This window comes from Pimephales promelas, chromosome 23 (genome assembly GCF_988280905.1).
Source record: "Pimephales promelas chromosome 23, fPimPro1.hap1.1, whole genome shotgun sequence".
In the NCBI taxonomy this organism is placed as follows: domain Eukaryota; kingdom Metazoa; phylum Chordata; class Actinopteri; order Cypriniformes; family Leuciscidae; genus Pimephales; species Pimephales promelas.
The window spans coordinates 27,693,523-27,754,470 of record NC_142791.1 but is presented as its reverse complement, the minus strand read 5'-3'; the positions used below and the strand labels follow the sequence as shown (position 1 = coordinate 27,754,470).

Sequence of the window (60,948 nt, the reverse complement as noted above, 5' to 3'; positions counted from 1 at the left end):
TTAGATGAGAATCCATAAACCATGATTGAAACTAAGCATCCTTTATTGGACTCACGTGACTCCGTTTGATCGATATATGCGATCTGAATCAATCAATCAGTTCAATATGATTCGCAAATGTTTTTCAAAGCTTCAGAAAGAAACGCACCGATCAAAATGTAAAGAATAAACCATATTTGCACGGGTTCAGAGAGATCAATAACCGTTAAAAATATCGAAATGGTTACGACATAACATCGTTTACTGGAATCATGCGACTTTGGTAGTTTGATCTGGTTTGATTGAAATCTGAATCAAACACTGATTCGAAACATGTGATTCGCAAAGATTTCGAAGCTTCACAAGACAAACTGCAGTTAAAATAACACGTTTTTATCAGTTTGAACGATTAACAAATAATACATATATTTTAAAATGTAACGTTACACCCATTCGCACTGATTCGTACGTGGCGTGGTAAATGGTTTTTGTATTAAATGATTCAACTTATATTTTACATTCAACACAAAATTTGACTAGAACACATAGTAGTTTGCATCACTGGAAATAAATGTTGATCTTTTAGTAATTATTTATATAGTGAAACAGCTATTTAAATCTTACCTCGCATTCACTCTTTCACCGTCGAAGCCGAGCTGAAATTCGCGCGGTTTCTATGAAGAGTGACGGGGGAACTAAGCACCGCCTTCTTTGATTTGATTGGTCATCCATCATTTTTTTCCGTTAATGAGCTCAGTATTTATTTATGATTTATTGAACGTTTATTCCAACAAAATATACTCAAACGTTTCACATATAATGCTCTAATGAATTCCACAGCATCATAAAAAACTTTAATAACATTATTAACATCAGGTACTGATTGTATATGATGAACTGAGGATAACATTCATATATATTCAAAGATATTAAAGAAAATATAGATACATATTAGGGAGGAAGAACACAAAATAAATAAAAAAGGGTATACGTATGCTCAAAATTAAAAAAAAAAATGTTTCCTCCATGTTAGTGTAACTTCTAACACTTTGTCATAAACAAATCCGTGATGTACAGAATCCAACATATTTTGTTATTTATTGAAACCTAATTAAATCTGTGGTGTCACATCAGTACACTAATGAAAAATATCTATTGGGACTAATTAAAAAAGTCTGATTGTGTTAATTAATAAGCCTGTAATGTGCTTCACTTGTGATCATTTAGTACTACCCCGTGAAATTAAAATGATTAAAGTTTTGGCTCAGATAAGACAAAAAACATTTTACGGTTTGAATTAGCAATTTCTCAAACAATATCAATATCTAAAAATATAAAGAGCTCAACATAACTAATAAAATATTAACTGCTATAGACAATAACAGACCCTTAACAGACAACAAACGTAACATTTGATGAATCTTAATTAATGCTCATTTTAACATTTACTGACAATGCCTGTTAACATTGATGCATCATTTTAGTTCATTAAAGTATTACTGATAATTCAAAAATGTTTCATGATCTGTCATTGTTTCTGTTATTCCTGTAAAACGGCACGGCGGTGTGTAAAAATGACTCGCGATACATTGTGGGAGTAAATTTGACTTGATGTTTTAATTGAAAAAAAAAGAAAAAAAATTATGCATACAGTCATCACATGATACAAAACAAACAGAAAAGAAGAAAAAAAAAATCACAAAGGGGGAAATTCCAGAAAGAAACATTTTAAAAATTCCAGCCTTTTATTCAAATCATAAAAAATATTTATGTTTATGAAGTAGACCAGATTAATCACACACAGCACGTCTTTAATGCCGCCTCATGTCAATCACAAAGGACAAAACGGGTTATTCATCACAACCGCATCTGTTCTGAAAACACACACGCATTATCATCCACATGAGCATTTACATATTCGCATGAACTGAACGGTGAATAAGGCCATTCGGGTTCCTAAAATGGAATGTAAATTACAAAATTGAGAAAGGATAAGAGGGCGTGACGGCCGAGAAAAGGAGCTGGCGCTCATCGATAGTGGCGTGGCGGCGGGCTGTGATGCTGGAGGGGGGGGCGGCGGGAGGGCGGGCTATGGCGGGTCATGTGACGCGGCGGCGATCGGTACCGGGGGGGCGGAGACCCTCTGCTCTGGTACGCGGGCGAGTAGCGTCCGCGAGACCTGGACCGGGAACGCGAGCGACCCCAGCTTGTGCCTCGCTCCTCCATGACTCTGATGTAGGCCGTCTCTCCCTGCACAACAAACAACAGGAACTTTAAATCAGGGGTATTATCGCTAACTTTTAACGTTGTTTATATGCAGTGTTGGGGGTTACGCATTACAAGTAATCAACTTTTTGTGATCAACTCTTTATTGTCTTTAGAAAAACAAAAAATCCACTCAAACAGACATTATCAAAAATTAACAATATGAAAGAAATGGCAGCATCAGCTGAAAGGCTTGCTTGAGCGGCGCACCGTACACGCGTAATTTGCATTTCCTTCAGCCTTATTATTAAATTTTTTGCCGCTTTACTTTTGCCCAAAAATAGAACTTTTTTGTTATTAAAAAAAGACGCAAAAATGATGTGACATTACTTTTCTTAAAAAGTAACCAAGTAATGCAATTAGTTACTTTATGGGCTATGTGCACAACCGTATTTTCGAACTTCCGCTTTTGTCAGAAGTCGGCATATCAGTTTCCGGTCTATGACTGGTCATCCGCATACACTAATAAACAAACAAGATGCGTGCTGCTGTTGTACGAAAAAAAGAGTTCTTAAACACATCGAAGTTTCTAAGAATTGTTGGTGGATCTAACGTCCGTTTCACACCCGTTTGCAGTGTGTTGCGGTGCAGGAGCGTGCTGTTAGTGCGTTCACATATTATGATGCGTTTGCACAGTGGCTGTACAACAAACACATACTTAAAGGGTACATATCATGCTTTTAAATCATTCAATTTTACATATAAATCATACCGTTGTGGTCTATATGACATAACTGCAATGCTTGGGTCTGAATTCCTCATTATTATAGCTCCACAGGCCCCTTTTCTGATGTGCGTCTTTGAGCGACCCGTTTTAATGCGTCCCCTTTAAAGGGTCATGAAACCCCCCTCTTTCAGCTCAAGTCTAGCTCAAAATCTTTTTGAAAAATGCAACTGAAATGGGCGTGGCTAGCAGTGAGAAGAAGGGAGGGAGTGGGTGTGGTATGACCATCACTGTCTGTCACTGTCCCATGCATTTTCGACTGTCACTAAAAAGCAATGGTAAAACGTGAGGAAATGCTAGATTTTTATATAGACCATTTCACAAGATGTAAACAACACTGGTCCAGAAGCACTTCCTGTTTCAGTTTTTTAACACTACAAAAAAGCTGGGATAAAATACAACCAACAGAACATTTAAAACTGAATCAAAAAGTTAAACAAACATCTTTAAGATGTTTTCTTTACATGTGAAATAAAGAAAACAGTTACAAACTGAAACAGGAAGTGCTTCTGGACCAGTCTTGTTTACATCTTGTGAAATGGTCTGAAGCTGGCAAAGTTAAAGTCTTATGAAGTACACTGACACTTTATTATCGTCCTTCCAAAAGTAACTGAATGTCCTACTACACATATTAGCCTACAGTAATCGTAATTCTAATTAAAACATATTAATGTAGGCTACATGTATATTTATAATGTCATTATAAAATATATAGTGGTTTATATAGACACTATAAATACATTTCAGTAAAAAAAAATTATTAATTTCCGCTTAAAAAAATCGTTCCGTGCATAGTCATAGACGGTAAAAGAAAGTGCATAGTCTACGCGCCCTCTGAACCCTCATAATAAATGACTTCTCATTTTACACACACCTCTGAAGGGATAGAAAGTCCTCGGGATACCGCATCACTCGCAAGACGCAACTTGGATTAGTTGTCAACAAGGCGAAGTCCATCATTCTCCACTTGTCGCAGCTCTCTCGCGAAAATGTTCGCGGCACACACTATAGTTTGGATCAGGTTTAGACGTGTCCGTGTTTGATGGCAAACCAACCGTCCAGAGCCAGAGTCGCGGGGAACATATTCAACGCACTTGGACTTTGCACCATGAAAACAAATGGTTTGCGTCCCATGATTGCCTCTCTCATCTAACGTTACTACGCGATATCACAGTTTGTCATGTCTGTCGTTGGAAAGATCCACGTGGTGTCATGAATAATTAAGAGGCCGTGTCTTCTCATAGGATAACACCTATGAGTCATCAACGCACTGTGCAGTGCATTGCCACGTCACCCGCTACGATGAAGATTTTAAACCCGGAAGACGAAAAAAGCGGAAAAAAACTCAAATTTAACCATTTTAACCTTATTATTAAATCCAACAGATGCTAACATTGTCTTCAATGGTGTTCAACACACATACCTCTGTTATAATCTCAGAAAATTTAGTTTGGGGTTTCATGACCCTTTAATGAGGGTAACCAAAGAGTTGCTGGTCCCCATTAACTTCCAGGAGAGAAAAAAAACTATACACTGGGGACCAGCAACTGTTCGGTTACCCACATCATTCAAAATAATTTTTATTTTCAACAGAAGAAAGAAACTTATTCGGGTTTAAAACATCTTGAGAGAGTAAATTAAGACCATTTTAATTTTTGAGGGAACTATCCCTTTAGTGTTAATAAAACAAAAAAAACACAAGGAGAAAATCACTCACTGACCGAGAACTTTAATAGTAGCTTTAATAAGAATCAATAATTTATTCAGTGAAGTCTATGTAGTGTTTTAATTTCATATTTGTTCATTTAATTACTTTCTTCAATGCTACTGCTAAATACACCTACTGCATCTGAAAAAATAACGCACTATTTATTTAATTTGAATATTAATTTGTGTAATGTGTCTTATTTTTTTAATAACAAAGAAAATAATGACAAAGATTTTTATCTTCGCCACTGGCCTAAATGTGTGGTTTTCTTTTTTCTTTTGTTACCCAAGGCTTTGTTTATAACATAGGGAAATTAGTTTGGCTGTAATGAACAGCCACTTGCAAAATATTAAAACCAACTTATAAAAAATCGTGATCGTGATTTTCCTAAAAAAAATCGTGATATGATATTTTTGCCATATCGCCCACCCCTAGTCAAGCGGTCATCGGTTAACATCCCTACTTTGGATGTGTGGTTTCCTCACCTGGTGTGATCTGAACTCTGTGCTGTCCAGACGGCGCAGCGCGTACTCCATGTCCTCACGTCTGAGGAACTCAACCACGCCCTCGCCGTCACGCTGCACGTCAGCGAAACACACGTCTCCAGCCTCACGCATGTGGTCTTTGAGGTCCTGCCAGCTGCCAGTGGGAGGAAGACCTGCAGGGAAAGGTTTTTATTATGTTCATCAACCCATCTACAAAACACTTCCAGAGTGCTGTAAACATTTGTGTAATATGCATGTAAACAAATTAACATCTATTTGCAAAAATAAAGTCAAGCATTCACAATCCATTATGATTATCGGTAAATAAACAATATGACATTTCTAAGGTTCTCAGAAGCAGAAGTCATCATAGTTGGGTGAACTTATATAGTGTTTAGGTTTAGGGGTGGATGGCCGACTCATATTTTTGATATTCCTTATATTCTGTGTGGTGGTCAGTTCGTGGCAGTGACAGAAATCATCTTTTTTAAACAACTGAAATCAACAAAATTCATCTTTGCAATGCAGAGGAAACGCAGAAGCTGCTTCTGAAGTGGCATTTAGATGCATTTACACTGTTTAATGGAGCTCAGAGGGACACGGATGCGTTTCACCTGCACTTACACAATGTGAGTAATTAGACATAAAACGCTGAATTTTTAAAATTTTTAAAAAGACTATTTTAAAATTAAAACCGCCACTAGGAGACAGTGAGTCACTGTAAATGAGTCATTGACATTCAACCGATTCATTAAAACGGCTGATTCATTCATAAACGACTCTTAATGAATGAGTCATTGAATCATTCATTCAAGTGATTCGTTCATTCAGTAAGGAAACACCTGTATTGCTCAGAGACGCAAAACTGTCCTGTGGTTTTGTTTGGAACTATTTTTGTTGACGAATTGAGGAAGAACAGGAAATACTGTGTCTAAAATAAGCCACTTAATATAAAAAATTTCTGCATAAAATCATTATCACATTTGTAATCATGCTGATATTTAGAAAAAAAACTACACTCTTCGTTTGACATGGATTAAAGTCCCCCATGCTTAAAATCCAGCGTTTAATTTTGTTTATATGTCTATGTGGTGTTTTTAATCTGCTTTAATACACACATGTGTGCGTTGATAAGTGGACAGCATTGCTGAGTATTTCCTCCTTAAAACTGCAGTGAACCAAAGACAAAAACACAGTCTGAAATCGCTGGTGTTTCTGACGTCACAAACCACCTTGTAACCAATCAGATCAACGTGTGATCGACAACCAGTGGATCTCTGAGTGAGTGGGGGCGGGGCTCATTTGCATATTCATAGAACCGCGCATACTAAATGAGGCAAGGGTGTCGAGTTACATTCAAGATATTGTAAGGCATGAAGATTGTTTTGTCCTGAGAAAAAACATTTAAATATGTAATTTTGGTGATCAAAGATGATTTAAGGGGTCAAATTATTGACTACGGGGGACTCTAAAAGACACACAGAGGTAATATATTGAGGGTATTATAAATGCATTTTACTAGAGTAAATCATGCACACTAAATGCACAAGTCTAACCTACTACGTATAACGTAGTCTGTTTTTGTAAAGTTAAAGACACACTTAATAATGTCAGATCGCACATCATTAAAGGGATGAAATTAATTTTTAATATGTTTTATCTTACCTCAAGGGCATCCAAGATGTAGGTGTCTTTGCTTCCACAGTATTTTCAATTTTGATATTTTTCAGTCAAACCGTTGTTGTCTATCAGTCCTACACTGGAGGCTAAGGGGGTCCACCAAAGAGCAGCACAGAGAAGTCCAAATTAAACATGATTTAATGACTCGTGAATGTAAGTACACATTGATGGCCTAAGACACGAAACGAGCGGTTTGTGTGAGAAAACCAACAGTATTTATATCGTTTTTACCTCTTGTAATCACAGCCATGACAAAATGATCTGACGGCACGGGCGCTTCGGTCTGGAAGTGATCGCTTGCGCACCGACGTCACTCTTTGTTTATACAGAGATTTCGGAAGTTTTACCTTTCACGAAACATATTTAGATATACGGGAAACCGCAATGGAAGATGATTTCGGTATATTTAAATATGTTTAGTAAAAGGTAAAACTTCCGAAATCTCCGTGTAAATATTGTGTGACGTCACACGCAAGCGATCACTTCCGGCGTAACATTGAACTGATTCAGTTCGGTTCAGTTGGACATTGAACAACTGATTCAGATCACTGTGATTACACGAGGTAAAACGATATAAATACTGTTGGTTTTCTCACACAAACCGCTCGTTTCGTGTCTTAGGCCATCAGTGTGTACTTACATTTACGAGTCATTAAATCATGTTTAATTTGGACTTCTCTGTGCTGCTCTTTGGTGGACCCCCTTAGCCTCCAGTGTATGACTGATAGACAACAACGGTTTGACTGAAAAATGTCAAAATTGAAAATACTGTGGAAACAAAGACACCTACATCTTGGATGCCCTTGAGGTAAGATAAAACATATCAAAAATTAATTTCAAAGTGAACTATCCCTTTAAAACAACAATCACAATATTATTGTAGATGAAATTTATCGCACACCCCAAATGTAATGTAGATTTAAGTGAAGGTGCCACAATCTCAAATCTGTTAACTCACCGGTTACAATCACACGAAACTCAGATCTACGTGTCGGGGGCCCAAACCTTCCCCGTGGCCCTCCTCCTCCTCCTCCTCCTCTTCCACCTTCTCCTCCTCCTGAAGGTCCACTAAATTTGGATCCGGAAGAACGAGGGTATTCCACACGCAGCTTACAGTCTCCAAAAGCATATCCATTCCTTCCAAAGACCGCATCCTCGGCATCCCTAGAGGAAGAGAGGAAAGTGCTCCTAATTTTCGTTCTACACTTGAAAAAGCCTCGTCCATGAGCTCTCTGAGGCCGTGCGACTCACCGTGGATCCTCAAATCGCACGAAGGCAAACGGGATGGTGCCTCTGTTGTTCTTCAGCTCAATATCCCGAATTTTTCCATATTTGTAGAAGAGATCCTCAATGTCCCTCTCCTGAACTTCCATGGGAAGGTTTCCCACATAGATCCGTCCGTCCGACATGGCTTAAACCTCGCTGGACCTGCAGCCTTCGAGGAAAGAGAGCGTTTTTTTTTCCGGGTCAGGGTGTTTAAAACATCCAAACTCTAGTCCGTTCTTCTAAAAGCCACTATTTACAACTCTAAACTCTGGTGGAAGCAGTGCATGTCGAGCTCAAGTAACCCAGCAGAGGACCTTCTCCAGGACCACAGTCTGAAAACTTAAAAACACAGGATTATCAGTCAATATCAACGTACATGAGGGTCAGATGAGGAACAAGGGACTGAACGATCAAGCTTCCAATCAACCACAAAATATTTGAATAACGTCTAAGAAGCACATGTGTGCATGTTTTAAATGGTGATTTACATCTTGTAGGGAAAATATCATCTCATTTTGACACAGAACACGTTTTAAGCTACCATACATTAGGCCAAGATCTAGAAAAACTACTTTTAATATTTTAAATCTCATTCAACACAAACATTGTAAAACATTTTGTAGTGAGTAGGGCATTATGAGTGACTCTTATGGGCTTTGTACAGAGAAAAAAACTATACAAATATGTGAAACATATAAATACGAGTATGTTCAATAAAGGAGTCAAATGCAAATGACTGGAGGAGCCATGACAGCTGCTAACAGTGCTAACATCTTACATCTCTTATAATGTTGTTAATTCCCCACGCAATTTAAAATATATACCTAGATTCATTCATTTATACTAGTTTATATAATAAACACTTAAACTAGGCATAAAATTGTCGTATTTAAGTATTGTTTAGTAGCAATACAACACAATGACATTAGCATAATAGCTGCTAGCTCCTTTGTTGAGACCAACTGCTCAGAGCAAAATGACAAAACACGAGCGAATAACGAGGTCTGCCTTTTTCATCGTGCGCGAATGTGTGGAAAAAATAAATATAAGGGGAATTTATAGTTTGATTTACCTTAATAAATTGAAGCTCGTATTAAAAACCCGAGGATAAACAGGCGCACGCGCTTCTCCTCCCCGGATCAGGAAGTGAGAGAATCTAAAACGCGCCACTTGCCCCCTTCAGGCGGAAACACGCAAGTGCAGGAAACCGCCGAAACCTGTGAACGCGCAGCGACCATGGGGCAACGACACACTGACAAAACGACAAAACACAAGCACATCTGCGATAAATAAATAAATAAATAAATATATTATATATAAATATAAAGTTATTATAGTTAAAATAATCACGTAAAATACTTTTAAAAGCCATTCAAGTAACATAAAGTAACGTAACATTTTGTTATAGTTAAAATAAATTAAATGTAGGCTACTGATATTTCAAAATCAAATCAAATCAAATATTATATTTAAAAAAAATGTAATTATAGCTTAAAGAAAAGAAAAGCCAAAACTAAAATAATGTTATTACAGTTAAAATAAAATAAAATGTTATTATAGGTATATAACTCAAATAAAAATATAATAAAATGAAATGTCATCAAAATGTCAAATGTCATTGGTAAAATAAAATATAGTATAGTTAAAATAAAATAAACTGTTATTATAGTTAACATAAAAACAAAAGAGTAAAATGTCATTAAAATGTGTAAAATGTCATTTTTAAAATGAAATAAAACTGTAATTATATATAGCTAAAATAAAATTATATTGTTGCTAAAATAAAATAAAATGTTATTATGGTTAAAATAAAACATTAATAATTATAGCTCAAATGTTATTATAGTCTAATAACAAAAATATTGGCCTAATTTTATTATTGTTCTGTTAAAATTCAGTTATTTAAAGTATTTAATTAACAATGTTTTGCAAAAAAAAAATCTTAAAGACCAATTAAATCAAATACTTTTGATGTCCAATTAAATCCAATATATTGATAAGTGACAATTCCATTGTCATCAGGGTTATTATAGTTAAAAAAAAATTTTTTTTTGATGTAACATGCATGTCCTACTAAAATAACAATAAGAAATAAATATATTTATTTCTGCGTGACACAACATGAGCAGGGTGTGTATTGACCACATCAGACATTTCATCTTTTCAGGGCTTTTCTCATGTGACCTTCCATCGCTCAATACTGACAGTGTATCATTTATAAACATCGAACCAATCTAGCAGAACAAAGAATTGAGAGGTTGTTCTCCTTCAACAGCAGAACCGGTTCATGAGCGCTATAGATGTCCATCCTTTACATTGATGAGCACTGTTATCTCTGTCTTTGGCCGTGAATGTGGTAAAGCAATGCTTCATAAAGGACTGATCAGGTATAAGCGACACTCAAATCTTTGTCTTTTATGACATCATATGGAATGATGACATCATATTAAGAATTATTTCGAATTAAAGCCTTTGAAGATGCATGAAGAGTTGAATGTGTTGTGATGCGTTCTTAATTAACTGCATGTCTGACATGCCTTTTCGAAACTATCATTCAGCAAGAACTTGCATTTACAAGTGTTTTTCATTTACAGATTTTACTGACATTTTGTCATTCTTATAATTAGGTTTAACCGCACTTAGGCATTTCATCCATATCACTTGATATAGTAAATGTTGCTTTTAAGGTGTGTTGGAATGAAATTAAAGGCAAAAGGAGCTTTGAAACATGAGTTGTACTTGTAAACACTGGCACACGCCTGTTTGATGTGTAAACACAGAGTAAGAAACACTTTCTGTACAAATACAGTATCTGTTCATACATACAAATCCGAACAACAATGCATATTCTAACAAATGTAGGTAGACAGGTTAACAAAGTGCCTCTCGTTTGCAAACAAAATCAAAACAAGTTATTTACAAGGAGGAAAGATCTGATATCATAGTTGCATAAACACGGAAACCGTCTTAAAAACTAGTCTGACCAACTAGCAATCAGTGAGGAGTGAACTTGTTTTTCGGCTCTAGTAAGACTCAGGTTTATGCAATTGCTCACATGTATAGATAAAGTGATCTCATCTATGATTTCCTTTTAAAGATCCAAGAGAGTTTGGAAGGAGGATGAAGCGAGTGACACCAAAGTTGTTTTTTGGAGCTGTTGTGATTTGCATTATGGGACTCTACTGTATTATTGCTCCAGCTTCCCTGGACACACACAGGTAAGCACACTTTTTACGTTTAGCATATATATAGCAAATAAAAATCATAAGAACTTTTGCAAGTTTAATGTAAAAATAACAACCTAAGCAATGGCGAAAACCACTTTTCTGAGAGAATAAAATATAATAAACACTTGGAAGAACGAACTGCATGAGTCTACACACCCCTAAACTAATATACGTTGAAGCACACTTTGATTTTAAGTCTTACCAGCAGTCCTGATTTACTTGATTTTATTTGCATCACAAAAACCAGCTGTTTTAACAGGAGTGTGTGACTAGACTTGTTTATCCACTGTAATGCATGAGTCAGCAAGAAATCAGATTATGAAATCAGCAAATTGAGAGATCACAGATTGATCGATATTTAAGCGAATATAGCGACTGGATCACCCATATTATGATGATGGTTATCACAGGTAAAAAGCTGATTTTGATATGTGGTTAAAAGTTGTATAGTAATACTGGAAACATCACTGTATTTTACATTTCTGGCAACCACTGCTCGTTTATTGTTAAAGGAGTAGTTCACTTTAAAAAAAACTTTTGCTGATAATTTACTCGCCCCCATGTCATCCAAGATGTCCATGTCTTTCTTTCTTCAGTCGAAAAGAAATTAAGGTTTTAGATGAAAACATTCCAGGATTTTCTCCATATAATGGACTTCAATGGGAACCAAACGGTTCAAGGTCCAAATGAGAGTTTCAGTGCAAACTGTTCAAAGGGCTTTAAACGATTCCAGACGATGAATAAGGGTCTTATCAAGCGAAACGATCGCTCATTTAAAAAATACATTAAAAAGTTTAAGTTTTAAGCACAAATGCTCGCCTTCCTCTGTTCTGAGATGAGCGTTTGTGACTCTCCTGTTCGAACTCGTTCATCAAAATGAACGAATCTTTTTTCGAGTCATGACTGAAAGGGTCCAAGATAAGACCCTTATTCATCGTCTGGAATCGTTTAAATCCCTTTGAAGAGTTTGCACTGAAACTCTCATTTGGACCTTGAACCGTTTGGACCCCATTGAAGTCCATTATATGGAGAAAATCCTGGAATGTTTTCATCAAAAAACTTAATTTCTTTTCGACTGAAGAAAGAAAGACATGGACATCTTGGATGACATGGGGCTGAGTAAATTATCAGCAAAAGTTTTTTTTTAAAAGTGAACTACTCCTTTAATTTAGCACAATATTTTTTACATTTTATTCATGCCATACACTTAAAAAAAATAAATAAATAAAAAAATTACGGTAAAAAAACGGCAGTTCTGGTTGCCATTTACTGTAAAAATACAATATAGCAATATTTGTGGTTTTACAGCTTTAACTTAACTGATAAAACATTTATTTACCAACCTACTAAAGTACTAATATCTGTTCTGTGCATTTGTAATACACCGACAACCACCAAAATCCCATGGTGAATAAAAACTCAACACAAGCAGCTTTTGCACAAGCTGAGAAGGTCAATGCTAATATATAAAAGACACAGTGTCATTCACACAAACGCTAAACACCATCAGCGTAAAACACTAAAGTTATGCGATAAACATTCATTTAACAATATGTAACATAAAAACGTAATGTACACTGATTAGAACACAGGGCATAGTTAGAAATAGTTCAGAAAAAGTACATCACATTTTCGAAGTGTCACACAGGGAATTCAGGGAATGTCAATTTACAGGTTTCACTGTAAATTATACAATGACGTGTTCTGTTTCACTGTCAATTTAACTGTATTTTACTTTTTTTAAAGTAATAATGTAAAAACAGTAAACAGTAACAGTTTACAGTAAAAACTAATTTAAAGTTAGATTACAGTTATTAACCGTATATCATAGTGGAACCTACTGTTAACCAATAAACAGGATTTACCGTATTTTTACAGTTATTCACTGTAAATTTTTTAAAAAAATGTATTGTGTATTCCGTCTCAATGTCCGGCACTGGGAAAAAATTATAATGCGGATTACAAGGTGAGTGTCACGAACTGCTAAAGTTGAGGATCCAAATGCAGTTTTATTTAATCCACAACCGTAGTCGAAAACAGGCAAAGGTCATAAACACTGGGTAATCGGTCCAAACAATAAAACACAACACGGGCGAAAGAGTAATCCACGAAACAGGCAAGAAATCCAAAAACCAAGAGACAAAAGAGTGCTTGGGAATTGCAGTGTGACACTAAACAAGACTTCGCAAATAATGAATGAGAAAACCTTATATGGGGTGAGATAATGAGACACAGGTCAATAGACAGTAAAATAAATCAGCGACCCCATAGACTTCAACAGAGAAAAGTCAATTGGCAAGCATCACCTCCTGATGGCGGAGCGACTGCAGACTCACACTGATGAGCTTGATGAGCAACCTGTACGTCTTCATCTGTGCCGAGAGGAATCTGAATCATTCCCTTCCTGATCTCACCGATCATGATGAGTAGATCTGTCCAAGCAGGAGACACTTTATGACTCTCTATGGGCTTCTCCCTCGACTTTATGCCTCCACGACACGTCCCCCAGATTGACATGAGCTTCTCCTCCTGTCTATACGGTAATTTCTCTACTGTGCGACAGATAGTCGCGTGATATGATGCAAGCGTTAGCCTATTTTTAAAAAAACGGCATCTAGAGGGCTATAACATATACAAAGTAACGGAGCCTTTTATACTTTGTCGTGTTTCTTTAGAAATAAACAATGGACAACTGAAGTCTTTAAACGCCTCAGATGTAAAGTCAAAGTGACGCCAAAATGAATGGGAGTCAATGGAGTGCTAACAGCAGGAGAAGGCTTGCTAGCCGATGACGGCCCCCGGGGAGACTTCAGTTTCCAGCTTGTGGATTACACACTTGGGTGAATGTGATAATGGATGAAGAGTCCGGGCTGTGAATTATGGGAGATGTAGTTTGTGAGGGAATGACAATAGTCTGATGTGGAGTGCCCTCTAGTGGCTCTCAGGGGCAATCCAGCTGGTGACCGTCACAGTGAGGCATCTTTATTCAAGAACTTTTGACCATTCGGCCAGCAGATTTTAAGAAAAAATATGTTTGTTTGTTTTGTTTTTTAAAACAATTTTTCATTTTTTTGTACAATAAATTGATACATATAAAAAACAGATACATATACATGATAAATCCAGATCAATTTAGTAGTGGTCTCTTAAAGGAGTAGTTCACTTTTAAAAAATCGTTTACTGATAATTTACTCACCCCATGTCAGCCAAGATGTCCACATCTTTCTTTCTTCAGTCGAAAAGAAATTAAGGTTTTTAATGAAAACATTCCAGGATTTTTCTCCATGGACTTCAATGGGGTCCAAACAGTTCAAGATCCAAAAGACAGTTTCAGTGCAGCTTCAAAGGGCTTTAAACGACACCAGACGATGAATAAGGGTCTTATCAAGCGAAACAATCGCTCATTTAAAAAATAAATAAAAAAGTTTAAGTGTTATAAGCACAAATGCTCACCTTGCTCTGTTCTGTGATGAGCGTTTGTGACTCTCCTGTTTAACTTGAACCGTTTGGTTCCCATTGAAGTCCATTATATGGAGAAAATCCTGGAATGTTTTCATTAAAAACCATTTCTTTTCGACTGAAGAAAGAAAGACATGGACATCTTGGATGCCATGGGGGCGAGTAAAGCATCAGCAAAAGTTTTTTTTTAAAAGTGAACTACTCCTTTAATTTTTTCCCCAAAGCTTTATTTCATTCTATTTAATAAATTACATTTAAAAGGACCATTTTCGCTTCTTCTCCGGAATCGAATCAACATAGTCAACATTTGAAGTGAAAAAGCTCATCAAAAATGTCCTAAGACAAAACCGGGTATTGAACAAAATTCATGTATAACTTTAATGAAAGGGTTTGATCCACTTCACTGTTTAATAATTCAGTGTTTATTTTCAATTTTTGTTGTATATTTTTCAGTGTACTTCTGGCCCAATGTGCACCAAACATTAAAGTGTGGAAAAATTCACAAAGCATCAGAGAAGATGTGGCCTGTGCGCCTAAAGTGAACCTGATGTTCCTGAAAACCCATAAGACGGGCAGCAGCACTTTAATGAACATTCTCCTCCGCTTTGGAGAAAAGCATCAGCTGAAGTTCGCTCTGCCAGACAGCCGTAATGACTTCTCCTACCCATCCAGCTTCTTTCGAACTCAAGTGAAGAGCTACCAGCCGGGCACGTGCTATAATATCGTGTGCAATCACATGCGATTCAATGCGCCCGAGGTGAAGAAGCTACTCCCGGCGGACACGGTCTTCTTCACCATCATACGAGATCCCGCAGAGCTTTTTGAGTCAACATTTCACTACTTCAAAGCTTACATACCCCAAACATGGAGAATACCTGGAGAAAACCAATTGAAAGAGTTCCTCGCCCATCCAAACCGCTACTTCAACCCAAAGGGAATCAACGCCTTTTACCTCAAGAACCTACAGTTTTTTGACTTTGGCTTCGAGAACGATTTGGATGCTGGAGATCCAAGAGTTCAACGAGGGATTGAGTACGTCGAAAAGCATTTTCAGTATGTTTTAATATTGGAGCACTTTGAGGAGTCGCTCATTCTGCTAAAAGAAGCTCTATGTTGGCAAATGGATGACTTGTTGTTTTTCAGGATTAATGCTCGAAACGCCACGTCTGTAGCTCTCATGAGCCCGGAGATGAAGACTCAAGCTCGGCAATGGAGCAGCGCCGACTGGCAGCTTTATCGGCATTTTAACGACACTTTCTGGGCCCGTGTGGAGGCGTACGGCCGAAGCCGAATGGAGGAACATGTGAAGGAGCTACGCAGGAGAAACGCAGAGATGGAGGCCATTTGCATTGATGGAGGGCGAGCCGTGGAGGCGAAGGACATCACAGACAGACACATGAAACCCTGGCAGCCCATTGGAAAAGCTTCCATATTAGGATTCAACCTGAGGACCGATATTGACCAGCAGTACCAAGAGCTCTGCCGGAAAATGCTGACACCTGAGATCCAGTATCTGACTGATTTAGGAGTCAATCTATGGATCACTAGATTATGGGGCTGGTTTAAGGATAGTATTATTCACTTTGGGATGAGTTCATGAATTCATATAGTTTATGTAATTATTCATTCTCACTGATCCATATTTAGTAGCTATAAGTGTTAATTTGTTGGTTGTTTCATTTTAAATTATTATTATTATTATACTAAAAAATACAAGTAATACTGCATAATTACTAGCATCAACAGTGTCATTAGATTAGCTACTTAATTCCTTTCTAAATCGCAGTTTAACAACACTAGGATAGATGTGAAACTGCTCTTTTAATTCTTTCAAATAAATAATTAAATATTTTAATAACTGACCAAGTTATTTAAATGGAGAAGGTTACATTAAAAACATACGATTTAACATTAGACATTACATTTTTATGTTAAATCCACAATTGTTAGAATTGTAGTACAATCTCTAGTATTTAAAGCACCTTTAACCCGCGGGAAAAAAAATCAACCCGCGGCAAAAATTTAAAAGTAGCGAATTTGAGCCGATTTTAGACCATTGTTTTCATTTGCAACGCGTCACCTAGCAACGAGGCGCGTGTTTGTTTAGACAGGTGTCCTGCAAAATCAACGGATTTCTCCTCATGAAGCTCAGCCTCACTCACAAGTTCAGATCTTTAGTTAATTTTGATTAACTAAATATATACCTAAACTGAAAAGTGTTATTATTTTAATGCCATTTCATTGACTTGTTATTGCTTTCTAGCACAGTATTTTCACATTATTACTGCAGCACAATATTATTATTATTTTTTTACAAATTCAACTCACACCTGATTTTATATTAGCCTCAACTAGTATTACGGATTTACATCTAAATTCATTTTGTATATGATTCCACCGACACTTCGTGTACTGTTTTAATAAACCAATGCAAAACAATAAGCTGTCCTCTCCTTCTTCTTCACTTTGATAAATTAGAGATTTTATGGACCTATTTTGGGGCATAATGTTTAATGCCATCGTATAATATTGTTTCAATCAGCTATTCATTGTTTCACACTTTTAATAAAGAGTTTTATTCATAAACAAGTTAAATGTCTGTTTCAAAACAAGAGTGACGCTCAACGGTCTTTTTAGGCGTTGGCCAATCGAATTCAAGCACATGTTCATTGCTGGTCTTTCATTGGACAGCAGCGCGTCCTCCAAATGGGCGGGGCTTATCGTCTTGTACACTTTCCTTCTTATTTTGTCTAAATAATAATGCTCATATTTTAGCGTCTCACTATTTATGTTAATTCAACAATCTCTAATAATATTAAACAATATTATTATTTTGATCTAAATTATGGATTGATAATCACTGCTGCTGAAGAGACGCGTGGTCAGGTATCTGTTACTTTTCACCGCGATGGTCATATGGATCAATCACATCCGTGCTTGATAAAGATTTTTACATCGTATTTTACTGAACTTTCACGAGAGGATTTATTTTTTTCTTTCGAGGCGTATATCAAATAAACATGTAGATTTAAAAGATTATCCTCCATAGAGATCAAAACCCCACAACAATACAAAAAACTCATAAAGGTTTGAAAGCGTCTCAATGAAAGATTCGGCATTCTGGACCTTCTGGACCACCATCGCCCACACACAACTATGGCAAGCGTATTGACATTCAGTTCCCAGGATATGCATTCTTGATATCAAAATTCAATTGTCACTAGATACAATACTAATTCTTGATATCAGGAATTACTTTCCCACTAGTAAAAAAAAATAAAAATAATTCTTGATATCAATAGGCAGCCATTCGAATTCCGTTGTTGAGATCAAGAATTGATTTCTTGAAATTCCAATTTCACATATCAGAAAAATGTCTGTGTGGTGTGAATGCTTTAATCCGTTAACATGGTGGCGGAAAAAATATGCGCTGCTTACGCTCTGTTTACGCATGTGTTGTGAAACCGGCCTGAGACCTGTAAGTAGCCTATAGCAGTGAGTTGTAGATACTTTTTGACGTGATCGACCCAAGTTCGAATCCACCTTTTGCCAAACTTGTTCTTCTCCCTTTTCCCATTGCATATCAGATTGGAAAAGCATTTATTTTCAATAAATATGAAGAAAATATGTGAAAAGTGGAATTAAAGTGCCTAACGGTTATTTAATAATGAAGTGTTACTGTTTATTGGGTAGGGTTAGGTGTAGGGAGGACTTTATTGTCCCAATAATACGGCATTTATATAATAAATATAATAACATACACTCATCATGTTATTATTGCATACTGTTTTATTATGTACTTAAATACTGAGGTGCAAATAATACCAACTATTAACACTTATTGCAAAGAAAATAGTAAATACTGTTATTTTTACATAGTGTAAATAGCATCTATGGCTAAGAAAATATGCTATTTTCAGTTGGTGTAAATGGCATCTCTTAACCACTGACATAATTTAAAATTTAATATTTTCTGATATTATTAGGTTGTGGTTTTTTTATAGCATGTTAAAGTTATCCTTTTGTTAAAGGGTGAGCAAAAACACGTCATTGTGTAGGTCCCTTTAAATGCAAATAAGCTGTGTGCTTGTGTGTGTGTTCTCAACATGGATGTGGACTCACCCCCTTTCTTGCGTTCGCGGGGGCGGGGCTTATGTCAATTTTAGGGATAGTGATGTCACTAACCCGGGATGAAGCTTGTGACCCTACCAGCCGTTTGTTGTAGTCATTAATAAACAATTTCTTTAAAAGCAAATACCCCCCCCCCCCCCCTTGTATTAAAGTAATATTGTACTATTAATATGTATATTATATTATGTACTACTAAAGTTCATTGGTTAAATAAAAAAAGAAAGAATTTATTTTCTGGGAATGAGTAAAAGTCTAAACGGCTTGCCATACATACACCAAGATCCTTTGTGTCTCATCAGACAACTTTAACCGACCAATCAATGGCACCGCACGCACGCGCAGGGGGCGGAGCCTCCCAGACCCCGCCCATCGCCGGGTAATCAACGGTCCGTCTGAACCGAACTGCAGTGCAGAGCCGGAATGGGGGGGCTTGGCCCCTGTCCAACACGGTCAAAATTAGCTCTCTGTTGAATTACATGCAGTCAGCCATTGGAAGCGACTGAGTTCCAGTCCTGCAGCCTTGTATGGGGTGTCAGATCCCCGCAAAGCTGCTGCTCGGGTCTGCCTTCATCCACTGACGTCTTTTCCAGCAGCAACTTAACAGTGAAAGGACAAGAACAAAGGCTTTATCTGTAAGTAAACCTTCACACATTCGCCAAAAGTTCAAAAACGAAGAATAATCTGGTCTTCTTTAACGCTAGTTAGTTATTCTTCTAGTACTGAATATAATTTATGAAAATTGTGTTTATCTGGACTATATTGTGTTCATAGTCCAAAACATGCTTAGACTGTATCCAGCTCACAAAAAGCAGGACAGATGGAAATAAAATCGAACAAACGGGAATAACGAAAGTGCCGTTGATATCGCATCGCCTCCTTTGTTCTGTCTGCCGTTGCTGAATAGGAAAGTCTAAACTTGATTTACTAGATTAATAAACGACAGAAAAAGACAGTCAAAGACCAGCAGCAGCTCAATAACTGAATGTACTAATGTTTTTTGTACCCAGACACGGACTGACTGTATTCCCCCAGTCTGCCGCCTACACACACACACACACACTCATTGCATTGCTGCTGATTATTAGAAACGTTTAAATGTTTCACAGTTGTGTGGGTTTAAACCTGTTTTCAATATCATCAGCACTTTCAAGGGAAAACCCCCACAGCATTGCAGCCTCTCGATGCCAAACTCGTTTCTTAGTTCATGTTAGGACAAGGGTGTCTTGTTATTTGCCACCATTTTCACCTCATTCAGCAGAGCTATACCAGAATGCCTTGTGCTCAAAGCAGGAATACCACATATCTGTGACGGTCTAGGGAGCTCCAAAGCTGTTGCATGCACAGCACTGTCCTAAATTTAGACTCAAAGATGAAGTCATGCATACGGGCATTGTCGGTAGACGTGTCTCCTTTTGCTGTTATGCTTATTCCAGCATCATGCAAATCACCATGGTCTGTTTTCAAATGCTTGCAGACATCAAGTGCCATTTGCGGTGCAATTTCAGTCATTTGATCCCAAACCCCCCTTTTCTTTTTGCTTTGCATTGCATTGCACTGCATGGGATTGATATGCATGCAATTTTATCAATTTTTTGTACAATTATGCAATTGCTTATTATTGCATTGTATACATATATGATTAAAAGCTCAGCGTAGACTAAGGTATCGTTGGCGTGAGCTGGAACCGTGTCAGCAGGGGCGTTTTTCCACAATCAGTCTGTTCTGCAGCAGGCAGATGGGTTCATTGGGTTCATGTGCGCTCAGTATGGCGGGCTGAGGCGGGGAAAATATGACCTCGTTTGACTGGATTTGGAAACGCTCCAAGCTGCAGTCAGGGAAGTGGAATGGGAAGCCAGTGTCTGGCCCCATGCACGACTGCAACCGTGTGCTTAAGAAAATCAAAGCATATTCTGCTTTGTTTGTTGCATTGGTCGTAATGTTCAAAATGATTCTGTGGTGCATGTTACCAGCTCACACTGTGCATCTCAAACAGATATTGTAATCGTCTGAAGTCTGTCTGACTCAGCAGGAATGTGGGAGGATGAATGTTTCTTCAGAGCAGAGATTATGACCTTAAATTTACGAGACATTATGCATCATGCATCTGATAATTTGGTAATCGAGCGCAGCAGTCGCTTATAATTAAAAAAAATAGCATTTTCTACGTAGATCATTTTTATTTTGTAATAATAAAATAATAAAATAATAATAAATAATAATAACAAAAACTTAATAATAAAAACTTGCAATGCAAACCTTTAAAGACAGACCTACTGGGAAGTAGGGTGTTAACTGATGGTATATGCTTTTGTTGAAGAAAAACAGCCCACATTATTTTAATTTAAATAATTGTGTTTAACTGAAATTCTTGGTGGAAAACGAAATTCTTAAAAGAAATGTCTACAAATTATTAGAGGTATATATACAATTAAATGTATTTTTGAACTGGCAAAATATAATTAAATAGGCTACATATATTTTGCCCGTTTAAAAATAATAATTTGATTGTCCTTTGGATTGCTTCATAGGATTGTAGTTAAAGTCATTAACTAGACAGTCTTGTCTTTTTGTTCAATTCTCTAGTTTTCAAATCAGTGTTTATGTTTATATTAATTGCTGATTGACATGATGCCGATTAATTAGTCTAATATTAAATTAATTGCACATCAAATTTGGCTGAGAAATGAATCCCAAAAGATAATTTTAAATTATTATTGTGCTAAAAGAGAAAAGCATCAAATAAACATGATTAAAAAGTAGCTAAAGATATTTATTTTAGAAATTTATATTTTATAATTAAACGTAGAATTTATTACACAAACTTATAGGCTACAACTTTTTTTCTGAAGCTGCAGCTGAATTGGTATTTAGATACATGTACAGACCAAAACAATTTGGTTACATTCTTCAAAATTTCTTCTTTTATGTCTCAATAAAGTATATAATTTTTAAAATATATATATTTTTATTTTTTAATTAAATGATACTCTAAATAAGAAACTAAAATTGCCAGTAGGGGGCCGTAAATGAGTAAGTCATTGAATCATTCATTTGATTCGTTTTAAAAGGCTAATTCATTTACAGTAGGAATAGGGTTGGGTATCGAGAATCGAGTATCGATTGGAACCGAGACTAACTTTTCGTTTTTCCCGGAATCGTTCAAAAGTTAAAATTTCGATTCCTAGTTTCGATATTCACAGTCCGCTGCGCGGAAGAAGAAACCACTGAACAACACCAACGAAGAAGCGTCTACCGGAAGTGTTGGCATAACCGCGCGAGTCGAACATGAGTAGCTTACGTCGGTGATCCAAAGTGTTTAGAATCCGATATTCCGATATATATCGGCCAATATTTTATTTATTTATTTATTTATTTTAAACAGGATATGATAGTCACTAATTTTGTCCTGCTTATTTGAGTTAAGAGAACTGATGGGGATGTTCTTTTAATTGTTATTCAAGCAATGTATGTCTCGTGACCAACTTAACAAATGTGTTGCCAACAGGAACGGTGTAGAGTGCCCTCTGGTGGACAAACTATACAACTCCAACACTCATGACATGGTTCAAGCGTGTTTCGTCCGTTTTTATTTTATTTTTGAAATATTCATTTATCGGCCATTAAAACTGCCGATACCGATAGTTTGGAAAATGCCTAATATCGGCCGATAATATCGGTCTGCCGATATATCGGTCTGGCTCTAATACATATCAGACTGATCTCATGAAGTAGCGCGTGAATGACACGCCAATTCGTATTTCCATTTTTGGGGTGCTATCAAGACACATAATCGCTTTTCAGCGTGTTTATGAACGCCGTTGACTTAACGTTATTACTGTATATATAAATATATGACTTACCTCAACCCCGTCCCTAAACCTAACCGTCACTGGGGTTAATGGCATTTATGACTGTTCCCTTACCATCCTAGGAAAAAAAAAAAAGATCGCTCCCCAGATGTAGATCTACATTTTGCTTCGTTTCGCGCGGACATTTGACGGCGTGTACAGACACGCGGAATCACTCGGACGTTAATGGCGTAGACATACACGCGGATAGCTCAAAAAGCGTAGAGATAACACGCCACTTGACTCGAAAGTGGTGGTTATGTTTACACAAAAGTCATGATGTCATGTTGTACATATATATACTGTATATATATATATATATATATATTAGGGCTGTGCAAAAATTAATTGCGATTAATCGCATCCAAAATAAAAGTCTGTGTTTATATAATATATTTGTGTGTGCTGTATATAATTATTTTGTATATATAAATACACACACATGCATGTATATATTTAAAAAAATATGTTATTTATATATAAAATATTTATATAATATAGATTATGTATTTATATATATATATACAGAATTTAAGTGCAAATTATTCTTAAATATATACATGCATGCATAGGTATTTATATATACAAAATAATTATATACAGCACACACAAATATATTATGTAAACACAGACTTTTATTTTGGATGCGATTAATCGCAATTAATTTTTGCACAGCCCTAATACATATATATATATATATACATACACACACACACACATAAATGAATTGCACTCTTTCTCTCTCCTGCAGGTTCCTTCTTCAAAATGACACCAACAGAAGCAATGGCGGATCCCATCAGGTAGGCTGAGTCCCCCTGTGATCACAGTGTTTTGATGACATCACAGCGGTGATTTCCATCTATTGTTGGTTGTCTTCCTCAGAGCGAACAGCCTCGTTCCCGAGCCTGGCGGTGTGGAGAGGAACCGGCACGAAAGATCGACATTCCTGTCTGATGTAGGATAGACAACTCCCCCTCCGGGGGAGAGATTGTATCCTCATGTGTATTATTTTTTATTTCCTAAATCATGTATATCCTTATTTTCTATGGTTATGGCGTGCGATACAGATGAATTATGACGCTGGGGCTTTCCCCCCATCTATGTGATTAATAAAATTGTAGAAAAACCTGGGACTCTAAGCCTTGATGATATGCTCTTCGGAAGGGGGCGGCAGTAAAGACACACAGCACCTCAAGACAGACTGGAGCTTCACTGAACACCCACATGTGTGTGTTTGTTCCCGGGGGTCCGGGACCCTGGCGGCGGCGGCAGCAGCATGTCTTCCACTTGTCCACTTCTACTTTGCACGGCTGGAGTCTTTCATATCTCTGTGAATCCCCTGTGAACAAAAAACCCCCCCAAGACATGTTAACCGTGTTCTGTGACGACATGCGACAATACCGAACACTAGCGCTCGACCAATAGGCCGATACCAATGTTCCCAGTGAATTCGAATCATGGTGAAAAAGTTATTTAACTTAATTCAATGGGAACCCTGCAGTATCTATAATAAAATTGAATAAAAGCAAATGTGACAATTGCCAAATGTACATTTTTTTGTAGCATTTTTACTGATTTATAATATTAAAAATAATCACAGCACTTCTGTGAACCGGCCGACGGCCATTTTGACATTATCATTATCAAAATAAAAGTCCCTCCTCACATCCATCCCTACGTCTTGATTACTAAAACACGTAAAGGTCGGTCAATACTCACACCTTACAGTATTTACTAAGGCTAAGAGTCCCCACTTCTCATGCAGAGTTCACATTTTTGTAGTATTTTGCTTGTTAATTTTTTGCCTTTTAACTTTTTTTTGTTGCTTTGCCAGTATATTAAAGTGTAACCATGTACGTTGTGATATAGAAGTAGCTGTAGAGATGCATTGTTTCCTTGTGGTAAGTGACTGAGATGCTGCCACGGATTTGAGACACTGATGAATGGTGCTATTTTGGACTTTAATCTGCTCCTTGTGAAGGAAGCTCAGATGGGTTTTATTTTATATGTTCATGTTCAGAAGAGGTGTTGGTTCTTTGTTGTCTGGTTGTCGTAACTCGGATCGGATCGACTTTATCCCCCCCCCTTGTTGTTTCCGTGTGGCTTTCTCATTGGACAGAAAAACAGATTTGTTGAAGGGTTGGTGTTTTGTTACCTTTCTTTTTTTGTTATTTGAAAAACTCTAAAACTTCAGACAATCGGAGCAATCACAAAACTGCAATTATTAACACTATCTACCCTTTATTGTAAAGGTTTAAATCAAGGAGTAGTTACAGTTCCTGGCACTAGTCACTTCTGGCAATAGCAAACTCAGTCTAGACCTCATACTTAAAGCACAGGGTATCTTACGGAGCCAATCTCATGTTTTTGTTAAACAGTCAATTCCTTAAACGCATCAAGGACGCATTCACATAGACAGAGAGGATGATGTTGCTGTTGTAGTTTTCTGTGCTCAGTCCCAGGGATGCGCCGATACGAACATTTTGGCCGATTATATTTGAAAGCCGATAACCGATATATCGGCCGATAAATCGAAATCCAAATTTTTATGTAATTAAACACACAATTATGACGTATGTAGCCGATATGACATGTTGTAATTTCCTTTTTGAAGTGATCATGTTGAACAGTGCGCATCTGAAGGAAATTATACATTATTTATCGGCTTTAATATATCGGGCCGATAATGATGACATTAAAAATGAACATATATCGGCTGATACAGATATGTATCCCTATATAAACACACACACACACCAGGGCAGCTGAGGTCAGATTTATCCTACACCAGCTGGAAATGTCTAATAAGTACTAACACACACATTCGTTTAGCGCACAGGCTCCTTCGATGTATTTTCTAAAGGCAAAAAATGTAGCATCAAAACCAACTTTCTCATTGACATTTTTATCAACCGCTCTTGGAAATGAGTTTTATGGGTTAAAGAAACAAAAGCTTTATATTTATTCGTTTAAGTAGCACTCGGTGTTTGCAGTTTTGTCTTTGCTTCCAGTTCACATACTTCTAACAATCCTAATTCAAAGACCAACTGGAAAGCCCACCTTAGTTTCTTAGTCTTCCATATATTTTTCCACTAAACTGGGGACCTTCCCAGCGTGCTCTAGTCTTTCCTTAGTGCTTACGGCGTATCGACCGCATGCTCTTCCTTTTGTTTCTGATCTGAATAACTCTCCTCACAGTTTCTTCTCATAGATTAGGTATGCTAACTGTGTTGTAAATAGCCAGTGAATAGCGTTGAATTATTCTGTAATAATTGTGTATGATTGGTGTACAAAACATCAAGTCTAGCCTCATCATCTTTTTAAAGATGAACTGGTGTTTCATGTAATTTTGCAACTTAAGCTGTAGTTGAATAAATATGCAAGCTCTCTCGTTTGGTGTTGTTTATTGGCCTTGAAATTGAAATATTCCATTATATACACACTGATGTTGAAAATAGAGCCCGACGGATAAAGGATTTTGAAGGCCGATACCGATACAAATACTTTTTGGATTTAAAATCCGATATATCGGCCGGCCCGATATTTTATTTATTTTTTTCCAGAAACGTGCAACAAAACATTAACATTAGAAGTTTAAATTCACAGTAAATCAAATACACTGTATTATATATTTTGTATTTTATATAAAATATATATTTTACAAAATATTTTTTACTCTAAAATTACTCTAAAATCAAAGCCATAAATCTAACCAAGTTATGTTCCAAATTTGAAGTTGATATCACAAAAATTGAAGTTCCCATGAGATTTTGTTTAGGTAGTAGTACCAAAAATAGCCACCGGGTGCCACTGAATTTCATTGAATTTAGTTGTATATATTCTGCCTTAACAAATTAATAAATTTCTGTCCAAATATCAATACCAATACAAATATATTTTGGATTTAAAATCCGATATATCGGCCGATATTTTTTTATTTATTTATTTATTTTCAGAAACGTGCAACAAAACATTAACAGATTTCCCGAACATTAGTTATTTGAAGTTATTTATGAGTTTTAACTAAAATAATACGATAATCCATTTTAAAAAGAAACTTTTGTCACAACAGAACAGACTGATGATAGTGGCATTAGCTAGCATTGTGGTTAGCTAGTCTATGATGAGCCATAATTTAGTAATGGTTTAGCAATTTAGCTATATTTTCAATATAAACAGGCCAAGGAGAGATGATGCGTCTCATTGGTATTACTGTCACGAGCTATTAAAGAAATACTTCAGTCACATTGTCAAAAGTTAAAAGGACACTCAGTCAACTACACTGTAACAACGTAACATAACGTAACGTTACTAGCTAATTACGCTTCACTTTCGGCTTATTTAACAGAAGAAAACCTGGACATGATAGTCACAAATTTTGTCACGCTTATTTGAGCTAAGAGAACTGATGGGGATGTTCTTTTAATTGTTATTCAAGCAATGCATGTATAACGAGTGTTTCCAACAGGAACGCTGTAGAGCGCCCTCTGGTGGACAAACTATAAAACTCTAATACTCATGACATGGTTCAAGCGTGTTTCGTCCGTTTTTATTTTATTTTTGAAATATTCATTTATCGGCCATTATAACTGCCGATACCGATAGTTTGGAAAATGCCTAATATCGGCCGATAATATCGGTCTGGCTCTTTTGATGTCAGTTAAGATTTTTTTTAAATTCAGTTAAGATGCATTAAATTGATCAAAAGTTACATTTTTAATGTTCTAAAATTTCTACTTAGACTTCTGGTTCTTTATGTGGACAGATGTGTGTGTACAGATGTGACGTAATGACGCAAAGACGTGCTCGAATCTCCCGGGGAAATCCACCAGTACCACTGGAATTAAAAACATTATTACAGGCTTACCGCTTTGAATCGAACTACGGCAAGCAGAGAGCGTTGAACACTGGCTGGTTATGTACTTGCTCAAATATGTATTTTGGATCATTTTTAACCCCAAAAAAGCTACTACGGACTACAGCTTTAAACAGGTGTACCGAATAAAGTGGCCGGTGTGTGTATAGAAAACAATTATTTTAAACTGTAATGATTTTTGATCAAATAAATCCAGTCTTTGATGAAGACAATTCTTACAAAAACATGAAAAATTCTTACTGACCCTGAACTTTTTTGAATAGTACATTGATAAAAGTCTGAGACTTTGTTTTTAATTTTTATTTTGAATGGGAAAAAAAAACCCAACTTTTTCAGTGTTCTCTGACGTTTAGGACCTCAGTTATTCACTATTTGCAGAGTACATGTTTCCTGGTCAGGTATTAAGAAAACTAATGTAATTTACTTCTTACACACCCATTTTCAGCATTTGTTCACCTCATTCAGATGCCAACGCTGTCATTTAATAAAGTACAGGCCTTTCAATGGAAAGTCTCGCTCTATGATTATGTCTGTTAGGCAAACTCTGTGGGTTTACTCTGAGGGGACAAGGAATCTTTTCAGTCCTAATCACATGGAAAGTGTCTTCAAGCGCAATTCAGAGCTGGAATTTGGAAAGCCGAGGCAGAGATCCTTGTATAAGCTGACCATTTAGACGTCTGAGAGTCTGAAACGACAACCGCTCTGGTCAAGCACATGTGAGATATGTGACCATTTGACAAAGGTTTGTACAGCTGAACCTCCCTGGATAGAGTTTAAAATCCCTTCGCTTCTCCATCTGTTGGTTTTAATGATCTCTTCGCACAAAAAGGCCTTTCATTAACTACGCATCGTCGGTCATGTGGACACTATGATCATATAACCCTGGTGCTTTTAACCACATTTTGGCAGAATTAGAAGGTGTCCAGTTCTACGGATATGGGCTGTTGGATTAAACAAGATCTCCTTAAATCTGTTTCTGAACAAAATGATTCACCCTTTATTTTAAAGATTACATTTGTAAAGCATCCAAAAAAAAAACCAAGTATTCGGACCGTCTAAAATGTCTACATTGCATTGAAAAATGTAAACTATAAAATAGTTGGATTACATTGTACTTTACCTGCAAACAAACCTAACATAAATCAATATATAAATAGCAAATCTCGGCTGTGTGATTGTATACATCTTTGCAAAAAAAGAAAATGCACAGCTCTATATAGTTAAAAGTTAAATATAAGTATGACTTTATCCTCATTCATAAAGCACATTTGTATTGTCACGGATGGAACAGGAGTGGTTAGTGTAACAATGTTTCTTAACAGGATTGCAGAAGCAAACGGAGATATGGCGAGTATTCAAACGTCACATGGATGAAGACGGATGGCTGAAGACTGAGGTGACAAGGGTTCTGAGGATTTTGAGATATTAAAATGATTAAAATCATGATATTCTGTACTAGAGTCCGAACGATAAAGGATATTGAGGGCCGATACCGATACAAATATTTTTGGGTTTTAAAATCCGATATTCCGATACATCGGCCGATATATTTTTTTTTATTAAATATTGTTGGATTTCACACACGTGTAAAAGAAATGCTAACTTTTAATGATCACAAGATACGTTTGATACTTTTTCTCTATGTCTAAATGTTCACTCCTCGCAAGTGTAACTTACATTTTACAATGCAGGGACTGTAACTAGAGATATGCGAGTTATAAATACAGTAATCGTTACTTTATTCAGGCAGAAAAAGTTCATTGTGGTTTCCAAGCTCATTAATGTTAACATTAGCGGTCTTCCACTGATGATAGTGGCGTTAGCTAGCTTTGTGGTTAGCTAGTCTATGATGAGCCATAATTTAGCAATAGATAACATCATACTGCAAATTGTAAAACATACATTTTCAATATAACAGGCCAAGGTGATGTGATTGAAGCGTGTTTTTTCCATTTTAATTTAATTTTTTATATATTCATTTATCGGTCATTATAACTGCCGATACTGATATTATGGAAAATGCCTAATATCGGCCGGCCGATATATCGGTCTGGCTCTATTTTGTACAGCTGATTTGCAACAACGTGCATTGTGAAAAGTACTATACAAACACAAATGACTTGACTTGCATTGTGCAAAAAATATCAAAACAAAACATCATCTGTGGTTCCTCTGCCAGGACAAGTTTTTGACTTTCGCTCTGAGATTTTATTTGATGAAATGCATACATTTCTTTGTGTGCAAATAAACATTTAGTTCAGTTATTGTTAGTTTTATCATCATATAGTCTGAAGGAACTTGCACAGGATTTTACTACAATGGTGCTGAGTTTCTCTTTGTGTTCTACAGCAATAGTTTACCTAATGAATTGGTTTGGGAATGCAAACAAGATTATCTGAGTTTAGCGCCCTATAAAACTTCCTGTTTTCCAAGCGTTGCAGGACAACTGCAGTCTTGTGCAACGAGCTTCATGTAAACAGGATCCTGTAGTCCCCTGCAAACAGCGCTGTTATCCAATTAGTACAGATGACTGTCATTGCTCTTCTGGACAGTGGTAGCTCTGGTTTGTTGTTTGGCTCTAATCATAAATACACCCAGGATAATGTACATTAACCTCAAAATGCATTCGGACACTAAATGTCTGCATTACGTGTTGGATGATAAACCAGGTGAACAAATACACTTACATTGATTGAAGGAGGGACATGAGGCATTTATAGAGACTAGGAGCCTTGTTTATAAAAGTTTCATAGAAACAGTCATTTGATCTAAGATCATTTCGCAAATGTGCACAAAAAAACTCTTACAGATGTGAAATCTATTTCTGCATTATATTTATAGGCCATTTTACAGCCCATAGATTGTCTGAAAAAATATAAACATGTATGCTAAATAATTTAACTTTAATGTTGTGTTTAAATATTATTATTTCTGCTTAGACTTATAAATACCTGCAGTCCTCTCACTCTGCCACAAGGTAAAGTGCTAAGCACTTTTCCACATTAAATAATGTTTTTATAAATCTGATCGCTGCCGTTGGATGTTAGCGTACACACAATCTAAAATCAAATCTGTGCGCAGCGTACACATGTTTTATAAATGAGGCTTGGTGGTGGGGATTGGAGACATTAAGAAAAAATTACCCAAAGCTACTCAGAACACTTAACATCCTGGCAAACGAACCCCAACAAAATCACAAATGATTTGTTCTTTAAAATACAAACCACTTGGTTTGATATTTTGTATCTATGGTATCTATTTTTTATCTGCTGTATCTGTTCCCGGTTGATTGATAAATATGCAAAGATTTTTGAAATGTTGTTTTAAATATGCAAATTAGGCATAGTCTAATTAAATATGCAGTAATTTGCATATATTTCTACAAATTTGATAAAGCCAGGTTCAAAGTTTCCTTTTGTTGACATATTCGATTGAAATTTTTTAAGGGATTTTGGATTTCTCATTTTATCATTCAGAAAATACTGTCAACTGACAGAAAAAATAAATTTCTTACTTTTTTATGAATAAAATATCAGGCAAATGATATATGAACAAATCCCTCGGTAAAAGCCTTCAGAATATAGATAGGAATACATCTGTAAACGTTGGTGTATGTAAGTGTTACTGAAGTGCAGACAAATATATATATATTTAAAGATTTGTCAGAAAAAAAAATATTTACTATGTTTTTATGAATAAAGTGTATAAAAATGTAGGCAAATGATATATGAACAAACCCATCTGTAAAATCCTTCAGAATATAGATCAGAATAAATCTGTAAAGTTTGGTGTATGTAAGTGTTACTGAAGTGAGGAAAAAATATATATATTTAAAGATGCCAGGAAAAAAAAAACGTTCACTATGTTTTTATGAATAAAGTGTATAAAAATGTAGGCAAATGATATATGAACAAACCCATCAGTAAAATCCTTCAGAATATAGATCAGAATAAATCTGTAAAGTTTGGTGTATGTAAGTGTTACTGAAGTGAGGAAAAAACATATATTTAAAGATTTGTCAGAAAAAAAAATATTTACTATGTTTTTATGAATAAAGTGTATAAAAATGTAGGCAAATGATATATGAACAAACCCATCTGTAAAATCCTTCAGAATATAGATCAGAATAAATCTGTAAAGTTTGGTGTATGTAAGTGTTACTGAAGTGAGGAAAAAATATATATATTTAAAGATGCCAGGAAAAAAAAACGTTCACTATGTTTTTATGAATAAAGTGTATAAAAATGTAGGCAAATGATATATGAACAAACCCATAAGTAAAATCCTTTAGAATATAGATCAGAATAAATCTGTAAAGTTTGGTGTATGTAAGTGTTACTGAAGTGAGGAAAAAAACATATATTTAAAGATGCCAGAAAAAAAACGTTCACTATGTTTTTATGAATAAAGTGTATAAAAATGTAGGCAAATGATATATGAACAAACCCATCCGTAAAATACTTCAGAATATAGATCAGAATACATCTGTAAAGTCTGGTGTATGCAAGTGTTACTGAAGTGAGGAAAAAAATATATATTTAAAGATGCCAAAAAAAAAAAAACGTTCACTATGTTTTTATGAATAAAATGTATAAAAATGAAGGCAAATGATATATGAACAAACCCATCTGTAAAATCCTTCAGAATATAGATAAGAATACATCTGTAAAGTTTGGTGTATGTAAGTGTTACTGAAGTGAGGAAAATATACATATATTTAAAGATGCCAGGAAAAAAAAAACGTTCACTATGTTTTTATGAATAAAGCGTATAAAAATGTAGGCAAATAATATATGAACAAATCCCTCAGTAAAATCCTTCAGAATATAGATCAGAATACATCTGTAAAGTTTGGTGTATGTAAGTGTTACTGAAGTGAGGAAAAAATATATATATTTAAAGATGCCAGGAAAAAAAAACGTTCACTATGTTTTTATGAATAAAGCGTATAAAAATGTAGGCAAATGATATATGAACAAATCCCTCAGTAAAATCCTTCAGAATATAGATCAGAATAAATCTGTAAAGTTTGATGTATGTGAGTGTTACTGAAGTGAGGAAAAAAACATATATTTAAAGATGCCAGAAAAAAAAAACATTCACTATGTTTTTATGAATAAAGTGTATAAAAATGTAGGCAAATGATATATGAACAAATCCCTCAGTAAAATCATTCAGAATATAGATAGGAATAAATCTGTAAATGTTGGTGTTTGTAAACGCTTTTAAATATATTTATTGTTGTTCTACTAATCTACAGATGCAAATCAACATATAAACACTTAACCGTTTATTTTAGATGTTTTCTTTCCACTAGTCTCAAACAAAACATTATGTAAAACAAAACAGCTATCCAACAGCTAAAACAGGACTATCTTCAGAACCCTTGGATGAAAAAACTAAATGTTTTTGCCTGCAGCATCTTGCTTTAAATACTTGTTGGTCGACTATGCATGAAAAAAACAAACAAAACGAATTTACAGAAATGATAGGTTTCCCTGAAAAATAATGGCTTTGCTTTTTTATGAAATGAGCAAGATCTGTTGTGGAGTAACAGTCACAAACTCACAGTGATTGTATATTGGCTTTCTTTGTCTCTTCCTTTGTTTCTTTGTCCTGAAATCCCTCAACAGAGGTTAGTGAGTGCATCTGGCACACTGTTCTGGCCGTTTGCCACGACTCACACAAATCTGTTGCAGCTGAGCTGTAAATTCCCCAGTGAGAGCCGGGCTGTGTCCCAAATCGCCCCCTACACCCTTAAACAGGGAATTGTTTGAGGGTACACCCATTTGTACTGTGTTTGAAACCACTGAGTGTACTCATTCAATCCCATAATGCACTGCAATAATGAGTGTACAACTGATTTAGACTCAGGGGCGGAGTGGGACCAAAAAATCTACCGGGAAATTTCGTAGACCACCGGCCCTCGTCGCCGGCACGATTTTAATAGCCGATAGCATTTACAGTTTTACTGATTTAAAAGGAACTTTGTTGTTAGTACAACAAAGTGCTGGAGTAAAGTTCTGGAGTAAAGTTCATAAATGGTCGTTCTTTCCCATAGTAATTTCTAAAACTATGTTGGGTGGACTCTGTTCCTCTAGGGGGGTTCGGGGGCATGCTCCACCGCAAGAAAATTTTGGACATTTTAAGGTTAAATGCATCAATATCGTGCTCTCTGAGAGATCGAAATTAAGAGCTTCAACCCATGAACTGCTCGTTGAACAAAGAAAAAACATTAATTTGTACCAGGACAATAAACAGGACTCAAACATCTTTTTAGTTATGAGAGTCTCAGTCTGCATTACATTATCAATGGTGTTTTAGGATGCCCAACATTTATTATAATAATCTAATAATGATTTATAATTATTCCTATGACATACTGTAAAATCCATTTAGCCTATAAATGTACTATGTAAATTAAAATGAGTTTTTCAAAAGTATATTTTAACCTACATTACATTATAATATAGTTAAATTAAAATACTTTTGTCCTAATTTCTTCACTTGCAAGAAATAAACCCTTGAGCTTTTATTTAGGAGAAAACACCAGATGATCGCGAGAGCAAAGTAATCACGCAGAACAAACTGGATGCTATTCTAAAGTCAGTTATTATAATGGCGCAATTTTAGTTCGTTGGCAAAATGTAATGCTAGAGATCTTAATGTTAGGTTTTACATTTTACATCTTTACACATATGTGTTAGGAAAAGGGAAAAGAGAGAGTTCGGCAAAAGGCGGATTCGAACTCGCGTTCAGCGCATCAAAAACTGCTTTCAAGCACTTCACGCCCTACGACCTACGCCACTGAAGCTGTTTCAAGACGCGCGTCTTTTTGCTGTAATGACAGGCACTTAGTGCAAATATATGCTCCGTTATAGAAAATGTAAAAAAAAAAAAAAGCTTCCCTTAGCTTGGGCCCCAAGTGCACATGGCGAACTTCCAATAAATACATTTATCAGACCGGCCCTCGCGGCCTCTAAACACTACCGGCCCACCGGGAAAACTCCTGACTCTCCCGATTGCCACTCCGCTACTGTTTAGACTTAATGGAAAAAGAATACCCATAATGCATTGTAAGGGTCATGCCAGAAGATGGCGCCCACAGCTGAATTATCCACTGGTCCAATGTGGGTACAGCGTAATACCATAAAGGTTTAAATTCCTTTTTCATTGAATATTACATTATTTAATTAAGGTTTATACATCACTTTTACAACAGATTTCAAGATAAATCTTTGCATTGCTACTGGAGCTGCAAGATTGTTAAGTTTCAAGTGAATAGTATTAATGGAGCATTTCACCCATTTCAACATTAATCTTTATTGAAAGTGGATCATATATGTAGTCGAAATGTAAAAGAATGTTTGAATTTGGTTTTCTTGACCGAGAAAAGACAGAAAATAACCAAGGGGCGCATTTGTATGTGAGACAACAACAACTCCCACAATGCAGCACATTGCACAGCTCCGCAAGCCACACCCACTAATCCGGAACTCGCTTCCATTATGAGCGCGCATACCACGGGCCTACATTCGAAATAACGAACTTGAGCGTGCAAAAGATGTGATATGTGAACAGGCCCTAAAGGTCCCCTGACATGAAATTTTCACTTTCTGAGGTTTTTTAACTTTAATATGAGTTTCCCTAGCCTGTATTTGGTCCCCTCGTGTCTAGAATTTTCAATCGGTGTAAACCGAGCTTTGGCTATCTTTCTCTTCTCTGCAGCTCAGACGCACTGATCTTGAATCTCCCCTGACGTCATACGGGGGAAAGGTATAACCTCCCCTTTCTCTGCTTTGCCCGCATGGAGAATTTGGCCCGCCCATGAGAAAACGAGCTATAGGAACAGGATGTACGATTTTAGAAGTATTTTTTATTATTAACTTCACTTCACTTAAAATGATCTTCTGTTGAAAATGCGTATTTCCTATTAACATATATTGTTTTCATTTCAGACTCTTGATGATTTATGTAAGCTTTTTAAATATCAGAAAGCCAGGTGTTTCCTAAGATGATCAAACAGAACATATTTTACACAGAGAAAACTAGCTTGGTCCATAACTCATGAAGGTCCACACTTGCACTTGCTCTTATAAAATGTACTATAGCCTAGTTCTTCTAATTGTGATTGGCTATTTGTTAAAGCTGCAGGTAAGACCATTGAGGCTATTCATTGCAATGCTTACCTAAAGTACTGTATATGTAAAGAAAAAAAAACCTAAGTCTTAGTAATATAGGCTAATTTAAGCAATTCTTAAAACCAAACCAATATTTAATGTCAGTGTATTTTTATTTGTTTGGTGAGAAGTTGTGTAATAGCAAATAGTTGGAATAGACTGTCTGGGTTTATTTTGCAATAATGACAGGCTATAACTGTGTAAATTATAGCGCGCACACACACAGAGGCTATATTAGCATATGAAACTATGGATTGACTATCCATAAAAATATTTTAAATGTAGAATTTTCACAAGTCAGAATGATAATTAGCCTAGACATACTGATAATTAGACATAATTGCAATTATAATTGGACTAGTAAGAAATCTGCTTCGAGATATCTCTGAATAAATACACGTCGATGATTGGAGAAACGGAGCTTTTCGAAACTATGATTCAATTGAACCAATTGATTTGCAAAATGATTCACTCGCTCGAAACGCCACACACTGGTGACGCCTGCTGGTCAAAACGGTGTAAATGCAACAAAAACTCAGCCAAAACATGGATTTAAAAAAATCTTTTACAAGCCAATTACAACTAATGCCATCAAATATGAATATAGCCTGTGATATGTGTTATTTTATTCATTTATGGTGAGCTTCAGACCAATAAGAGACTATCGACTAAAACTTTTTATTCTACAAATGAGATTTTTCATTAAAATGCCTACAAATTTATATAAAAAAACGTATATGTTCACAGAGATTACGCATCCTAGTGTTTTGAAACAGTCATCACGTAGAGTTTGTAAATTGATACTGTTAAATAAAAAATAGAAATAAAAAATAAATAAAAAAAACGGGGATGTAACATAAGATAGAAAGTAATGGAGCATGTATACATTGTCGTGTTTCTTTAGAAATAAATATTGGACAAATAAAAAAAAGTTATCACGTAACGAAGCCTCGTTTACTGAAATCACGTGACTTTGGCCGTTTGATTCGCGCTCCGAATCACTGACTCGAAACAAATGATTCACAAAGTTTTTTCGAAGCTTCATGAATTCTTAAAGATTAATCCGTCAGAATCACGACAAACCGAGTCAAAACCAGACAGATGAAAGCTTATTTTATAACTATTAGCGTGGAAGTTGATAAAAGTTCAACTGGTACACGTAGCTTCATATGACGTCGATAAATACGTTGAATATGGATTATGCCTTCTGGTTTACTCGTGCCTTTCAGGTAATAGGCCACAAGGTGGGAGTGTTGTTTCATAGAGAAAGAGATCTATGATGGTGAAAAATATCATTTTTTGAACCTAAGTTTGAACACACCCATTGCAGATTTAATAACAAGAGATGCAGGTCTTTCAAATGAGGAACTGTGCCGGAAACATCTGTCAGTGTCTCAGAGAAAGTGTGTTGCTGTGTTTGTACAGCAGCAAGAGGCCGAGATTACATTTTGCATGCATGCAAAAGTGTCCAAATACTTTCTTATCTGCAACACACATGCAAACTTATTTTTCTTTAGTTCTGATAGACAACACTAAACGATTGTTGCACTCTTCTCGCTGGTCACTAAACAGGAAGGCAGAACCGTGGGTTTAGTTAATGTCATGTACCTCAGACTCAGAGGAATGAGGGGAAAGAGGGAATAAACCCAAAAGACAGGTTTAATGATTAATCGGAGCTGAAAACACCCCAAGATTCACTGGATTCAGAACTTTACACTTTGTTTGCAGCGGCATCATAACCAATATGCTTTTACCCTCTCATACATAATCATCGCCTGTCTGAGGTCGACATGATTCAAAATTCATCATGGCATGGAATAACAAGACTGTTCATTGTCATATAAATCACACACACACACACACACACACACACACACACACACACACAGTGACAGAGTGAGAGTTGGGGTCAGTAAGGTTTTTTAAAGACATTAATACTATTATTCAGAAAGAATGCATTAAATTAATCAAAAGTGACAGTAAAGACATCTTACAGTGGGTTTCTATTACTGTTTTCAACACTGATAATAATCATAAATGTTTCTAAACTCATCATATTAGAGTGATTTCTGAAGAAATGATGCTGAATGATGCTAGTTGTTTTAAATTGTTATAAAAATTTCACTATTTTAACTGTCTTCACATTAAAATATCTTACTGACTCCAAACTTTTGAATGGCAGTGTATATTTATTATATATTTAAATATATTTAAAAGGGAAATATGGGGTTTAAACCTTTTTTACAGTCTATGGTTTAAACCCTTTCCAAATTTAGATTTATAAGGTTTTATTATATTTACAAAATTTACTCACATTTATCGGACAAAAACATACATATTAAAGTACAGATACTTTATACATTGTGTGTTTTGTTTTTTTTTTGGCCTCTTGAAGATCAATACTGCAATACATCCCTCAATACTAATATAATATAATATAATATAATATAATATAATATAATATAATATAATATAATATAATATAATATAATGTGTACCATAAGTTTTTCTTGTTTGGCCTATACTCTTAAGGGTAAAATAGTAATTCATTTTGACATCCCACAATTAATAGAAAAAATACTGACCTAACATAACATACCATAACATAACATAACATCACATCACATCATAACCTTGTACCATAAGTTTTTCTTATTTGGCCTCATGGAGATTAAAGAGAAGAAAAAAAATGTCAATAAATTTTGACTCATCCCTTAATTAATAAAAATACAGATTATTACGGTATAATATATTCTGTTAAATATAAAAATGGCTAAATAATATGCACATTTAAATAAATAAATATTAAAGTCTGTACACTAATGTTTATTTTTATATCCCATAGAATAATTTTATTTTAGAGGATGAATGAGGGATGAATCAGAATAATTTAATGGTGGTAACTTCCTTCAGTGTATGTCATATATGACCTAACCATATGGTCCACATGATATAGTTAAACTCCCTCTTACAAAATATCACATTTCCTTCTTGCTTTGTTCCGAGATGACAAAGAAATTTCTCATCTAACCCCTTTATTAAGCACGTCTGAACCAAAGAAATGAATGTGTCACGCTAGAATTGCCATCATTCTCCTGCGCTAAAAGGGGCTGGTGTCAGATATTGGCTTTTGTAAAGACCCAGACGGTGTGTGTAATTTGACTAATGGCTTCTTTCCGGTCCGAATCTGCATCTTTTGCTCCTACATGATGAACACTATTAAACACCCAAAGCAAAAATGTCAAGGCCACTATCGTCGTTTCAGTGTATTCCCTCAGATCAGTGTGTGGGATCGCATGACTGAGGCAGTGGAGAGGAAGACAACACGCATCCCATGATGCATCTGTCTCTGAATGGAGCGTATTTACTTTCTTTGCACTCATTTTTCTTGTGCGCAGCAGGAGATGAATTACCCGGGGAATGGAGTGTTTTTCTTCTCCCGCGTGGAGTTTGACAGACGACACACACACACACACACACACACACACGAGGTGAAGGGCGCCTGAAAGACTTCCTCCAGAGAATCTCAAGCGCAGTACGAGTGTGTGTGCTCTGGGAAAACAATGCGTTTGTTTGTTTGCTGTTTGTGTTTTCTCACCCCTGCTATATCGGTGTGAGATTACAAAGGCCGCACGCATGAGAAGAGAGCAAAGGACATCAGCGCAAACACATGAACTGAATGCCAATCTTTCATTTCAATTTGCAGAGAGCCTTAGAAACACAACACGTGGATTTCACATGAGCAAAAACACATGTGAAATCTAACATGTGAAAACATGTTAAAAGTAGAGCCAGACCGATATATCGGCCGGCTGATATTAGGCATTTTCTATAATATCGGTAACGGCAGTTATAATGGCCGATAAATGAATATTTAAAAAATTAAATAAAAACGGACGAAACACGCTTCAATCATCTCTCCTTGGCCTGTTATATTGAAAATGTATGTTTTACAACTTGCAGTATGATGTTATCTATTGCTAAATTATGGCTCATCATAGACTAGCTAACCACAAAGCTAGCTAATGCCGCTATCATCAGTGGAAGACCGCTAACGTTAACATTAATGAGCTTGGAAACCACAACGAACTTTTTCTGCCTAAATAAAGTAATGATTACTGTATTTATAACTCGCATATCTCTAGTTACAGTCCCTGCATTGTAAAATGTAAGTTATACTTGCGAGGAGTGAACATTTAGACATAGAGAAAAAGTATCAAACGTATCTTGTGCAGAAAAGTTAGCGTGTGTGAAATCCAACAATATTTAATAAAAAAAAAATATCGGCCGATATATCGGAACATCGGATTTTAAAACCCAAAAATATTTGTATCGGTATCTGCCTTCAAAATCCTTTATCGGTCGGGCTCTAGTTAAAAGCACATATAAAATATGAGAAACACGTGTGGAATATGTGAAATAAATTCATGTATTTCTTCTGTCTGTGCATAATAGCACATTACTTTACAGTATATAGTATGAAAGCAGTGCTGTCACGATTCCTGTCTTGTGTTGTCTTGTGTGGACATTAGTTATTTCCTGTTCTGTGCCATGTTTTGTAGTCCTTTGTAGTTTTTCTTGTTTATGAGTTTCCCCAGGTGTTTCTGATTTACCACGCCCCCTTGTTCCCTCGTTTAGCTTGTTTGTCTGTGTATTTAAACCCCTGTGTTTCAGTTGTTGGGTGTCGGTCGATGTTTCACTGTAGCGTTGTTTCTGAGTTGTTCCGAGTTCCTGTTTCTAGTTTCTTTGTTTTCCAGGGATTTCCCTTTTTGTTTGTTTATTATCATTATTAAAACTATTGTACTTGCATTTGGATTCCTCCTTGCCTCCTCATCGTTACAAGTGCAGTATGCAAAATTCATGCAGAGAAAACTCAGATTACCAACTAAATTTGGCAAAACGTGCCGTCGGACATATCCCACAATGCATTGCACTTGATTTGACCTAACATTTCCAGTTTTACGAATAAACCAGCCAGTATATTACTATGCAATCTTTTATTTGGAAAGTTTCCTGTTGAAATATCTTCTTTTATTACACTATTATTGCTTTATCGTCTCGCATGCAATTTTTGAGGGTGTATTTAGTGCACCTTTATTAGGCTTATCTCATTTAGAGACGCTCTTTTACCCAAATCGACTCAAGAAGCAATACATCTGTTCAGCTCATGCATTAGGTGGGAATCGAACACAGGACAGCACCAGCTAGCTAAAGCAACATCCAAACATATTCAGATAATATCATAGTGGGCAGACCAACCACTGAAGATGTCATGCATCAAATGAAAACGAACCAACCGGTTTGTTTTATCATTAAAATATAAGAATATAAAAAGCGCAGACTAGTTGCATCAGCTGATGCATGGGTGCTTTCTTTGTAAAGTGAGTTATTTCTCATTTCCAGTCCCCTGGCTGTCATGTATCCAGCGCGTTGATGATAAAGTCATTATCTCCTCCTCTATTCAAAGCCTGTCACACCTCAGCTCAGCAATTCATTTTCTCAGCGCACACGCTTACATTTATTTGTCAATTTCCATTCAGAATTGTGAATTCCACCAAAGACTGCGTTTCATTTTAAACGCATTTGATACTCCATCAACCATTCGCGACGGTTTGATGTCGAAATGACGCCGTGCGAACAAGAAAGAAAGGACGCGCGTGACGGCGTGTTATATCCGACATTACAGGCGGCTTAATTGCGCTTGTGCGGGATCTCCATGTTTGTCTCCGTAAATTATTCACTACTGTCAAACCCTCAAAGTGGATCTCCAGCTAATCTAACTTAAACTGATATTTGGCATCTCTTCCTAATAAATAAATGAATGCAATTCCCAATCGAGGCTCGTGACAGACGAGCAAAGCTCCCTTTGCTGTAACATCAACAGCAAGCGTGTCCTTTTCAAAGTCTAACATGCCAGACAAGTTGATTTTATGCATTTCCACGACTAATCTAGCTTTCCCATTAGCATATAGCTTCAAAACTATTACCAAACCATATGACTAGTGTTTTAAGAATGCATAAGAATAACTCAGGCCATGAAACTCGTTTTGAGATCATCAATGGGACACTGAGAAATAATTTATAGACTTTGTAGAAGCTTCAAATATCAAATAAACAACCATACATACCAAACATAGGCTATTTAGATGACAACTAACAACTAACAGAGAAGGGAATGTATTACTTACTAAATCGATGATTATAAAAGCGTCAGGATTCGTTCACTCGCAGCGTTTGTCAGGTTTTAGGACTAGCAGAAGCAGATTGAAACCACACGGTGGCGCTCTCAACCACAGATTGTTCAATGGCAAGCATAGACTGCACTGACTTTCGTCAAAATGTGCAGTAAACAAACAGAATACTGAAAGGAATGGGCCTATACTGTATCCCACAATGCAATGCACTCAACTTCCATGCATTTGAACTGGAGCAATATTAAATCTCCGTCTTTGACTGGTGATTTGAAAGTTGAATTAGACACCAGACTGTCTATGAAACAAGCTACACTCTCTTATGCCAGAAAGGTTTAATATAAGGTGAAATGTCTTAAATACTCGCATTATACTGTCATATTTGACGGGTTATTTCAAATGTCTGTTTATGTGCTGATTAATTCATGAAATTAAAATTAAGTCTATAAAGTGATCCCATGATGTGAACCCTTAAAAGGCTCTATAACCTTTTTATCTGAGAGTGGTTTCAACATTTTATGCAATATTTCACATTCTGTATTTAAGAAAAAATAAGTAGTGTACAGTAAATAGAAGCCTATATTTAAATTAGTATGCATTCAAACATCATTTCAGCTTGAACAGAAATAAAATATGGCATAAGATGTCATTTCAGTGCTAGATAAAGATATGCAGACATGATTTGTTTCAGAGAGCTATGATGACAAAAAGTTAAAATTGACATACAAAGTTGAAATTATTAATTATGTCGAAATAATGACTTAAAAGTCATAATCATGAGATCAATCGAAATTGACATAATAATTACGACTCACCAGAGCATGATTTTTTTTTTCTTATCTGGCGGTAATGGGATTCCATAAATTGGCATACCTATTCAAAACTATGACTGAAAACAAGTTGTTAATTGTCAAAAAAAGTCATTTTGACAAAGTCACAAAAATATGTGAAATTATGATGTAGATTTGTACTTTTTCTCTCATAATTATGACTTAAGTCTTGAATGTCATAGATGACTGAGCAAAGCATGACTTTTCTTCTTATCTGGCTGAAATGGGTGTCCATAAATTGACATACTTAGTCACGATTATGATTTAAAAAGTCTAAATTGACATAGAAAGTCAGAAATAAAGTTTAAAAGATCAATTTTGACTTATCTCATAATTGACCTCAAGTCATTATTGTATAGCTAGTCATTATTATATAGTCGTAATTGACATTTACAGTCCTAATTTCAAGTTCTTAAGTCATAATTTTGACTTTTTGATCTAATAATTTTGACTTTTAAGTCATTATTTCTACTTTTCATGTCATAATTTATTTTTAAAGTCAACATTTTCGACATTTCAGGTCATACTTATGACTTATGGCGGAACTGGACTCCAGTATAGAAATATGAAACAAAGAGCCTATAGAAAAGCCGATGCTGGGTTGCTGATGGGTATAGTAAGTTCTTCAATGGCAGTCATCATGCGAGGCTATATTTTGATCAGTCTTTTAGGGCCTTGAAGAAGACTTGCGTCTTGAGTTATTGCTCATTCAGACGTATTGTCTCCTCAGGCCTCACGGAGCGCTGCTTTTGCTGCCGTATCATCATTACATTGGGGATTTACAGCTCCTGTCAGGTAGGAGACACAAGGGTTATGAAGGGCTTATTTTAGAGCAGCGTGTCACTCACTGTTTACATCTCTCTCTCTCCTCCTCCTCTACTTATCATGAACGATACACACCCCATCCATCTGACTTTATTATAGCGGCTCCTGAATATGCAAAGCTCGTCTCAAATGAGACGCATCTATCTTGTGTCATATTGCCCTGCCTGCTCTCAGAGCCGGGATATCTGTAGATATTAAGGCTTTGCCATAAATTGAACTTTTTAATAAAACATTTACAGTGTCTGCTATTTTAAGGCTAGCCTTGCAAATACTACATACAGTGAGCAAATTTAATTTGAATGGACTGAAACCAGTAAGCCTAAATACCGCCAGTATAAACATGAAATAACACATTCAGCTGCACTAGATTTCATTATTTTTTTTGTAGGGTCATTGTTTTTCCTTTTGAATTAGGTGGTTTTATGTTGCTATGGTTACAGGGTGTTGCTTTATAATGATTACAAAGTTCTTCTTATGTGGTTGCGAGGGTGTTGCTATGGCTACCAGGATCTTTCTATGTGCTTGCCAGGGTGTTGCTATGTGGTTACCAAGGTATTGATATAGTCATCAGCGTCTTTATATATGATTACCAAGGTCTTTTTATGTGGTTGCCAGGGTGTTGCTATGTGGTTGCCAGGGAGTTGCTATGTGGTTACCAGGGTGTTGATCTAGTCATCGGCGTCTTTATATATGATTACCAAGGTCTTTTTATGTGGTTGCAATGGTCTTGCTATGGCTACCAGGATCTTTCTATGTGGTTGCCAGGGTGTTGCTATAGTCATCACCAGGGTGTTACTATAGTCATCAGAGTCTTTATATATGATTACCAAGGTCTTTTTATGTGGTTGCAAGGGTGTTGCAATGGCTACCAGGATCTTTCTATGTGCTTGCCAGGGAGTTGCTATGTGGTTGCCAGGGAGTTGCTATGTGGTTGCCAGGGAGTTGCTATGTGGTTACCAGGGTGTTGCTATGTGGTTGCCAGGGAGTTGCTATGTGGTTACCAAGGTATTGATATAGTCATCAGCGTCTTTATATATGATTACCAAGGTATTTTTATGTGGTTGCCAGGGTGTTGCTATGTGGTTGCCAGGGAGTTGCTATGTGGTTACCAGGGTGTTGATCTAGTCATCGGCGTCTTTATATACTGTATGATTACCAAGGTCTTTTTATGTGGTTGCAATGGTGTTGCTATGGCTACCAGGATCTTTCTATGTGGTTGCCAGGGTGTTGCTATAGTCATCACCAGGGTGTTACTATAGTCATCAGTCTTTATATATGATTACCAAGGTCTTTTTATGTGGTTGCGAGGGTGTTGCAATGGCTACCAGGATCTTTCTATGTGCTTGCCAGGGTGTTGCTATGTGGTTGCCAGGGAGTTGCTATGTGGTTACCAGGGTGTTGCTATAGTCATCAGAATCTTTATATATGATTACCAAGGTATTTTTATGTGGTTGCGAGGGTGTTGCTATGGCTACCAGGATCTTTCTTTGTGCTTGCCAGGGTGTTGCTATGTGGTTGCCAGGGAGTTGCTATATGGTTACCAGGGTGTTGTTGATATAGTCATCAGCGTCTTTATATATGATTACCAAGGTATTTTTATGTGGTTGCAAGGGTCTTGCTATGGCTACCAGGATCTTTCTATGTTGTTGCCAGGGTGTTGCTATGTGGTTGCCAGGGAGTTGCTATGTGGTTGCCAGGATGTTGCTATAGTCATCAGTGTCTTTATATATGATTACCAAGGTCTTTTTATGTGGTTGAGAGGGTGTTGCTATGGTTACCAGGATCTTTCTATGTGGTTGCCAGGGTGTTGCTATTTGGTTACCAGGGTGTTGCTATAGTTATCAGCGTCTTTTTTATATGGTTACCAAGGTCCAGTTGCATAAGCTTAGCCACTATGTAAAAGCTGTGTCTTAAGAACTAATTTGAATAATTAGCAGTTAACAAAGGGGCAATTAGTCTTACTTTTTCAATTTCAATTTGGCCGATCTACCTTTTTATGTCACTGACTGTATAAAGTTAGGACCAGTCTTGAAGAAAAAATGTAGATGACTAACTTTTAAGACAAGTCTAAAAAGTTTATGCAAACCTTTTTGTATGTGGTTGCCAAGGTGTTGCTATGATTACCAGGAACTTTGTATGTGTTTTTTCCTTTGATTTTGATTGAATGTTAAAAAAAATGACTATGTGCTGATGTGTGGTAGCGGTCACTGACGTACGGTCTCTATAATACATGAGCACATCACACCAGACCCTTCAGAGAATCGTGTGTGAGCCACATCCATACTGTCTGTCATGGGTGAGTATTTTTATCCGGGAGCGAGTGGGCAGGTTTGGTGCATCTGGCTGCACTGGGCCTTCTTTCGTTCAGATGGGCGTTTGATGTGATGTCCTGTGACTGACGATGTGAAAAGAGCCCTTGGCACTGAGCTTGTAGGCATTAGCACATGTGTTTCGCTCAGACAGCCGTTGATGAATATTTCAGCCAGTAGCAAGTCAAGGCCCGTCCCAAACTCACTCTTTCCCCGAATGCTCCCTGAAAGGCTTCCAGTACAATGATGCATGATTAACTACAAGTGCAACGCATCCTTGGTGAAACTAACCAGATAGTAACCACTGTTCACCACTTCACATACAGGCGGAGGAGTTTTAACTTCTGCTTATTGATCTATTCGAGATCTCCCAGATATTTGATGTGGAGCTGCACGATTTTCGTTAAACTGAAATCACGATTCTGAAAAGACAACTAAACAAAATAACATGTAATTTCTGACAAAATGTTAATTGCTGCAGTCTATTTAAATTTTTAATCTGAATGAATGATTAAAAAATGGGGTTGAGTGAATGATTCAATGACTCATTCATAAATACTTCACTTGTTTCATTACTAGATGATTCAGCATTTTTTTGAACGAATCTCTTGAATGAATGATTCAATGACTCACTCCTAAATACTTCACTTGTTTCATTCCCGGATGACTCAGCGTTTTTGACCGAATCTCTGGAATGAATGATTCAATGACTCACTCCTAAATACTTCACTTGTTTCATTCCCCGATGGATCAGCGTTTTTGACAGAATCTCTTGAATAAATGATTCAATGACTCACTCCTAAATACTTCACTTGTTTCATTCCCGGATGATTCAGTGTTTTTGACCGAATCTCGTCAATGAATGATTCAATGACTCACTCCTAAATCCTTCACTTGTTTCATTCCCCGATGGATCAGCGTTTTTGACAGAATCTCTCGAATGAATGATTCAATGACTCACTCCTAAATACTTCACTTGTTTCATTCCCGGATGACTCAGTGTTTTTGACCGAATCTCTTCAATGAATGATTCAATGACTCACTCCTAAATCCTTCACTTGTTTTATTCCCGGATGACTCAGTGTTTTTGACCGAATCTCTTCAATGAATGATTCAATGACTCACTCCTAAATACTTCACTTGTTTCATTCCCGGATGATTCAGGGTTTTTGAACGAATCTCTTGAATCAATGATTCAATGACTCCCTCCTAAATACTTCACTTGTTTCATTCCCAGATGATTAAACGTTTTTGACCGAATCTCTTGAATGAATGATTCAATGACTCACTCCTAAATACTTCACTTGTTTCATTCCCCGATGGATCAGCGTTTTTGACCGAATCTCTTGAATGAATGATTCAATGACTCACTCCTAAATACTTCACTTGTTTCATTCCCCGATGGATCAGCGTTTTTGACCGAATCTCTTGAATCAATGATTCAATGACTCACTCCTAAATACTTCACTTGTTTCATTCCCAGATGATTCAGCGTTTTTGACTGAATCTCTTGAATGAATGATTCAATAACTCACTCCTAAATCCTTCACTTGTTTCATTACTGGATGATTCAGCGTTTTTTTTTCGAATTATTTCAGGCATTTAAAGAAAACTCATTGACTTCGAGACGACAGAGCGAAAGCGCTAAACTGCAATTCGTTTCCAGGTTTTGGCCGACAAAAATACATCAAAATACATTGACTCCACAGGCATTATTCATGCAATTCTAGCGACAGAAATTACACACTACAGTTTTAAACTTACAAAAAAAGCATCTGCTCAAATGTTGTAAACGCATTTAGTTTCTTTTATAGGTCTTGCAAGGTCTGTTGGTTACTATGGAAGCTGTGCCGGAGGTTTTCTCTATATTCCCGATCCATAACGTGATGGGTTTGGATTTAAAAGTGAGGGTCTATGTCCAATAGCCTGATTCATCAGGACCACAAAAGCCAATTATTCATGCCATCCTTCCTTTCTCTCCAGAAACTGGAGGATATAAGTACGATTTAAAGAGATGATTATGATCTCTTTTTTTAAACCAGCATAATCCTCTATTAAACTCTACATGGAAATGCGCAGAGATCAGGCAACATATGCTGATTATGGAGGAAGGACTTAAGAAACAAGCCCTGATGTCTAGACCATGACTATTTGACTGGGCCCTAAAAACAGAAAAATCAATACAGATCCCAGGGACTCGTAATGGTCCAATTACTGCTTGTAGGTTTGTCAATGCCCAGTCTCAGAGGACAGTTGCTAAAGGCCACTTGCATGCGTTTATTAGTGCTGTTCTGAATCTATACATGTTTAATAGAAGCAGATCGTATAGCTTATACAAGCCATGCATTTCATGCAATATTCCACAATGCATTATTGTTCTGACCAATTATTAGTCAAATAAACACCACTCTCAGAAAAAAAGGTACAAAAGCTGTCACTGGGGCGGTACCTTTTCAAACGGTACACTTTTGTACCTAAAGGGTGCATATTGGTACCTTAATGGTACATATTAGCACCTAAAATATACCATTAAGGAACCAATATGCACCCTTTAGGTAGAAAAGTGTACCATTTGAAAAGGTACCGCCCCAGTGACAGCATTTGTACCTTTTTTTCTGAGATTTATAGTAATAAGGATGCTAAAAATTCAGCTTTGATCACAAGGAATAAATTACATTTCACTACACTCTCAGAAAAAAAGGTACAAAAGCTGTGACTGGGGCTGTACCTTTTCAAAAGGTAAACTTTTGTCCATTTTAGGTGCTAATATGTACATTTTAAGTGTTAATATGTACATTTTAGGTGCTAATATGTCCAGTTCATGAGCTAATATGTCCATTTTAGGTGTTAATATGTACATTTTAGGTGGTAGTATGTCCATTTTAGGTGCTAATATGTACATTTTAGGTGCTAATATGTCCATTTCATGAGCTACTATGTCCATTTTAGGTGTTAATATGTACATTTTAGGTGGTAGTATGTACATTTTAGGTGCTAATATGTACATTTTAGGTGCTAATATGTACATTTCATGAGCTAATATGTCCATTTTAGGTGGTAATATGTACATTTTAGGTGGTAATATGTACATTTCATGAGCTAATGTACATTTTATGTGCTAATATGTACCACTAAGGTACCAATATTTAGCCTTTGGATACAAAAGTGTACCTTTTGAAAAGGTACAGCCCCAGTGACAGCTTTTGTACCTTTTTTTCTGACAGTGTATATATGAAAATAGAAAACACTTATTTTAATTTGAAATAATATTTCACTGTTTTTACATTTTTACTGAACAAATCCTTTCAACTTATGAATGATAGCATAAACCCAACGTAAACGAAAGTGATTTTTAAAAGACCACATGGTTGATGGCCACAAAGTGGGACAAACAGATCCGTTACCTGTCGTCGCTTTACCAAAGGACGTTACAGAATGGCTGAAAGTCAATGCAATATTCATCAGATAATTTCTGAACTAATGCCATTTGAATTCTTTGCAACTTCATTACTCATTTGTGGTCAGGCATTGCTCTACATTAGACCCTTTGATTACCTCCCATCCTTCATCAGCTTTGCTTTCCATCCGGCCGCTGGATGAAAAATGTGTTAATATCGAAAGACATAAATCAAGGCTCATTGAGCAGATTCCCACCTCCGACCGGAAAACTTTTCAAACAGGTTCACTGGAGTGCAGAGAGAGAGAGAGAGAGAGAGAGAGAGAGAGAGAGAGAGAGCGAGAGAGAGAGAGAGAGACAGACAGTGAGAAACAGGCAATGCAATAATTAGTATGGTAACTAACTAACGCCTTATTGTGAGCTTTTACGCAGCGTACATACCAAATCTTCTCATTAACCATATTACATGAATAATATTTCAATTATGGCTGCATTCATATGATAAATGCAACAGAGACCAAACACATTTCTGATCAGGCTTCATTAACAATTAACAAACATATAAAAGTCTGTTTGAATGATGCACGGAGGACTAAATTCATTACATTTTCCCCAAAATGCAGCATGCATACCAGAGCTGTTATATTGTTTAATATTTCCTCTGTCTGTGTCCGACTGGGTCAGAGATGGGGCGTCTGGCTGCGCGAATGGTAAATTTAATAACGCAGCTCTAAGAGGCTTCTTTTAAGGCCATTAGTCAAAGGTAGGGACACTATCAGCAGGGTTGATTACAATACTGCTGAATATCCTCAAGGGGACCTGCTGTTCATTCATATTCCACCGTTTAAACAGCCCATTCATCAATTACTGTAGCGCCGGCGGCAGAATGCACATCCCAAACACACACACACACACGTCTCCTCTAACACAATGTCCATGAGAGTCTCCGCAAGCGAGAGTCACTTGTAGCCTGAGTTTCAAATGACTTTTGCATCATTCTGCTGTCAAATAGTTTGGTATAATGATGCTGTTGTCACATGATTGTTCAAAACAACAGTACCACACTGTAAAAAAATGTGTTCAATTTACGGTAAAATACCGGCAGCTGTGGTTGCCAGAAATTTACCGTGTAAAATACGGTAGCAAGAATTTACGTCACATAAAACCCTAATGTACATAACTGATTAGAAAAAGACTAAGCAAACTATGAAGAAACAAGTTTCAGTCACGCAGGGAATTATGGGGATGTCAATTTACGTTTTTTTCACTGTAAATTATACGATGAGTTGTTCATTTTCACTTTAAAAACTGTAAATTTAACAGTATTTTTACTGTATATAGTAAGGAAAGGTTCTGTTAACCAATTAACAGTTTTTCACTGTGGCATTTTTACAGTCTTTTACTGTTAAAATCACGATCATTTTTTACAGATTTTTTACCTTTTTTTACTGTAAATTATACGATGAGTTGTTCATTTTCACTTTAAAAACTGTAAATTTAACAGTGTAAAATTACATGAAATTTACCATTAGATCTATCACAGTTATTTACCGTATATAGAAAGGAAAGGTTCTGTTAACCAATTAACAGTTTTTCACTGTGGCATTTTTACAGTCTTTTACTGTTAAAATCACGATAATTTTTTACAGATTTTTTATGTTTTTTCACTGTAAATTATACGATGAGTTGTTCATTTTCACTTTAAAAACTGTAAATTTAACAGTGTAAAATTACATGAAATTTACGATTAGATCTATCACAGTTATTTACCGTATATAGTAAGGAAAGGTTCTGTTAACCAATTAACAGTTTTACACTGTAGCATTTTTACAGTCTTTTACCGTTAAAATCACGATCATTTTTTACAGTGTAGTTTTTAGGGCCACCATATCGGTAGAAATGCTTATTTTTAATGTTATCGGTATCGGCCTGATAAGAACATTTGGCCGATAAATGATGGATTATTTTCTGAGACACTCCAGATGCCATTATAGTTTTGAATTGCTTGAAATATGATTGGAATCACTTTGAAAAATGAAAATACATAATATCGGCTACATAAAATTACAATGAGAACATCATTGTGGGTTCGAGCACAAAGTGCTGAAACCCTATTGTGATTATAATTGTGTTCATGGGACATGGATTTAATGGTGAGACTTGTTTTTGCAATCAGAAAAAAATAGTATTTAGATTTATCCATAGATATGTATATAAAGGCTAGATATGTCGTCCACGCTGCTGGCCAATGGAGGTCGAGTCTGCACCTGGCGGCCATCTTGTCACAGGCAGCTCGCTCACTTGTAACATTGTGTTAATGGTACATGTACTATTTAACTTGCTCAATTTTCTACCGATTTTCAAACGGTTTGTTTTGTTATAAACGTCAGAGATGTAGATATGACACTGCATACTTATAAATAATAAGTGTATAAATAAATAATCATCCAGATAATTATAGCCACGTTAATAACGTTTGTAAGAAACCAAACCGTTTGTAAATCCGTCAAGATTTCAACGAGATAAGAGTATTTGTGTTCGTGCTGACCACCCATCTTACATCAGCTTGTCTGTGACAAGATGGCCGCCGGTGATGACGATAGAAACTCTGCCGTAACACATCTAGCCTTTATATTGATATCTATGGATTTATCGGCCAATTTATCGGTTATCGGCTTTCACAACTTAAGAATTATCGCTATCGGACAAAATGTTCATATCGGTGCGTGCATCCCTAGTAGTTTTATGTTTTACTAGTTTTACCCTGTGCATTCCGTAACTCTTGGTTAACATCCTTATTTGCATATTTGCAGTGTCAGTATCACTGATTGGATGAGCCTCTCTACACAAAGGCAGCCTCATTTTATATATAGCCGATTGAACTAAGTTTATATTAAATGGAGTTTTCGAACTATAAATGCAGGAATTAAATTTTACTGAACTGATTTTCTGTGGTAACGAATGGCATGCCACAGATGAAGTTCATTTAGTCATCATGAAATCAAAATGGAAAATCCTTGTTTTTTAAGCAGTATTGTAGTTTACCCATTTCCTCATAATGTTGAATCAGAATAAGTTCCTCTTGCAGCCTCTCTACTCTTCTCTAATGATGTGGGCGGAGCCACCTGTCACTCACATGAGATCAGCCAATAGCAAACCACAACACTCCAATCAATTCCCCTCAGACAAAATCAAGCCCCGCCCACATTTGTTCTCATTTGAGAAGCGTTTCACTCGGATATACGTCACAATGGGGAATAAATGACTTTAAGCTCTTCTAAACCTGTACACTGTCTGTTAGAAATCACACACACACTTTCCCTCACTCCTTCTGTAATCTTTCACACACACACACATTCTCTCACATGTTTCTCTCTCTGTGGTGGTCAGTCATTGGCTCGTGTCTTCATTAGTATGCAGGGAGCTTGTCTCTATGATGGGTGGTGACTTGGTTGGATGCACTCTCTCTGTCTCTAGTAAATGAGTATAATTATTTTCAGAGCTGCGGGCGACTCATGCATGTTTTATCCCTCCATCTGGACCGCGCGCCGCACCCCACAATTGTGATAAAAGATGTTTCTCGTCCCCACGCGTGTGTGTGTGTGTGTGTGTGTGGACGTGGACGGCCCCAGAAGTGGTTGAACGAAACGGGACGGGGGGGTGAAGCTTCACACAATCCCGCGCAAATCGCAATGCATCTCTCTCGGCATGACAAACAGCGACGCGTCTCTCCGGCGCGTTCGGCCGCTCTTAACAGGAACTGGTGATCTGTGAAGTGACAAATGAACTTTTTTTAAACACTTTCGTTCTGGCGGAGAGCATGCATGCAAAAAAACAAAAGTTGGATGTCATGTGGCGTCACTTGGTTCCTCAGGGGATGTTTCACCAAAAAATACTTCTTTTGTGTTGTACAAAAGAAAGAAATGCCTAAAGTGAAGGACGTCTGATACTGTATATGTTGTTTAATATATAATAATATAATTTATATGTATATTAAAGCCGATAAATAATGGATTATTTCCTTCAGCTGAAACACGTCACAGATGCAGATGTAGATGTTCACCATGATGGGTTTGAAGTTCAGTGCAACATGTCTGTCATATCGGCTACATAAAATTATAATGAGAACATCATAATTGTGTGCTTGGGTCATAGCTTTCAATGGTGAGACTTTGTTTTTTGTAATCAGGCTCTCAAATGTTATATACAATTTTTTATTTAGATTTATCAGGCAATATATGAAGAGTTCAGATGCAAAAGCCTCTAAATTCCATTTGAAATTTTCTTCTTTAATGATGATTTTTATCAAGCTTGTATATTTAATTTCAGTGATTTCACTTAAATGGAAATGATAATTACCTATTAATTATTATTTAAGTGAAATTAATGAACTTAAATATACAAGTTTGATAAAAATCATCATTAAAGAAGAACATTTCAAATGGCATTTAGAGGCTTTTGCATCTGAACTCTTCATATTGTTTTTTCTCACAAATATTTTGAATATCGGTGCATCCCTACTTAAAGTAAATTACGTTTTCTTGGGTGAACTACCCCTTTTGAGGGGAGAAACTACCAGCGAAGAGGCAATTTTATCTTCGGTTTATCAAAATAAAAATTTGTCATATGAAAACTCACAGAGATAGATAAAGATGTGCAAATGTGCAAATAGGCACCATCTTATTAATATGCATGCATTTGCATATTAGAACAAAGCTTATACAGCCTGTAGAGAAAACGACAGGCAAGACAATCTCATAGCAATTTTACATTTTGCTTAATATTTTTTTTTATTATTTTAATACATTTTTAGAAGCAATTAGCTAAAAGTCTATGAAATAACCCATCAAATATTTATTTAAGGACAAATCCTAAATAACATAAATCTACTGAAACATTGTCGCATATTTGCTTGAAAAAAATGCACTTGAAAAATTAAGCTTTTATAAATGTTATTGGCTATTTTTTTATGTTTGGTAAAATTAAAAAAAAAAATTACAATTCAACCATCATTTGTCCCTGACCCCAAAAAAATGTGTGTTGGTTGTGTTTTTATGCCTGATTATGTGAAATGGCCTCTCTCTCGGGCTCAATTTACAGCCACACATATGCAACCAAAGACATTACACAGATGGCACATACATGGAGCTCCATTTGCATACCAAAACTCTCTAAATGTCAACAGGGAGATATGCGGTCGAAAGCTGTGCCGTATCTCGATAGCCAGCTCACAGATCCCGGTATGTGCTTCATGTGCATGCAAGCATACGTGTACAGCTGTTCCTCTGCATGTGCATATGAAACATCTCCAAGAGGAGGACTTCAGCTGGACATTAATCTGAGCGTCTCCCAAACAAATGGCCTTCCGCAGTTACAGAGCCTTTGGTTTAGACAGCCAAGGACACGGGCTCTGATGTAAACAACAAGAAAAGCAATTACCTTCACAAATAATGAAAACTCAGTCATCTTTTGACTTCCTCGTGTTGTTTCAGTCTTTCTTCTGTGCGAATAAAACGAGTTATAGCGCTGCATTTTGGCGTTAAATGGATACTTTTTTTGGAAATAGGCTCATTTTACCACTCCCCCAGACTTAAACAGTTGAGTTTTACTGTTTTCGAATCCATTCAGCCGATTTTCTGATATTTTAGAAGAATATCAGTGACCGTTTCTGGTCTTATTGACTATTATTGTATATATTTTTTCCTATTATGGAAGTCAATGAGACCAGAAACAGTCTGGTTACTGACTGGTTATTCTAAATATCAGAAAATCGGCTGAATTGATTCAAAAAACGGTAAAACGTTGTAAAATGAGCCTATTTCCAAAAAAACTGGAGTATGCCTTTAAATAAAAAATGCATTGTATGACTCTGTGGAATACATGATTCCGACTAGTCAATCACGCCATCTGTAATATTCGGCGCTATACTTTCAGCGTCTCATATCACGCAAAAACGTAATCAATTGTGTCATCGTCTCAAGCTACGTTTCCATTCAATGTTGCGAATTGAATTTATGCGCGAAATGGGAATATCGCATAAAACATTTGTGAATAAAGCACCGTTTCCGTCCAGCGAGCCGAAGAGAAACAAAACAGTCACTTATTGATAAACCGGCGCTAAAGATCAATGATAAAAATGGAAGTTGCTGCATTAGGAAAAGCCACTGTATAAAATAACTTCGTATATAATAAATTACTTGCGCCTCAGAGTGTATGTTATTCTTAGGGGTGGCACGGTACATGAAAAAACACCCGAACCGTTCGGTTCGGAGCGTGTGTGCGTCTCACGGTTCGACGCATGCGCCTCGTGCCCGTATGTGACGTGTGTTTTCTTTTCGCGCGACGACATAAGCTTGTTCGACTTGGACCGGCGCTGAAATATTCACACCACAGTCATGCTTAAAACATCAGTGTATTCACCATCAGCTTGACAACAAGACCCATAATTCCGCTTAATGCAGAATACACGTCATCAATATACACCTTTGTTATTGTAAGAGGTTAGCGACCCCTGGTGGTGAAAAAATCTTGCATGTTGCACCTTTAAATCTCAAGATGTAGCTCTTAAATATTCATACTTCCACATATTCAAATTTATAAGAAGCAGTGCCACTGGGGTCATTGATATTAAATCTAGTGCGACATGTCTTCAACTTTCAATATGCGTGAATCGCATTTGACGTGGCGTTATTGCTTAATTCTATTTAGTTTGAGGAAATAAAAGTCAGCAATTACTCTCATAAAGCATCTTCAGAGAGAGTCGAGCTACGGCGTTGTGGCTTTCGGAGCGTCGGATGAGGCCGGGGACGTTTATGCATGCGTGTTCTGTAAAGAGGAGCATGTTTGGGCTTATATTAGCCTGATGTGAAATTAGTATACATTATGTGTCATATCCCTCATTGCCTCTGTAAATTGGATTCTGTTGAATGGTGGCGCACGGCCGCGCTGTTGCCTCCCTTTACTCTCATTTCTCCGTCTCTCCGCAGCCATTTGCCCGGGATGAAAGTGATCTGAGGCAAATTTGTGTATAATATATTATAATGACATGGCTAGAGGTGCTTCCACGACTTCCAACGGCGCCCCCTGGAAATAAGCTAATGTGGAATTCTGCTTGTCTGCATAAAATAAAAGAGTTTAAAGATTGTGCTGGCAGAAAGAGAGTATTGACTTACTGTACGGCTCGAACACAAAGAAAGGTCGCATGGATTACAGAGCGGGCCGCAGATGCTGTGTGCGCAGGATCGCTCTCGCCTTAAAGAAACTGCTCAAGCACATCTCTAAAGAACATTTCGATCGAACAAATCTCATTCACGGGTCTGTCCTTTTGTGAAAAGTGACTGCTCAGTATTTTTTGTCTGGTTTTCCAGTACAATATCGGTAACACTTTATTTGTCCTTGTTACATATGTTCTTACATGTAAATTATCCTAATCCTAATCCTACCCTAACCCTATAGTAAGTACATTTTGTTAATTAACATTACTCAAATGTACAGGTGAAACTCAGTAATTCACCTTAAAAGGTGAAACTATTATATTATATAGACTCATTACATGCAAAGTGAGATATTTCAAGCCTTTATTTGTTATAATTTTAATGATTATGAAAACTTTTCACAATTTTCTAAATTTGAATTTGGGGTTTTCATAAGCTGTGAACCATAATCATCAAAATTATAACAAATAGGCTTGGCTTATCTCACAAGGCTTGGAATATCTCACTTTGCATGTTATGAGTCTATATAATATATTAGTTTCACCTTTTAAGTTGAATTACTGAAATAAATGAACTTTTGCACCATACTCTAATTTTTTGTGTTTCACCTGTATAATGATAACGTTTTTTGGAGATTTCTAGGAGTTGTATTGCATGTGCGATATTACAGTAGGCCTACACGTTTTTTTTTTTTTATCACACTTGAAGTATGCTTCTCAAGTAAATGTATCGTAATTTAAGAATGTTTATATATTTGGGTTACACTTTATTTTAAGGTGACGTTCTTACAATGTAAACAATTATATCGCTTAACTGCTCCATTTAGGTGGTGGTAATCTTGAAAAAAAAGGCCGCCATCTTGAAATTTCTGTGAAGTGGCTGTGGGCAGTTTCTTGTCAAATGACCCTTTGAGACAGCTCATGGCAATTTTCATGCTTGTATCATCAACTAAATGATTTCTTAAGCCTAATTGCTCCACTACGGTGGTGGCCATCTTGAAAAATGGCCGCCATCTTGAAATTTCAAGTAGCTGTGGGTGGCTTATTATCTAGTGACCATCAGAGACTGCTCATGCCAATTTTCATGCTTGTATCACCAAATAAACCACTATATCACTTAACTGCTCCACTAAGGTGTAGGCAATCTTGAAAAATGGCCGCCATCTTGAAATTTCAATTGGCTCGGACAATTTTATTGTCAAGTGACCCATGGAGACTGCTGCCAATTTTCACGCTTGTATCATAAACTGAATTCTGCAAAACATAAGCAATTAGGCCCTGTTTACACGAGAACGATTGCGAGTGAAAACGTAACAATATTTTATCGGATGTGCCTTTCGTTTACACGGCGACGGCGTTTTTGGGGCTTAAAAACGCAAAAAAGTGAAACCACCCTCCAGAGTGGAAATATTAAAAACGCTAAACCGCCGGGTTCCCGTGTAAACGGTAAAAACGCAAAAGTCTGCTTGACAGTGAAGGTTGTACGCAGGCGCGTGGACTTGGTGAAGAAGAAGAAGAAGAAGAAGTTTTATTTATATAGCGCCTTTCCAAAGCTCAAGGTCGCTTTACATGGTACATGCGTGTTGTTGTAGTATGCACTCCTAGCCGCCTGAAGTGCATACTACATTGAATTTCACACACTTTTGCGTCACCATTTGCACGCGGATTTCCCACACAAAACGCTCGTCTAAACGCAGAATAAAAAGTGATGACGCAACGCCACTTTTACGTTTTCTCTTCAGAATCGTTTCCGTGTAAACATAGCCTTAGCCGCTCCACTTTATTGCCTCGTAGACAGTAAAAGATTGCCAGCGAGCTTCTCCTCCCGTCTATACAGTAATGTCTCTATTGTGCGACAGAAAGTTGCGTGATTATGACGCAATCGTTAGCCTGTTTTTACAAAAATGGCTTCTACAGGGACCGTAACGTAAGATACAAAGTAATGGAGCCTTTTATATAGGGCTGGGTAAAAATATCGATTCATTAATGCATTGCAATTTTTTGCTTCTCAATTCATTATCGATTCATCAAATCCAATGAATCGATTCAGCCATCCAGGCCAGTGGCGGAGCTGTGGGCTACACTCTAGTGAGAGCGTTCAGCGTTGTAGAAGTCGCACTTTAGCAAAACAGCGCGATGACGGACAGCAGTTACACTCCGTTCAAGCCTGATTCAAGACTGCACCACCAACATTAAAAGCCGACATTTGGGCTCATTTTGGTTTCCACTGTAAGCCGGGAACTATGAAAGCTTGTTTCCGCCACAGAATGGAAAATAAAAAAGGTAATTGCGACTTTTTATCTCGTAATTCTGACTTTTTTTTTCTCACAATTGGGAGTTTACATCTCGCAATTCTGACTTTATTTCTCAGAATTGCGAGATATAAAGTCAGAATTACGTGATATAAAGTCACAATTGCGGGATATAAAGTCAGAAATGCATGATATAAAGTCAGAATTGTGAGATATAAACTATTCTGAGAGGGAAAAAGGTTAGTCTTTGTTTACAAAATTATATTTATAATATGATATTAGACTTTTTTTGAGTATACAAATTGTGTGCTTCTGTTTACATTTCTTTTATAACTTGAATGTATAGGAAGAAAGAAATATACTTTCTACTACTTAGTTATATGGACTTTAGAGGTGTTGTTACAGCACTGTACAGTGCTGGTCACAGTTGTGTTTGAATTCAACACATACGTTATTGTACATTTATTCTGCTGAATAAACCATGACAGAAAACAAACATGCTGGGGTCAATTTGTTCTTTAACATTGGTAATAATGCACACATTATTTAAAAATATACTCAGGCACTTAATTACTTGTGTATTTACTTATTATTGAATCGATATCGAAGCTAATAAATCAATATTGAATCGAAATCGAATCGAAGCCTCAAGAATTGAAATCGAATCGAATTGTGAAATACCTAACAATACCCAACACCTACTTTATAATACATTAGAAATTAACAACGGACAAAGTCTTTAACAATGGATGAAGTCTTTAAACGCCTCATATGTAAAGTTATTCGCTGTCAAAGTGACGCCAAAATTAAATGGGATGCTAACAGCAGAAGTTCTGCTACAATGGCGGCTCCCGCGAGGCTTCAACTTGTGCATTTCTTAGCAAAACCAATTGAACACTAGCGTACTACAAATCAGCTTTATCATATGCAATTCGAGCAGCACACAGGCAAGCAAACATGACAATATCTTCATTTTAGGGAAAACTATCCCTTTAAAGGCGGCATTGTAAGCATCTGCATGCGTTTTTAAATTCAGGTGACAGCGCCTATCGCTCGACCCCCGTGATTTATCGCTCCGTCTCATTGAACATGCTCTTGTTTTTGTAATGATAACCATCTCTGGCGTTTGCAGCCGCCCAATGAAAGTGACAGATTATTTGTGGCTGCTCCCAACCTTCCCTTAATTGGCGCTAGTGATAGTTCAATACAATTCGCGTTTAATTGCATAGCGCTTTTCGCAATACACATCATTTCAAAGAAAATGCACGAGTCCATATTATAATTTAGAGCGATCTGTTTATCAGAGGAAACATGCAGTTCAGAAATAATTGCTCATTGAAGAAATGAATACTTGTTTGTTAACAAATGATCACATGGGCATGGGTAAGTTCAGCACTACTTAAGCATTCCCGAATCGGAGTCAGACCTTTCATGGAAAACACAGGGAGTTTCGCTGTCGGTGTGTGTCATGCAGTCTGTTTCATCGAGCCTATTTGGGCGAGAGATAAAAAAAAACGCACACACTTTATCAGCATTTGTGCCTTGGTCTCCATGGCAACAGTATAATGGATTTGCCCTAATTCGATCCCAGAAGCGATGCCGAAGCATGTATAAGGGGGGGATTCTTTTGAAGTCGGGCCCGACACGTCAAGAGGCGAGTCAAACGCCGCGATAATAACAGATAGAACACAAGAGGCGCGAAAATATTCACAGTCAGCCGTCGCACGCTCTCCCTTTCTCTGTTCTTGCGCTTTTCCCTCTTTCTTCTCCAGCCCATCCCCCTCTGTTTGCTCGCTCTGACATTCACAATCCACAGGACCCCATTGGATTTCACTCCCACCCCCTAGATTTGTGCTTTATTGCGATGCTCTCCTTGAAATAGAATGGGAATTATAACCAGGGTCAAAAGCGTTTCAGTGTAATAAAGTGCAGGGAGAGAGAGAGAGCTGAAGAAGTGACGCTCTCGCCAATTCCAGGTACGTGAGACTCTTCAGCAAATGAATACTCTACGACGAGGGACACAACATGCAGTCGGTGATGGAGAGATGCATGAGCGTCTCCAGTCGACCTTCAGCAGAGAGAGAGAGAGGATCGAGTCTCAAA

At 36.7% G+C, this 60,948-nt stretch overlaps 2 protein-coding genes and 1 long non-coding RNA gene across 3 annotated transcripts; 2 read left to right on the top strand and 1 right to left on the bottom strand.

The window, feature by feature from the left end:
- Positions 1 to 1,577: 1,577 nt before the first annotated feature.
- Positions 1,578 to 9,320, bottom strand: srsf9 (serine and arginine rich splicing factor 9). The gene is made up of 5 exons (XM_039676424.2): positions 9,180 to 9,320; positions 8,093 to 8,446; positions 7,800 to 8,005; positions 5,162 to 5,334; positions 1,578 to 2,229 (listed from the first exon to the last, which is right to left on the bottom strand). The coding sequence occupies exons 2-5, from the start codon at positions 8,248 to 8,250 to the stop codon at positions 2,008 to 2,010; spliced, it is 759 nt and encodes a 252-aa protein (XP_039532358.2). The 5' UTR covers positions 8,251 to 8,446; positions 9,180 to 9,320; the 3' UTR covers positions 1,578 to 2,007.
- A 1,541-nt stretch (positions 9,321 to 10,861) lies between these two features.
- Positions 10,862 to 17,274, top strand: gal3st1b (galactose-3-O-sulfotransferase 1b). Its single transcript, XM_039676044.2, has 2 exons — positions 10,862 to 11,325; positions 15,247 to 17,274. Exons 1-2 carry the CDS (start codon positions 11,228 to 11,230, stop codon positions 16,391 to 16,393), a joined length of 1,245 nt encoding a protein of 414 aa, XP_039531978.2. The 5' UTR covers positions 10,862 to 11,227; the 3' UTR covers positions 16,394 to 17,274.
- Positions 17,275 to 19,282: 2,008 nt separating this feature from the next.
- On the top strand, positions 19,283 to 26,163 carry LOC120482748 (uncharacterized). The gene is made up of 3 exons (XR_005623489.2): positions 19,283 to 19,556; positions 23,524 to 23,572; positions 23,655 to 26,163. It is a non-coding gene; the product is annotated as an uncharacterized LOC120482748 (long non-coding RNA).
- Positions 26,164 to 60,948: the final 34,785 nt, after the last annotated feature.

Excerpts from the sequence above, each read along its gene's own strand:
- gal3st1b (XM_039676044.2), top strand. The coding sequence starts at position 11,228 with ATGAAGCGAGTGACACCAAAGTTGTTTTTTGGAGCTGTTGTGATTTGC. Across the intron at positions 11,326-15,246 it reads GCTTCCCTGGACACACACAG|TGTACTTCTGGCCCAATGTG; the intron begins GTAAGCACACTT and ends TATATTTTTCAG.
- srsf9 (XM_039676424.2), bottom strand. The coding sequence starts at position 8,250 with ATGTCGGACGGACGGATCTATGTGGGAAACCTTCCCATGGAAGTTCAG. Across the intron at positions 8,006-8,092 it reads GTGCGATTTGAGGATCCACG|GGATGCCGAGGATGCGGTCT; the intron begins GTGAGTCGCACG and ends CTCTTCCTCTAG. Across the intron at positions 2,230-5,161 it reads CAGAGTTCAGATCACACCAG|GGAGAGACGGCCTACATCAG; the intron begins GTGAGGAAACCA and ends TTTGTTGTGCAG.